This window comes from Takifugu flavidus, chromosome 19 (assembly GCF_003711565.1).
Source record: "Takifugu flavidus isolate HTHZ2018 chromosome 19, ASM371156v2, whole genome shotgun sequence".
Taxonomy (NCBI): domain Eukaryota; kingdom Metazoa; phylum Chordata; class Actinopteri; order Tetraodontiformes; family Tetraodontidae; genus Takifugu; species Takifugu flavidus.
Genome location: NC_079538.1, coordinates 5,403,630 through 5,472,443, shown reverse-complemented (window position 1 = coordinate 5,472,443; position 68,814 = coordinate 5,403,630). Strand labels below are relative to the sequence as shown.

The window sequence follows — 68,814 nt, the reverse complement described above, 5'->3', positions numbered from 1 at the left end:
TGTATTTTTTGAATTTAGAAAGATGAATAATTGTAAATCAAAATTCATGGAAGTGTTTCAGCCAGTCAAGTCTGACCGATCATTTAGAAGCGATCGCGGCGCCGATCTGAGACCCAAAGTATGAATGTGATTAGGACTCTAGCTAACCAGGATTCTACATTCCCCTCACACATATCACAGTCATAGTGTAGTTGAGCTCTAGAGATCATGGTTTACTTATGTTTTTATGGCTCAAGTTTATGGGGATTTGATTAATTGTAAAATAATATAATTTGCTGAAAATGTGACCAGATGTGACCGTGTTTGATATGAAACGTCTTGTATAATGTTTGGTTCTCATGAGGGTTATGTAAGATGAGGGGAATATTCAAAGTCTGCGGATTTCCTGGACCACGGTTGATAACAGATTTCACAGATACATATTTTCTCAAATGGGGGGGGCAGATTCAGCCTGTTAGGATGTTGCTACAACATGGGTGTCCCGGCCAAGAAGGCTACAGCAGGTCACGATAAAAAGGTCATTTACAAACAGAATCATCTCTATGTTTCTTGTAGAGATACAATTAACAATTAACAATTAATTTCTAAGTGTTAAAACACCATTAGACCAGTGTGGTCTCATGAGTCAGCGGAACCAAACAGTGACCCTCCTGGCAGAGTCGACCAAGGGAGGGTTCTTATGAGCAAAAAGCTCATGGAAAGCAGGGTAGGGTTTTATAAATACACCTGGAGGACCCCCCAGGGTGAGGATAACTCCATGCAGCCTTTTTATGTCTCACGGAAGAGAACCTTCCATTGATCCGTAGAGCCCAGTCTGAAAAGTTCACCATGTCCAAACAGGATTTGTGGAGCTTTGGGGACTAAGGCTGGAGCCCCATGCTACCACTTAATCTGGGATTTGAGCCTTCACGATGTGTGAAGGGCTCTGTAAAGTTCAACGGAACGACCTTGGTCGAAACAAAGGGGCAGATCGATGCCCATGTCGTAGAAAAACAGAAGCACAGAAATGTAATAAAGCACAAATATTGATTGGCACATTAATGGCACTCTGATTTTACTACAGATTAAATCATTAGCTATTACAAGTAAATATTTAGTCGCGTTTTGAGTTTTTAGTGACATTATAATGTACTGTCTGTGTAGATTCTCAATCATCCAGGTCATTGTATCCAAGGTAGTTTTCTATGTCTATGTTTCAAGAGAAGAAACCCAGTCCAGTTGACATAGAAAACTACCTTGGATTATAATGTACTGCAACTAATAATAGCGGTGGAAAACTCACCGCTAATGACAAAACCATAGCAACTATCGTTATTGATGACAGCACGCTGACACAGCAACCAGTGGGCGACAACATCTCATGACACACGTCCCGTTATGTTGAGGAATGTCTTCACCCCTTCCTGTTGCCGCTGTGTTTTGAGAGACAAGGGTAGATGAAGTGGAGGGGGTAAAAATGGAAAACCGGGATACTCCTCTGGCCAAGACTCTGTCCAGATCTGTGTCCTGTGGCAGCTCTGTCTCGCTGGAGCCAATTTTATGAGTTGTAAGGCCTTTCTTAGACAGGTGTACTCCTTAGAGAAAATCAGGTCAAATCCATTTGACTCAACCCAGATGGAGTATGAGGCATCACCATAGCAACTCAACTCAACTCCTTGTCCTGCTCCATTGTGCTCACACTCTTTTGTTTAGGATATTTCCACCATCAGAGTTTTCTTGCTGTTCTTTGCACAACATATCACCAACAAGTCTCTTTTTTAATCCACAAAAACTAAAGCACCAAATGTTTGTGTGGTTTTGGTTTGTTACTCTGGTGATGGAGGAACAACAACAGAATTTGCCCCGGCTCTGACATACATAATCACCAGGGAGAGAATATCAGATGTCCAATGCTGTGGAGGTTTAGAGCTTTAAGGGGCACTGATGAGCCAATTGTCTGTAAATATTTCCGAATGCTTTAAATATTTTAGGCATCCAACAACGTTTGAAAACTAAGATCCTTAAACGCAAAGAATAATAATGCGCATTAGCCCTTGTGCGTATTACTAAAGTCCTTCTCCAAATGTCAGAGAGCTTTAAATTATGATTTTGATCGTGGAAAAGGTCAAAGTAGTGTCTGAAGACATTATTGAGCAGGAAGGATGAAACAAGACATTTTAAAGATGAGTATGAAGACTATCTCAATGGTGGAGTTCCTTTTTGTAAAACCTATTTTACTCCGATTAATTTTTCTATAAGCTTTAAGAGAACCTGATGACAGTTGTAGACGTAGATGTAGAGCCGGCTGGGATTCATCTTTTCTGGTAATGCCAAAAAGAGCAATCGGGTGATCAGACACAACGTCAAGATCGATCCTTGTGCACTAAAGAAGGTATCAGCAATACTTCAGAACTTTGGGGTCTGAGACCTTTGAAAGTGATTTGATTTGCAAGCATCTGTATGTCTTTTGAAACTTGTACTTCTCAGAGAGGTGTTGAAAAGATACGTTGGAAGACCATCGAAATATACAGTAGATCCTCATTTGGAGGAGGTGAGGCCACTTATTATCAGTTTAAGAGCCTGTTTTTTAGTTTTGCAGGAGCGTCACAAATACAGCAGAGGACAACATAAACAGAGCTTGTTTTTTTAAATCGGTGTGAAACCAGTGTGACTCATTGCACCTCTCTTGCACCTTCTGAGTGCAGAATAGAAATTCAAATGAGTAAACCCGGGACTCTCCCTTTTTACATTTGTGACGAAATAAAAATAGTACATTAAATGCCACGATTAAAACTAGAAACACAGATTAGTCAGCCGGCGTTTGAGTCTGTTAAGCAAATATTTAACATTACAGAATCCTAAAGGTTGGGAAGGACGTTCCTCAAAGGTTCTAGAGGTGTAAAAAAATATTGTAGTTGTCTGAGAAAAATGTTGGCGTTATTGCCATAAAGAATCTTTGGTAAATTATTTTTAAGATGCATTCAAGCACTCTCTGCACAATGGGAATCCCACCAAAGTGAAAGTACCACCCACCTCACCTCATGGAAATATGCAATGTGTCATTGGGTAGGATGTGTGAGCGTGGGGGGGGGGACTAGACGCTGCGGTGGTCTGACGATGAGTCTAAAAGGTTAAAGTGGCCAACCTGTGTGTGAGGAGGTGGTGCTTTAAGCAGATGGATGATGCGTTCACAGAATTAGGCAGACAAACACGAGGGCCTCATCGGCATATAGAAAGTTATTAAATGAGACGTTTGGTCGTTGGAAGTGATTTTGCTTTTATTTAATATTTCTACTATAAAACACTATCTAACCAGAGCAGCCCTGAAAATGTCAGAGTTTATTTTTCACACCCTGAAGCCTCGTCTGTGGGTGAAAGTTAACGAATCGAAGCAGCTGCCGTTGCAGCAGATCCCCCGCGTAGACCTTCGTGTTTGAGTGGGCACCCTAACCTGCATGGCTTCGGCGAATGTCGAAGCACGTGCCATCACGTGGTGCCTTTGTGACTGTTTATGAAAATGTGGATTTTAATTTTACCTCATTTTGAAGCTGTTAAACCTTTTCAGCTGATGTGACCCAACAGCTGTGGAAGGTGTTGGTCAACATCTATAGCATTTGCAGGAATCACTATAATTTATAAGCGCTGACTTTTTAAGCTTTTATCACTCTAGAAGGACTGCATGTTGTGCTCCATTAGTTGAAATCCATCCTGTTCTGCTCTTATTTACTCAGTAGATTTAAGGTGAAACATTTCAGAGTGTAACTGGTATGAGAAAATATCAGAGCTCACACTTATTTTCAGGCCATCACTGTTTGCTCAGTCGCCACCTAATGAGGGTGAGGATCAAACCAAGATGTGGCCAGAGGTGAATAAAAGGCAAATCATAAATGGGGTTTTCTATTATATGACCAGCTTGGAAGGCAGATTTCTTCAATAACCTTGGCTAAAGACAAAATCTTGTATTTTAAAGTAATAACGGAATCAAAAGGTAGTAATAAGATACAGTAAATGGAACAGTGACACCTACTGGGAGGAAGTGCGGCACTTGACCTGCTTCACTCATTAAAACCAAGTTGTCAGGTCGTTATTTGTCTCTAATAAGAAAAGCTGCATGTGCTCCGTGGGTCACCTGATGCCACTCATTTGTATTGCTAACATTCCATTTAAACAGAAATACCCAAGTATGGGATGTAGGAGATAAAGAACAATGCTGCATGATTCTGTTCAATCAATCACCACCATCACCACTGCCAACACCCCCCCCCCCCCCCCCCCCCCGCCAGAACTGGGGTTCTGCCAGTGGCAGTTATGTAACTCTTTTCTCCAAAAGCCCTATAAAGAAGAGCTGTTAAGGAATACTCTTCAAATGTAAACATGTGTAATAGCTTCTTTTTTTTTTTACACATATGGATGTAGAAAAGGATGAGGAACACACCTGATCGGAGACCACGGTATCCCTAAAGCCTTTCCAAAGGCCAGTGACGGGGCAGAGCGTCGCCTCTGCGCCAAATGTCGGAGGTGCTGAAAGAAACCAGAGAAGAAGAAATTGAATGGCTTTACACTCACAGCTATAAACTGTATTTGTATATTATATATATATATATGAGGCGCCTAAAGTCCTGAGTCCTGCTGCAGGTCTTTGGGGGGGAATGTGCTTTTTCTCCTGCAAGAACATTGTGCAACATAATGTCAGAAAAGTGTTGGTTGTTGCTGTTATGTCATCATAATCACTTCTGTTAGTCATTTCCCATTTTGACCCTTAGCTGTCCTCTCCAGCGCTGTTTCACTTGAGCAACTACAACAACAACTACAGTATAGCCATACACACCGGAATATATGTTGTTTTAAAAAGGGCATTAGCAGAATTTCCAACAGTTTTCTCTCGTCGCCCATTCAGCAACATCCTGCACAAAAACACTGGAAATTTCTTATGGAACACCTGGAGTCTCACCAGCGTGTGACTCTAAAGGCCTAAATTTGCTTATGGATGAAGAACAAGACACACTGCAAAGCTAAAAGAAAGAACAAACGGGATGGAAAAGGACACTGCTCTGACTATTGGGTAAGTCAAGCAGCTTTGGGTATTCATGGGAAACATTCTACAGTGGGATGGATGGATGGATGGATGGATGGATGGATGGATGGATGGATGGATGGATGGATGGATGGATGGATGGATGGATGGATGGATGGATGGATGGATGGAATCAGATATCAAGAGTAACTAAGACTCTGTAGATGCCTTGTATGAGCAGGAAAATGCGGTCCATATACAGCATCACACTGTTCTTGTCCCCGTCCTACTGCGTCAGACAAATACTCACAGGTCGTAGACAAAGCGCAGCGTCATCATAACTCCCTCTCCGCATGGTCGCTGCTCCGTTAGCCGACAGTTCCATAGCGTTATTACGGCCTCGGGTGCTGTAGAACGTGTCTGTAGTTACCAGGTTGTACTGCTACTGGAGGATTCATGTGTTTGGGAGGTTCTGGTGCTCCGTACCATCCGAGTCTACTGACGGTAATGAGGTCTTCAACAAAGGAGAGCCACAGGAGAGGTGGGGGTGGGGGACTGTCCTGCTTGACCTGGGCCCACAGCATCGGTCTGATCTGACAACACACCCTCTGACAAAACCCATCCATCCCTCCATCACAGGCTGTCCTGTTCCGCTCCAGTTGGGCAGCTTCATCCTATAATGAGATCACCGCGATTCCCATCAGGCCTGCCTCCTCGTCCCCATTCCCTGGCTAACGAGGGGGGAGCAGTGCCCCCTAAAGTAGGGTTTCACCCTGCATACAATAAAGGATGCACATACGCTTTCATTTTTTGATAAGTAGGATTAGGAGGTTTAGGTTTAGTCCGGCTTTAAGGTCGGGAACACAAAGGCAGATAATAAACTCACATTGCATTTTCATCCTAAACTGGGGGAAGAAGTTTTTACTGGGCATATTTATGACTGTAGTATCCTGAATTAAAGATGGACTCTGAGCTGAGCAGCGGCTGGGTTAAACCTCGACTACATTTTTCACACGGTCCAGTGGTGATTATCTGTGGCTCGGTATCACCACTATCGTAGAGTTTGTGCTGAGTGAGTGAGTGGCTCGCTGCTGCAGAGAAGCTACCAGATCTGAAGACAGGACTCGCGTCATCATTTAGTGCCTGCAAAATATGGTGACGCCGTTGAGCAAAGCCCAGAAGGGATCTAACAAGTGAACACAAGGACGTTAGCGAGGTGGAGCCCACACAACCCACCAGCCGTGATGGAAGCACCTGATCTCCTCTTCCTCTGGCTTCATCCACACAGGGGCGGATGGAAGTTGTTCAACAGCATGTTGTTGACTTTACATTTTCCGATAAAAAAAATTGGCTTACTGAAAATTGAGCTGTTATCTAACCTCAATATTATTCGATTTCTTAGTGACATCATCACTATATCCTGTTTTAACGGCTTGTATTATTTCACGTAGGTCAAACCAGCTATAAATGATGACTCCGTCAGCTCACTGACGGCCGACCAAACTCTAATTTTGGTTGATAGTGACGTAAACCAACTAGCACTTCTCTCTGAAATTCTGGCCAAACTGGTGTACAGGGTACACCATCACTGCTCTTCACCTGGCCCTGAACCATCTAGAGCTCCCAGGAACCTAACTGTGCGGTACCCTCTTTTATATGCAATATTGTCTGTGAGTGTGCTCATGGCTGATTTATTCATCTATTCTCTAATGTTTCGTGTTATTTTTGCCCTTAGGTTGTACTGTAAATGCAACATGCACGTTGTTCTCAAGTCTCTCATTCTCCTGTTGATTCCCCGTCCTTGGCCTGTTGAGTCCGTGTGCTGCTTTTCACAGGGAAAACCCAGTGAGAAGGTCACTAATTAACCAACGGGTTTGCTCGTCAATGCTGCCCATTGTGCTGAGATTATATAATCCGCAGTGCTGCATAGCACCTAATGAGATGCCGCATCCTCGCCGCGTTTTAACTTGGTTTTTGTTTACATCTGCAAGGTCCAAAGTAGACACTTACACCTAATCACAGTCTTATATGCTTCCTCTCAATATGACTATCTGTCTGTCAAAGAGGAAGGTTTTGATCCTAATCTTAAAAGTAGCAATGGAGTCAGCCTCAGTCAGAGTCAGATTTTAAAATGACAATGTCTTAAATAAAAATCTAAATAAAGTGAAGGTGAACTCTGACCTAGCTCAAAGGTCAGTATTGTGCGCATGAAAGAACCTTTGTGCTTGTGGAGAATAAACTAGTGGGCAGTGAAGATGGTGGGTGGAGGGCAACTTTCTACCCCAAAAACATGGCAAAAAGAAGACAGTAAATTTATCATTTTCAAAGTGAATTGGAGGAAGAGTAATGTTTTACTACTGTGGAAGGAAGGAGTGTATGTTGCATTTGTGGGGCGACTGTGATGACGGCGACGCAGCACAATGTGGAGCGACGCTTCACTACGCCTCATGAAAGCTACAATGCTAATGCTAACTACCCACCATCAGAGAAGGCCCATGAGCTAAAAAGTGTGTGTATAAAATGTAACAGATTGTGAGCAGAATCGCAGTAGATTTGTTCAGTTAAGATTTATTCAGCATGAAAGTTAATTTTTTTTAAATGTTTTTTTAAATAATTTTTTAAAACATGGTTCAACATAGTTTATGAATTGTTAAAATGGTTTAGTTTTTTATGGTTGAAAGGGTCTGGTGAAAACTCGACATTTTTTTTCTGATCAAATGTAGAAGTGATCAGATGAACAATTGCTGAAATTAATAATAAAGTGTTGAATATTGATCTTTTCTGTTACCCACTCTAAGTTATTGATACACACACACACACACACACACACACAATTTGTTATTTCAGAGGAGTGTGTCAAGCGGTAGCCCTTCACACGACTCGGTACCCATGACGCAGCTCTTGGTTTCAAAAAGGTTGGTGACCCCTGATCTAGAGTGATCATGTGATCTAATCTATCCCTGAGAGGTTCAAACCCAGACCGTAACACACCAAAGCAAATGGGAGCCCTGTGAGAGCAATCTGTTCCCCCTCATTCATCAAGAGACAATTAGAATGTTCAGGAAATCCCATTTATTACACAAATCCACAGGTCATCTTGAAACACAACAACTTATTCAACAGGTCACTGTAAGATGGAAACTAATTAGCAGACATGATGCAGAGTGCTCAGAAGGTCATACTGTGCATTTTTGTACTTTCATATGCACACATTTTTTGAAGCCGCTCATGATTTTCAACCAGAGCCCTTAAAAGCAAACTCGGAAACAAGATTAGCAGAGAACCAGCTCTCACGACAGCAGTCAATCGCAATTCTGGTTTTCAGACCGAAACCTCCTGGAAATGAGAGACATCATGACTTTGAGAAGCAACCCTGAATTTCCTCATGTGTTTTGATTCTGCTTTCAAGGCACTCACACAACCACAGCATGACGCTAAAGCCAAGCCAAGGCAGAAGAGTGAGGCTGAGCTGATTCTGTTACCACAGCCCACCACCAGGGGGAGACTGGTGGGGGGAGAAGGCTCTTACATAAGAAATCACACACACAAATTATATACATATATATATATGTAGGCTAATTATTCCCTTAAAGTCATAGAGGGTGCTACAACACCTGCATCATGATGACTCCAACACTGGGTTGATGGTATGGAGGGATTTAAATGAAACTTGAGCGTGTAACACAAGACACAGATGCTCAGTATCTTCAATAGTTGCTGATCGGAGGACACGGGCATGTTTCACAATAACAATATGCTTTATTTTTTTTCTTTAAGGTGATGAGGCTCGTACTGAATCGGGGTCTTCGGGGGGCTTATTTTCCATAATGAGCCTGGTGTTGTCCAGCGTGAAATCCCAGCAGGTGTACACCGGTTTGATGCCTCCATCCTCTGCTTCGTCTTTGCTTCTGCTCCTGTTCTGGCTCCTGTCCTGAGACACACTCGTCTTCTTCCGGGGGCTGTCTCTCTCTTGGAACTGGATGTCAATGGGATGAGCGTTCTCCTGGCCAACGGTGAAGCGAATGCCCACTCGGTTCCCCCCCCGCTTGTGCCAGAGATTGAAGAAGAGGTGGCGGAACTCTTTCTGAAAAGTCTTGTTGAAGTAGAAGTAGATGAAGGGGTTGTAGATGTGGGAACTCTTGGCAAAGAGGGCGGCGAACACGAAGCCACCGGGGGCCATGTAGTGGTTCCCTTTGTGGAAAATGAAGAGGAAGGACACAACTGTATACGGGGCCCAGGCGATCACAAAACCCAGGCTGATGCAGAAAAACATCTTTAAGAGGACACAAAAAAAAGAGCACATGTGAAGCACTTAAAGAGCGCCAAAGCCTCTCGAGTAGACACGCAGCACATGCTACCTGAGCTTAAAAACACTGGCATTAATGAACACGTCTGGGCTGAGGAGCCGGTTTTTGCCTGATTTCTGCACCCCTGACACCTTGCGTGACTTAAGGGACCAGCTAATTGTGTAACTAATTTAATGTTGGAATGTTGTAAATGATCTTCGGAGTTAACAAAAATGTTGGTTTTATTTCAGCAGCAGACCCAGTAGGTCTTTGTTCTACTGCTGTGAAGAGGCAAATCGAGGGGTCGGCAACCCGCGGCTCTTTAGCGCCGCCCTAGTGGCCTTTTTAAAAATATGAAAATGGAAAAAGATGGCGTGAATATAGTTTTTGTTTTGATATAATTTCTGTAAGAGAAAAAAAACATTCTTAAAGTTTTCCAACGCTGTAAAAATGTGAACAATAAATATTTAATTTCAAAATCTCTGTCGATTCTTTCCGCTCGGCGTGGTGCCAGACAGGGGGCTGTTGGGAACAAACCGGCGGGTGTGTCATGGGCCAGGGATACCAAAGAGAAAGAGAGGTGAGGAGAAGAGGATTCAACAGTTCTTGGACCGAATCATTTGGAAGTTAAACTTAAAGCGCCATCGTACAGCAGAGCGGTCACGTGGTGCCTCATTCTCTCCAGGATGAGCTGCAGGGAACATAAACATTTAATCATGAACGCTCGTTATGTGTTTGTAGCCTACTTATCATTTTGAAAGGCTAATACAGCTAATATAGACACTTACAGCAAGTGTTGCCTTTATTATAAGGCTAATTTTTTGCAGCTCCAGACAGATTTGTTTTGTTGTGGCTCTTTCAACATTTTGGGTTGCCGACCCCTGGGCTAAACCTTCGGGTGTGTCTGCACCATCTCAGGTGACCTTTATTATTCAATCTGTGGTCGGACTGGTGGGCAACAAAAGGCGAGCAGCTTATTCACCATGGACAGACGCTTTTCTGTGGACTGCAGGTTGTTGCAGATGCCTCTTGCAGACAGCCGGTAGGAGAAACGTGACACCCGGGAGATGATCTGGCACTGGGACACCACGATGAGCAGGACCGGGATCAGCGTGAAGCAGGTGAAGGAGCAGATGACGTAGAAGGCGTCTTTGGTGGAGGTGTGGTAGCCCCTCCAGGCGACCGTGCAGGACAGCCCGTACGGTTCGGGGACGTACTCGCCCCAGCCGAACAGAGGGAAGCTGGACCAGACCGTCGCCACCAGCCAGATGCAACAGCACACTATCCAGATGTTGGCTCCTTTCATCCACACAGCTGCAGAAAGAGAGTCGCGCTAACTTAGGCCGCTGCACCCAAAACCTCCCCCCGGGCCACGGGCAACCTCACCGTAAACCAGGCTGTAGCAGGTCTTCAGGTAGCGGAGGACGCTGATGGCGGTGATGGTGAACATGCTGCACAGGCCGAAGACGAAGCAGCCGAAGCCGTAGTAAACGCAGGTGGCGCTCTCGCCCACCCAGGCGTGGCGGAAGGAGGAGAGGATGGAGAGCGGGTAGAAGCAGATGCAGCAGAGGAAGTCCACCGCGGCCAGGTTGACGCACAGCAGCTCCGAGCCGACCAGCTTCGTCCTGCGGTGGTAGCAGATGACCAGAACCAGCCCGTTACCCAGGACGGACAGCAGAACTGGACGAGAAGGAGAGGGACATTTATTTCTGGACGTTTGCCTTTAAAATGATCATTTCACAGACTGAAACAGAGACATCTGATGTTGAACGCTGAGCCAGATAACCTTGAATTCTATTTATTAACATTATTTTTTATAAAAAGATGCTAATTGGAACCTCTCTGCTCCAGCTGATTCACTGAAGGACATCTTATCAACCATTGATTACCTTGACAGACTCAATGAATTGACTATTTAAGGCAATATTCCTTATTCGATTGGGTTTTAATCCTTAGAGAATGAAGGCAGACATTTACCCTGGATCAACTCAAACCTTCTCGGTCTCTTTAAACAGCGACATAAAGCTCGGGCTCAATACTGGTCACATAAGCAGCCCTCAGACTGGGAATTTCACAGATATCAGAGAAATCGAAAACAAGAAAATTCCAAATCCAACTATTATCAAGAGAGCCTTCGCAGGATTTCCATGACTCTGGGCAATTTTGGGAGCAGTGTTTTAAACAGACCCACAAACCCAGTCCAGTTGACAGAGAAAACTACCTTGGACCTGGATGACTGAGAATTTACACAGACAATGTCTTATTATGTAGTGCCTGTTCCTATATAATGCTGTATGTGGCTCTTGGAACCCCTTTGAAAATGTGATGTTGCATCTCAAGGGGCTCTCCTATAAAAAAAATTCCAATTCAAATATCTGAACACTTTACATATCTGACAATAAATACTAAAAATTGAAGAAAACTGTTTACTTTGATCCTAATTCTAAGACTTTGCCAACAGTACAAACTAATGGAGGAAGGGCACAAGAAAACAGGCGTGCAGGGTTTCTTCTCTCCTCCGCTGAATGAAATCCTCCCTTGGTTTAGTTAAAAGGAATAAAAAAAGAAGCGGACATTCCCTTGCTTCCCTTATTTTTCTTAATTAACACTTCTCTAACCGCAGCTTCCAGGGCCACCTGACCCCGTTAGGGTTTCCCTTCATTGGGAACATCTGGTAATTAGTTTAATAGTTAAAAAAGTAAAGCGAGCAGAGGGGAGAACATACCGACGGTGAGGATGGTGAGTCCCACACAGACGTCAGCAGCCGGGGTCAGTTTGGAAGTGAACGCCGACACGGTGCGGTTGTCTCCACAGCAGTTCATTGTTCAGCGCGATCCGAAGCGAGATGTGCGCACTTATATACGGGCAGATGTGTTGTCATGGTGACGCTGGGCCCAGATCAAAACGTGCGAGCGCGCGCGCGAGTGAGTGCGTGTGTGAGGTGGAGACACTGGAGAGACGGATTGGCTCTTGGAATGTTTCAAATTGTATAAATCCCTTAAATTGGGCTGAGGGAGCACCGATTGACCCCCCAGAGGTCAGCTCGTGCGCGGATCGGATCCTTAGAATTTCTGTCCTGTTACCGGCAGGCGGCGCTATGCGGGTAAAGGATAACAATGTTTGTTGGGTGCGGTTTAACAGCTGTTTTTAACTCATTTTACTTTTTAAATTTTTGGGCGAGGAGCCCAAAACTGATCTCAGTTTTTCTTTATCACGTCAAGTTTTTTTGAACTCCAGGATCCCCCAGAGTTCGAAGTTTCCCCGAGACAGAACTGAGCTCCTGGGAGCTGCACACACCTCTCAAGTGTGACTGCAGGTGAGTCCATTTGTAATCAACAATTGGACTTCCGCTAATCTGGGGAATGTTGCTTACCTGAAGGGGAAGCTGTGGAGAAAAAAAAAAAAAGGTGCTAGAAAAACAAACTGACCTCCATTTTGGAATCAGCGTGTCGATTTTAGTAGTTAATCAGCGTAAAAATCTGACTCAACAGAAATTAAACTGTTCCCCAGTGTTAGTGTAAACACAGACGTCCAGACTGAGAATCAAGCCTGTGCATGTGTGTGTGCGTGCGCGCCCGGTTCCTAATTTGAGTTGCTCTTTTGCAGACTTTAAGGAACCCTTCAGTAACACTGCAGCGGCCTGCAGAGGCATCAGGATCACCAACGTTTTAAATTTAGAAGGTGAGAAAGACATGGTTCCTGCACGTAATAAACAGCATTTTCAAGATCTTGATGTTTCGAATGGTTTAATCCAGCTGTCCCAAACTATTATTTTAATATATTTATTTTGTCACCGCCCAGAGCTCTCGAATAAATACGCTATATAATAAATACATGTGGCTTTCTTGCAAATACCCAAAGGTTCATTATATTTGAAGTATTTTGCATTGTGTTGAGCAGGAGTCACTATTAAGGCCGGTGGAGCTACTCCAGCTGCACGGCTCAGTAAACACCACAAGGTGGCAGCAGAGCTGCAACACTGTCGCTATAACAGCCTCAACATAAACATGGTAACTCCCAGAATCAGTGCTCCCCTAAATACAACCACTCATTTATTGTATGGAGACTGTATCAAATAGCTTATCCTGTAGTCTAAACTGGAAAAATGGGGAAATTGTCACTTTTAAAAATGAAAAATTTCCTTTAACACTGTGCTTTATACTTTGTGTCAACATTCGTGGCTTTCAAATATGGATAAACAACCAACTAAACAGAAACCTGAACAATTTCTCCTGCTACAATTTTACTTTTTAAGAGGCTTGGGTTGCAGGTTTTGGGTTTGGTTTATTTTTGGTGGTCCCGTCTCAAACTTGTCCGTCCTGGGTGAAAGATTTTTAAATGGAGGTGGTGGGTAGTAACGTTAGCTCCATGACTGGGAAACAGTGTTCACAGCATGCATTCAATTCATAGTTCCATGTTATATTTATGTTCAAAAGTATTAATGACATACGGTACTCTAAAGGTGGACGCACAAGTGCCTTTGAATGTTCACGGTCATCCAGGTAAAAAAAAAAAATTCCACTAGACGTCTTTTCAAAAATGTGTGTTGTGCTCTATATATTCCATTCTGTAGCTGGCTAGAATCACGTGTCTGTGGATTGAATGGAACAATAAAATCAGCTTCTCCTCTACCTGGTTTCCCTCTTCTAGATGCTGGATGAACGTGCTACACCCGACGCATAAATCTGGTGTCTGTAATATGACACTAATGGAGGCTCAGTCATCTCAGTCCACATCAGATCATTTTTAGGTCTCCTTTAATTTTCCTTTATTTATCTAAGCACCTCGCGGCCTCTAGCCCCTCCGATCTGCTCCCGCTCTGTCCGCGATGTGAACATTAAATATCTACACAATGGTGGTCCCATCTGCCACACAAACTTCAATAAGGTCCAGCGTTTACAGCCACAGGAGATAGCATATTTAAATAATGCTTATCTAAATAGCTATTGGGCTTGTACAGTCAGAAAATTAAGTCTTTTCATTTCCTCCCCTTGGATCATAAAAGGAATAAAACCAAACACTGTTTTCAGTTAAGAATCTAAATGTGAGAGGGTATAGCTTTGCTCAGACAGACAATAGATTTATCATACATTTTGCACTAGAACATCCAAAAATAATTTGAAGATGAAATATTCTTCTTCCTGCCAAAGCAATGCTGGAGTTTTAGGCCACTCTAAGAAGCTTTAATAGTCTTGCTGAGTGCAATACGTCTCTCTGTGGGTGAGGGAATAAAACGCTGACGCCTGCTGTCATTTGGCACAGGGACTCTCGCCGGCTACCGCGCTGCCGTCGGGCCGATCGGCGTCTCTGTCCACGGCGGCAGCAGGCGGGCACTCTCCTGTGTGCCGCTGTCGTTGTTATTACTGTTGTTGCTGTTGTTCTGCGCGCTCAGAAGTCGGTGACTGTTGTTCTGGAACAGTGTGGAGCCGTCCAGGTTCAGCTCCTCCAGCTTCTTCCACAGCTCGTCCCTCTCCTGCTCCTTCTTCTTCTCCCTGTCCAGGTCACAGTTCACACATAAACACTGACCGCACACTGATCCTCAGCAGGCCTCACACAACCACAGGACAGGCCTGACATTTGAAAACGCGTGCTGCCGTCCCACCGCTAGGTGTCACTGTTTGCCGAATAACGACAGTGAAAGTGTGACGTGTGCAGTTGGACAGTGGGTCCAGTGTCCCTCACCGCTGCCTGTCTGCTTTGTAGGAGGACGTCAGCCCGTCGAACAGCGTGCAGTTCATCTCCATCAACGTCTTCAGCACGTTGTAGACCAGAGCGACGATGGTCCTGCGAAACAGCGGGAGACGATTAGATGATGAAAATCAAGCCTGAATACAAACAAATTAGTAAATGATGGGAAAACCATCAAAGGCCAATAACTGTTCATACAAACACAGCGCATTCATGTCTAGCATGATTAAACTAGGTAAATAACCTAAAAGTATCTAGTTGAATGTTATTAGCCTGCTTGCATTAGAGATCTATTTAAAAACACCAAATGTAGGCCTCACACCCACACCCACTGCTTGTTTCACCCTTTCTAGGGTGTAGTTGTCACTAAACACCCACACAGCATACGTGAATATCACTGGACATACACAAAGTGTAGCATAATAAAACAAAAAGAAACTTATTCTGCAGTAATTCTTGACTTTTATTTACACCACAGCCAGTGACCGCAGATGTTTACAGAATGATAAATGTCCAGGTCACCTGCACGTCCCGTGCGACAGCATCCTTCCATCAACCCATTAGGATCACTATTAAAGGTTTTATATTTTCGTTAAATAAATAAAAGGGTTCAGTCCTGTTTGAAATGCTGCGGGAGCAGAATTGTGTGTCACGAATCTGGATTTCCTGATTTAAATGTGTGAACTGGGTCAAATCTGTGGCAACGCCCCGACGTAGTTTGTGTGTTGAAACCATGAAATCAAAGCAATTTAGCAAGTCAAACATACCGCCTGAACCAAAAGGTACTCACGGGTTCCAGTGTTCTTTAGAGATCCTGTACAGGCTCCCAAACATAATCGGAAGGATCTTGTCAATGTTCTCCTCGATGAGGCTGAGTATGTACTCATTATTCCAGAAGTACAGAGCTCTTTCTGCAACCTACCAGAAAAGTGACACTGCTGATATGAAGAAGTCCAACCAGTAACAGACACTCTGAATTCTTCAGTCACAGTAATAGGAAACAAAGTCCTTTGTTCCAGCACTCTAACGAGAACCACCTAAAAGTGGTGTGATGGGTGCGTCATGTGAGTACCTGAAAATGTGGACTGCCCACACATTTAGAGATCTGCTTAAACAGCGGCTCCTGGATTTTCTTGAACTGCGACGGCTCGATGACGTCGAGAATCTCCTCGATTTCCCCCAGGAACATGACCTAACGATAAGCAAAGCGATGCGAGAGGCAGAGTGAGGAGCGGCTCGCTGATGCATAGCGTAGCGACAGATGGAAGATTACCTCTTTCTGACTGCAGGTTTTAGGCCAAAACTTAAGAAGCCCGCGGATCACCTGCACAGATGACAGGAAGTTCATTTTAAACCTTGCTGCAGTGTTTCTGTGGGTGGCTCTCAGCAGTATTTCTATACACCATATACAAATTTAGAGCTTGAGGCCCTGTGCTTTGAGTAGGAGTGATAAAGAAAAACAAATACCGGCTCAGTGAGCGTAGGATCCTTCTCAAGAAACTGAACGACACAGTAGGCTAGCTGAGGAAGAAGAAAATATAAAGGTGTGAATATTGTGCAAAGGACATCAATTCATTTTTAATATATACTGTACTTGACATAAAAATATACAAATATACTAAAAACTGATCCACATTAACCGCTGAACTGGTGCATTTCCCCCTGAACGCCACCAGGGGCGCCAGAGCACAGGCGATAAATGTAAATATCTCCTCAGGGCTCTATTTTCTGTGTCAAATGTTCAGTGCAGCTTCAGAGCTAATCTCAAGCGTGTGTAAATGACAGTAAAGAGCATTCCACATACCTGTGCGTGAAAAAGGGACAGAGATTTAGCCGTGTGCAACGGAATGAGCACCTTCATGAGGAACTGCTTGTGCTCTGCCTTCAGAGGCAACGCGAACCCGTTAATGATACTGCAAACAGACAACAAACACGACAGGGAGAGACAAAACTAAATCAAAGAGCACAAATCGATGATGCCGAGATCAGATTCTATGGTTCCCAAGTCAGGCAGGCCTCATGTTGAGAGAGCCGAGTAAAGCAAAGGAAGTTTTACACAGAAAAACACATCAGTTACTCCCGTTAGATTTCGCCTTGAAGGAATAAGATTGTTTTTAATGACTTCAAAATGGAACCAGGATGTGACTTGATACGTCTAATAGAAAATCCGGACCGTCGGGCCCAAACGATCCAAGTGTTTCTCACCTTCCCAGGATTTCCAGCAGCTCAGCCACGCCGTTGAAGTGCTCGGTTTCATAAATGAACCTGCGGCGGAAGAGAAACGCTTAAAAAGGTGAACTCTAAGCTTTTCATTCAAACCGCAGCCGTGCCTCAAAGCTTTGCTGCGCTGCTTTGGGAATCTAAGTCGTTTCCCATCCGCCTCATGTCCTAACAGTTTCCTGTTTCCGCCAACGGGAAGCTCTCACTCAGGGATAACTGCCGTCCACCGGTGCCTTCACTGACCGCTCGTTTAAGCGCCATTTACGCTGGTGAGGTGACAGTAATTGACTGCACCGATTTAACGAGGAGCATTATTCATCTCCTTTGTTTGGTCGGTGTCGCCACGCACATGTGGTTTGTGGCGCCTGACAACCGTGGTGCTATTTTTACCCTGGGCGACAGATGGCCAAAGTGGGCGCACCGTTTTGCCACCTTGCCTGTTGGAAATGACATCGAGAGCCCCTCCTCGCCATTTCACCTAAAGCCCACTGAACATCTGAGGCCTCCGTGTGCGCCATCCTCTGGGTTTGCTAACAACAGCTGTTCACTCCAGACTGTAATAACTATTCTGTACTCTTTATTAAAGTCTACATGTGAAGCAGATGTCAATGATTTTGCTCACCGCAAGAAAATGTTGTTGATCTGCTTCCTGATGAAGGCCCGCAGCCCCAGGAACTTTCCGTATATCCGATGCAGAATGGTCTTGAGAAAATCCCTCTCTCTTGGGTCCTCGCTGTCAAACAGCTCCAGCAGCTGAAAATAAGAGAAAAGAGGAATGATAATGGATTGGAGCTTCTTTTCATGTCTTCACAGCTAACTGCCACAGTAAGTGAACACAGCAGGGTCAACTAAAGGTTATTTTAAAGCAGTGAATCAAAAAAAAGGCACCGTAACAGCAGGTAATTATCAGAGATTTCAGTTAAAATTGCGAGAACAGACATTAATACATAAAACACATCTTAGGTTACAAAGAGACCCTTTTTTTCCTTCAAAATATTTGGATTTTCACTTGTCGTAGCTCTATGGATCAGTGAAGATGTGCTGTATAGAAAAAAGTGATGTGCTGACGACTGTGGCTGGTAGTTCCCAGAATATCCCAGCATCTAAGAAGTCGAACGGGCTTCTTAAATAAACTGGACAAGAGAAGAAAGTAAGTAACAAACACATCACAGACATTATCATGTGGATTTTAGACCCATGAAAAAGGTTATTGACTAAGTATTTATAGATATTCCTCAACAAAAAAAGTCTTTAAAGGCAGCAGAGAAAAGAAAAAAAAAAATCAGAGATTCCGACTTTATTCGTAGGGAGATAAAGGAGCAACAATCGCAACCATGTGAGCGCAGCAACAGCTCTCAGCTAGCATGGCGGTGAAGCTAACCACAGGTTTTATTTCCCGCACGGCCTCAGGCTCCACCTGACACTGGTGTGACAACGCAGCCCGTTGGCACTTGGTTCAGCTGCACTTTCAGTTGATTTTATTTCAGGGAAAACAATTTTAGATCCCGACTACCGAGAGTTACTAACCAGATTCACAAAACTTGTGTCCCGACGTACAGACGGACATTCGGGTTGGTGGCAGAAATACGCTGGCATTAAGAGTCCAGTGGTAGTCCTAAAACCACCTTAAAGGCACCTCAGCCCTGTGTCCAACCACATGTTCTGCTCGTTGCTCCACGTGGAGCTGTTGAAGTGTGTCGGAGGCTGTTTTCTGCCTGGGCTGCTGGTCTGGCAGCAGCAGTCAGGATGAGCATTACTAAAGCATGTCATTATAGATAATAGATGTACCAGGAAAATAACCCCAAGGCGAAATCATTCAGACACAAGCTGTTTGTAGATGTACATAAAATGGGAGCTTTTGTGTCTGCATCTCATTCTGCAGCTACAGTCCTCTGGACCGGAGGAGTAAGCAGGAGCATACAGCTATTTAAAGCTCTCCTACGACACACTCGCATCATGGAAAGTTGGTTCAGGCACCTCAGATGCGGCCCAGCCAACATTCCAGGTCCTGTGGTCCACCATTAACAGCATCAGTGTGGCTTCTCAAGAGAGAACTGCAGTTAGCAGAGAGGCAGCCTGGCTCCTGCGCACCCAAAACACCCCATGATGTGCTGGGAAAGAAACCTCAGCTATTCTCTGGCCCACTTTTTCTTTTTTCCCCTGTGTTACCCATTTTAAAGGGGCGGAGCTTTCTCCCTTGATAACCAAACTTGGCGATAAAACAAGAAGACACAAACCTGCAAAACAAATTTCTGATCAATGTAGCGCTTGGCGATGCTGGGCTGGAAGTCTGGATTCTCCAGAAAGCGTAGAAGAAACTCGTAGACCAGCTGGAAGACAGAGCAAATTCCATCTTTAACAGATGTAAACACGTTTTACACAACCAATGTGCACAATGGTGGAGGAGTGGAAGAGGATGAATACTTGAATATGAGGCCAGGAGGCCTCTAGGGTAGGTTCATCCTCCTCTGGGTCAAAATCCGGGTTTTCGCTTGGTGGAAGAGTCCGGAATATGTTGGTGGTGATCTGAATGAGGGAGGAAAAATGATTACCATTTCATACACAAAACAAGCTCACTTGGGAGTGAGCTCTTAATGGCTGTTTTATTATCGTGGCTGTGAGCCTGCCATCATACCCCCAAGGGGCAGAAAATGAGTATCAGTGACTAATGCGGCAGCTTGGCTCTTTTAAATCCTGATTTTTGCTCTCAGAAACAAGATACTATTGGTGGTTCGTGTTTAAAGAGTGTAAAAACTCAAAAGTGTAAAAGATAATGTGCAAGCTTGCTTCTCCAGATCCCGTGGCTTGATTTATTGGGAAAAGCTGATGTTGGTGGGGCTTTAATTATTGGCCTGGAAAAGAGAATTTGACATTCTGAGGGTTTTCTAAAAGATTAAAACTGGCATCTGAAGGCTACAAGCTGGCTGCAGTTGTCTGACCACGCTATTATTTAACTGTTGATCTTTACCGCTGCCTCCAAAACCCATTAGAGGTCCTTCATTAGTCCCCTTTTAACATTCTATGCCAAAGACAATCAGTGAACACGGGTGCCCGCCGCCTCCACCCCACTGTTATTTTTAGCAGGGGTAAATTTGAGTGTGGCACAGAGCTGCAGGGAGCTGGAAAATCTGGTATTATGTGGCTGGATGAATGCTGAAGTGATAAAGACAACATCAAATTACTTATTGGCATCTGGAAACATCCAAATGACCGCAACAGATTAAGGTAGCGAGGATATTTAAAACCTGTCAGAGGCCCAAATACTGACAGAGCGGCGCTCTGCAGGGCGCTATCTGAGCTGGCTGCAAGTGCAATGAGGGAAGCCCGGGAAGACGGTGCAGGCCTGGACCCCCACTAGTGCAAAGTGACATCTCGAGAAGAGAAAGCGGAATGAAACTTGGATACTCGGACCTTCGACGGGTGTCAAATGCAAACGCTCGTCTTTGAATCAAATGTTGACAGCAGATTTTCAGCCCCCCTCCCCCGAACAACAGATGACTTTGCTTTATTTTCTAGCGCGGTGCTGTTGTAGGCTGTTCTCTTCAAGCTTGACTGAGCTGTTCAGAAATGCCCGTCAGCTCAACACTGCTGTTCTACGCTGGCGTCCGCTTGTTTGTGCATTTCCTGTGATTTTAGAGAAGTCTGAGCCCAAAGTGCGGCTGTACTGACGTGAAAAGGAAAAGAAAACAACTGTGTGATGTTCAAACCTGCAGCCTCCGACACCTCCACTCCATCGGTTAACGACAACCGACCCGCTGAACTGCCTTTTCCTGACAAATACAAAGTGATTCCCTCTTCCAGGGGACTGTCTGTTTGTGCTAAAGGGCCCAGAGAGGACAGGATGTGAGGCTGAATGTAAATCATCCGCACACACCCGCAGACGCACGTGGGAGCTGTTCCGTTTACATTAAGGCTTCGCGTCTCTCTGGCAAAATGAGACAAATAAAAGGCAAAAATTTATATCTGGAAGTAATTAATTTACTCTCTAGTGAAGAAAAAAGCTATTTAACAGAATTCGTATAGGAAAGTCACGCATGTCCTCCGTGACCCCGATGAGGAAGACATTCCCCAAACCCAAACCTTCGGTGGATGGGTCGACCTTTCACCTCCTGCTCATCACGTGACCAGAATATCTATAAAAGAGCTTTTAAGCAGCCTCCACTGCACTTAAGGTCACCAGATCACCTAACGAACGCCTGTTTAGTCTCTTTCAAATTCAACATTTAAAAGGTTTAAATTAAGCTGACTGCAGGTTTTGGTTACTGGATGGAAATAGCTGACACAAGCGGCACAGGCGATAACACTGGTGACCTAACCTGTTGGGTGTGGTGCAACAGGCAAGTAGCAACACAAAACACCCGCCCTCCCCAAGAGAAAGGCCCGAAAGGCTGCTGAAATAGCCTGAAGTCAAAGATTCAAAGCTCCATTCGGCATTTGGCGGCATAAATCAACAGCTATCACTGTCACAATACTGTTTTAAGGTCCCAAAGGAGCCAATATGGCCGTCGTTTATCAGCCAGCCATCTCGGCAAGCTCCGAGAAGCGTGACCACAACTGCGGCTGCAAATGTAGCAGAAAATCAATCCTGGCTCTGACATGCAAGAAGTCCACACAGATGCTTTGAGGAACGGCTGCACGTGCGAATGGGGGGTAAAAGGAGCTCTGGTGACCCGTTTTAACGGCCACATGCCATCGTCTACCCAAACCGAGTATTGATCTGAATCAACTTTAGTAATAAAAAGGTCATGAGTTATTAGATTCCACAGGAGGCCTGAGGGCAACTGTGGATGTGCTCCTCTCCACCGGCGAAGATCTGCTGTGAATCACCGCTGTACTGTAGTAGTGACTGTTGTGTGCTAAATGTTGTCCGTGAGTCATTAAAACACCGTGGGAGGCTGTTGGGGGCAGGTGCACCATCACTACAAATACACAGCATCAAAGATGCCCTACGCTGGGTTTCAAAGCGGCTGCCTCTCCACTTGGCTAGAAGAGCGAGCGTGCTCACCATGTCGGTGATCTCCGGGTATGCAGTCTCCACCAGCACGCCTCTGTTGGTAGAGACATAGTCCACAAGTTCATTGAGCGTGGCCCTCTTGATCTCCTTGCTCTTCAGGTCTGTGACCGAGTCCAGGAAGTCAAAGATGACGCAGCATTGCTGGAGTTTCTGGGTGAACAGTTCCTGCTGTTCTGTAGAGGGGGCATCTGGAAGGACACAAGCCAAAGCATTCAAGTCAAAAACCTCCTTCTGCACTTTCTATGGTGACATGATGTGAATGATATAAATTAGAGACCAGTTGATGCATTAAGCCTTTCGGGGTGTAGTCCCAACACAGCAGTGCACACACGGTACCGCAGCACCTTCTTAGAGAGTTGTGTATCTATTATGACTTCCTACCAATGATCTTATCGCACACCTGTCCCGGACGCCCAGCAGCTCGATCATTTTCAGCTTTGATTGTGAAGCCTTGTACAGATTAGACAGAGTGCGTCCGGGGTTATTAGAGCTGTCAAACCTGACCCCAGCAAAGCTATAAAAAGCCCGTAGCAGCCATCCAGAAATGCAATGACACACCATCTGAAGCTAAACACCATGTTCAGGGATGTTCTATTCCCAGGCAGCGGAACCCATCACTGAAGACACAGGATCCTCTCTGTAAAGCTGGTAACAGAAGGCCACCCTATGACTGCTCCAAAGGTCAAAAGGTTTTGCAAATATAGACGTGTTTAGACGTCCATGCTCAGAGGACAGGACAGTTTGCCAGACTTTAGTTAGTGACGTATCGTGTTGGTAAAACAGACAGAGAGGAGAGAGATGAGGGGATGTATCTCATCCAGTGATGTTCTGCACCTACTAAAACTTACCCAGAATGCACCAGTACGGGACAGGGATGATGTCTGCGTAAGAGCAACGTCCATAAAACCCTACTACACATTTCTATCATCACGTTCAAAATGGCGGGTCATGAAACTGTTCATCTGAGAGACTGTAGAAATCAGATGAGCTTTAAAAGCAGACAAAGCGCTTTCAACAGCAGAAGCATTTGGAAACTAACAAACCAGCACTTATTTTTAACACTCAAAAGGTCTTTTTGATAACGAGTGACTCGCAGGCTTCTGCAAAAGTCTCAGAATATGCTGCGGGTTTGTCTTCGGGATCAGAATCACAGCAGCTGATGTGTTCAGGGTGAATAACAACAAACCCCACAAACTGCTGTAGGTAGCTCAAACATTTAGTCACAGCCTGTCCTCCCGTTTCATTTCATACCCGCGGAGAAGGTTTTTATCCCACCCAACGGCGTCGTTTCCAAATCTACACATATTTAGAGTGATGAAATAAATCAAATTTCAACATTAAAACAATGCAATCTGCTGTCAATAGCAGTCCAAACACAAAAAAGGAGTAAGATACAGCATTATAGGTACGCTTTGTCCATTTAAGTAGTGAAGTAAAATTCACTAACTTTTTAAGTAATTTAAAAATGTTGCGTAGCGGCAGGGGGCAGCTCGTAAAACCAACCAACAAGCTTTGTCACCAGGTGAAGCAAGAAGAACTTCACACGCATCAACAATTCCTGGAACTATAGGACAAGCACCTCAAGTACCAAAACAAAGGAAAGAAAGTATGCAGGTCATGTGACCACCGAACTGTGACAGATTATTGGTGCACTGGAGCTCTAGCGTGGCCCTTTGAGAGCGGTACAAAGTGTGTAGTAGTTTAGTCACACTGTTGTTTTTAGCCGTTTATGCTGGAGTTGAACACGGACACTGATGTGTGTGCTAACTTCTGCAAACATGTGCGATGTTTTGAGGCAGCGAGTGACAAAAAAATAGGAGTGACTGTGGACCAAATATGACGGTTAATACATGACTAGCATAAGAGTGAGAAGGTCAGGCCGTAGCTGCTAAACTGGTTAGATAAGAGGAGCAACACATGTATAGCATTAGCTGCCCATTTGTTTGGAGTGCACATTAAAATGATGCTGGCAAAATACATCAGAACCCCAACCAAACAATTAGGAAATGACTGGAACAGTTTATATGTGAAATAGTGAATGCAAAGTACAAATAAGGGCCCTGTAACTCAGATGTTCAGGGATTGATATGAACTGTGATAGCGAGGGAGGGAGGACATGTTTGCAGAACAAATAAGACATTAAGAAGGTAAAGAAAAGGGAAGGAAAGAGAAAACACGCAACTCTAAAGTCTCTTAGCGTTCACTTTTTAAAGTTTTAGTGCGAGCATGCAACACAACACGCGGTCAACACATGGGTTTTAGCGACATCCGTAAGCGTGTTGCTGATTAAGATCAAAACATCTACACAAGCCTGCGTGAAAACAGACGTAAAACCTCAAGCTCAGGCCTAAAATGGGTGGTAACCTCGTGGAGCTGCGGAAGTAGTTTCATGAATAACAATCATCCTGCGCGACTGAGAGTATTAGAGCTACGCAGTGGATTCAGGAGTATTAATCCCCTGAAACACGAGCCACCGGCGGCCTTTCACTTACACCGCCTCTGTGTGCTCTTCTCCCATTTAAACATTTGCTGCACTCTCTGAGAAAGCAGTATGTCAGGTGATCTGCCCAAAGGGGGGGTCGGGACGGTGCTGCAATAACCCTCGCAAGGCCCAAGGCTGCCACCGTCCTACCCGCACCTCACTCAAAGATCTCAGCACATCTGCCTGCCGAGTTTAAGCTTGCACTTCGGAGGCAAAGGGAAGCTAAACATGAGGTTTTATGCTCCGAAATGTCAACATTAGTCTTGCATTAATGCTGGTTTCCCATTCCTAAAAGGAACAAAGAGCAACTTGATGAGAAAACGACACATCATACATGTTTCTGGATGTTCTTTCTCACCGTGTCATTGTTGTACAAGGAAAAGCCAGAGGTGAGAGCACATTATAAAACTATAACATTATATAAGGCATCATTAAGAAAGAAAAACTGTGTTTTCAAAGCAGATTGTTTAAGAATTGTTGTGTGTGAAGACAATATGTTGATACCATACAGGCACTGTTTACCTTCGTATGAAACACAGACATGAGGAAATTATAGGTATTACACCGAACCGTGTGTGTTTTCTCCTTGTGAGCGTCGGCCTTGGTTACGGATGTTTATTATGAGAAGGTGCCTGGTGCAACCTGTCTTCAGATGGCAGACGGTGCAATTACAGTGGATGCAGCAGGTTTGGATACAAACCTGGAGGTAGACTGAAGCCTGCCGGAGGCCATGGTCACGGCTGACATCAGCAGGCAGATGGTGACCAACGCCGCCTGCGTTACATCACTAAATCTTTACCCCCTTTTTTAATGGAAACTTATTTATTGATTGCATGCTGGCAAATGCGGTGGAAACAACCTCTGGCACACAGTCGTTACACCAATGCAACTGACAGGTTTTCCATGAACACACAGTGGGGGGGCATCAAGGTTGGTCAAAACTGGCTAGAAGTCCAAGCCGTTATGGTTGCACGTTAAGTAGATTTGGATTTTTCGCTCCTCAAACAAGTCAAAACATCATGTAAAAATAAAACAGGCTGTCCAAGAAATACTGAAATAGACCGTTAGCAGAGGACTTTAGGGGGTGGAACAAGTCGTGTCCACGAAAATCAATACGTTTTAGGCTAAATGATGACTTCACCAGCACCAACTCGGGTGCAGCTTTATTTAACGGAGAAATGTAGTGCAGTAAAGAAAAGCATAAACGAGTTAAAACACTTTACTCTCAGGCTTCAGGTTACCACGGCAACAAGGGTGATGGCTGCGTGACTCATCTTTCGTGTCTATCACGGGGAGCGAGCTATAAGCACTCTCACCTCTCCACAAATGCACGTTTCCCTGCCTGCACTTTTAAAACCAGAGACGATTCCTTGCTAAAAACAGACGAAACAGAGGATTAAACACCTGCACACGCGGCGCATCCAGAATGCAACGGCTGCTAGGACGAGGAGGAATCAAGCAAAGGTGCCGCCGGAAGCACAAGCTAATGAATAGATAGTCTGATCATTGAACAATTGGAGCCCAATCACAGCACAAAGCAGTTTATCATGGTGGAGCGATCTGGGGGGGACCTTTTTTGGGGGTTGGGGGGACCAACATTACAGCATATGTGTGTTTCCAGAATTCTAACTATAGTAAATGACACCCCCTGTGTGTCATCTTAAAGTGCACATGTGCATAACTTGAGGCATGTTTGGTATGATGGGCAATTATTACCCTGTCCACAGTCCAGTGGGAACGACAATAAAGGATTAACTGGAAACCACTGGTTACTGTAGGTTCTGTTTAACTTGAGATTTAACCTACGATTTCTGCTCCCCCTCACCGTCTATATAGAGGAGCTATATTTTAGTGTTTTCACGGACACAGATGCCCCTAAAGCTATATGTGTCGGACTTTGAGCGGTTTTCTGCCAGCAACTCTTTCACAGTCAACACTTGAGTGTTGCCAATAATAACTTACGACTCTCTCACTCGCTCACACACACACCGAGACTTCCAAGCAATGAAATGAACAACTTGGGAAGAGTCTTTAAACATGTCCTACGATGTGAGACACTCAGCCATTTTGGGAAATAATGCTGCCCAAAACAAACCAACCACACGCTCCAAATACATATTTCAGATAGTTCCCTGCTTAGAACCTTGTAAATGGGGCGGCCATCGTGCTGAATCATTTTACCTCACCTCGTTCTAGGCAACTTGACCAGGCAAGTCTTGTAAGTTCAACTTTGCCCTCCATTAAATGGAGGCGGCGAAGCCATGTGTTGACTTGTTGCTGTGTGATTTATCAGGAAGGAAATAACCCAACTCATGACCATACCAAGAACAGAGATGAATAATACTATCTTAATGAGCATGGTGGACTATTCTGGCATCTTAGCTAAACAAGAACAACGCTGTCAATCGATACAACAGCTTTTAATGTACGAGGTAAAACAGTTTGTGTAAACATGCTGCATGAGTACACAATGGAAAAACACACCGTTGTGTTTGCTGACTAAATACACACAGCATCCACAAATGTAGCACTGGTTACTGAAAGACAACCAACAACAGGTGTCTAGTACGGTGAAAGTTTTGGTGAAGCCATTTCTTTTTCAAGGATTTGGCAGGTTTGGAAGGGGCGAAGCACTCCAGAGCCAGACACGATGCGGGGCAAGCGTGCGCACCGTTGCTGCTGGGCTGAGACACGTTCCACCGGCCTTACGCAGGATACGAGGAGCCCAACGTACGGACGGATGGTCGGTCGACAAAACGCAAGGCCAAATTCACAAGAGGGGAAAACCTCCAGCGGAGAAGTGTGTGGCCTGCCAAGTCGTCACTCACATTATCCCACACACTCCTGGTTTACTTGATGTTTCTCTGGGCTGTGTGTACTCAAAAGCTCACTCGAGGCTGGTGACATACTTTCATTGTGCAATCTTCCGCACACACCTCCCCAGTGCACAGGCTGGCCCCAAACCTGCTGCTGGCTTTAGTTTTGTTTTGACCAACACAGAATGTTTAAGAGGGAACGAAGCGGCTCGGTGCTGAAATAAATAAAAGCATGTTACGGGATGGAAATAACGCATCTCAGTCCTTCTCCAGCATCTCCAAAAGGCTCCTCGCCCTCAGATCATTCCATTTTTGCTTTTCCCACTAGTATCACCTCTTTGTAAGCCCGTGTAGAAACTGAAATACTGTTATAGTTGCGCACTTGAAAGACAATGAAAAGGAAATTCCACTATTGACAAAACTCCGGAGGTTGCGCTGCTGCAGCCTTGATATTTGGGCATCAGTTTGTGTTGAAATAACCAGAGGGACTGAACGGAGATGCGTCCATATTTTGCAGGTTGGTTCACGCAAATGCATGAAATATTTGCCGTTTTGGAGCACAAATCACGCACGCTTGGACCAAATGCTGCTTATGCACAGTCTGAATACTCATTCCACCCTCGTCACAATGGTCTATTTTAAGCAGCAGACACCTTCATCCTCTTAAGCCTACCTTTGAGCTGCGGTAGCGGCGAAAGCTCAACTGGGGCGCTCTGTGTGCGGTACTGGGAAGAGCCTTGGGATTTTCTCTGCTTCTGGGCCTTCCTCACGGACTTTCTGGTAAACCCGTCCACTTTCTCCGATGCGGAGATGGCCGACATTTTGATGCTCAAAGTGCCGAAGACTTCAGATGAGCTAATATATCCCCCAGGATAGATTCAAGGTTTCCTCTTCGGGTCGCATCAACACCAAAACACGAAGCCAGCTGCGCGTCTCGGAGCTCGGCTCTGGTCCAAGTCCTTTATTGCTCTGGATTTTCCGACATGGTCACACGATGCTGGTGTCCAAAATGTGGATTGTTATAGGAATGTTCGTTCCCACAGGCGCGTCAAATCTCTTTAAAACCAACCGACCTGCAGCTCATGGCGTTGCCAGTAGTATAAAGCGAGCTTATTTGAGCGATGTAAAAGGCCACCACTCAGCACCTAGATGTGTTTGCTGGACCTGTTGCAAAGTAAACGAGAGGCATGCTCACGATAAATCAATTAGCAGCGTCGGCTAATGCGCGTAGCTAGTTGGTTAAAATGTCCCGACAGTAAATTACAGCGCAACTCTGACCCATTGTTAAAGTTGAACAGCTGCAAAAAAGGGGAGAAAAAAAATCCCCTCAGTTTCTTGGTCAAGTTTCTGTCGCTCCTCCTTTAAACGCCAAGTCCTTGCCTTCCAACGCTGCTTCGGGATCCTCGCCTCCCTTCGCCGTGGAGTTTGATCAAATAATTACCCAACGACGAAGTTTAATGTCGCCCGAAAGGCAAACATTTAAAAGTTTGCCGACGATCCGCCGTTACTCGGCCACGCTCCTCGACTTCCAAACAGCGTCGCATGCGTTCACGGCGCCTTTTTTAAAACGAGCAGTCATTTGTAGAAGTAATTACTGGACGCCGTGCGGCCGTTTATTCCACCGAGGCGCAGACATTTCGCTTCATCTCCGGCTGACTTGACGGTTCATGAGACTCCGCGGCCTGACAGTGTTGCGTCATTGACTGACGTCTGTAACAGCCAATCACAGGCCGAGGCGACCCACGCGTTAAACTTCTTTCAGCCAATCAGGAGACGCTGAAAACGGGACTAGTGAACGGGACACGTGAAAACAAATGCCGGAAGGCAGCAGAGTCGCAACATAACTTTAGGTCAAACCGGGATCCGACTTTTGTAAGGAAATAAAAAAGAAAAATGCGGGTAAATGTGGGGTATGCTCATTTCTGTAAGTTTGGAAACCTGTGTTTCTTCTACCAAAGCTTAGGAAGAAAAAAAACAACACTGTTTACAGCTTTAAGTGTATTTATGGCTTTCACCTGAAGGGCAAAAGTCCACACAGAGACGTTGCTACTGATAAAGATAAACTTTGAGACCAGTAAAGTAAACGGTTATGAATTTTACTCTCTTTTGTGCCATTAACCAAAACAACTCAAATGTTGCAATACCATGCAAACACCAGACCACAGTAACATTTTGTCAGTTAAATACAAAGCAATGATTCACAATACAATGGTTATTCTGTACATATGAAAACAACTAAAGCATTTGGCCAAGACACTTTAAAAAAAAAAAAAAGAACATAGGAAGGAAGCATTACATCTCAGACGTCATAAAAATGCTCAAATATGTGGATCCGAGTTCTAATTGTTGCTCCGGAAACTGTCCTTTATAATAGACTGATTGAGGCAACAGTCAGAGCTGCTGTGGCTTAAAAAGACAAAAACATGCATTTTAAGTGTTGTGCACATTTTGTACCCAACACCAGCAAACTGTGTAGGCGGCAAATGCAAAAACTGTTTTAATGAATCTGCCTCCTGGGATGGGAAAACAAAGGAAATTAATTCTCAGACAGTTTTCATTTTTGACAGGCCAGAGTTGTGTACTTTTTCAAAAAGATAATAATAAGAGTGACATAACCGATTACTCCAGAGGTCTTCTTTTGAAATACATTGAGATCTTCTTCATGTTCTGAGGGGAGCGCGTGGTCTGCAAAAAAAGATCAAATCCACATCAAGATTCAAGATAATGGCTCGGAAAATTGCAGGTCATGCCATAGTAAACAACTGTGCATTGGGGTCATTTTAAAAACTCCTGCGGTGAGTCCTAGTGAAGATAGTTGAGCTAGAATTTCCAGCCTGGAAACATTCCGTGCATTTCAAACGGACCATTGATGCAGAGGAGAAACGGGTAATTACCTCAGTCACCACAGGAGAAGTCGTGAATGTGTTCTCTATTGCCTGTGTCTTTCATAATAATTTTGAATGTTGTTTTGGATTCAATTTGATTTGCAGTGTGGTTATAATACTATCAGTGTGCGTGTTTTGCTATTTGAGAAATAAAATTACCCTGTTGCCTAAATAGGGACAGTAAGAATTTTTAAACACATGGTGCTACTCCAAAGAAAAAAGTCTGTTTTTATAGAAAGTCCATATTTTTGTACGTACTGGTGAAGCAGGAGCCTTTCCCTCCATTTTCTTTGAGGCACTGGGGCTGCAGGGTGTACCCGGACCTTGACCTTTCCTCATGTTCTGGGCCATCGCTGACAACCAGTCACTTTGCTTTGGAGAGAAATTCTCCTTTCCATTCTGTCTGAACGGTGCCTGTTTTTTATCCTCGGTGTCACAATCGACGTGGACCTGATTCTTTTGATCAGGGCAGCAGAGTTCAGGCAGGGTCCGACTTCTCTTGGCTGCGGGGTAAAGGTCGGTGACACCGTCGCATTGGTCCGCTCCGCAGCAGCGATCGGCTGCAGGTACGGTCTCCAGCCTGCGCTTGACCCGTCTTTCTGTGGGAAAACTGTTGCCTGCCAAACACAGCACCTGACGCTGGGGAGGGCTGCCCTGGCTGGGAGACCCTGGGCTTGGTGATAGCCATTGTTTGATAGAGGATGGTGTTTTCTGGTGAACAGCCGCCTTCTTAGAAGGTACAGGTGAGGTGGTACTGGAGGACTGAGGCAGAGCAGCACCACTGGGAGCACAGGCAGCAAGCTGGGGAGATGCTACGCCGCCATGACTCTCCGTCCTCTGGGACTTGGCAGGGGTTGTTTCAGCCTTCACTAAAACGCCTTTACAGAACCAGAAGTGCTTGTTAGTTTATCGCAATCGCACATCTTACGTCATACAGTACAAGTTAAAAACAGGAAGTGTAGTATAGCCAGGTTAGTCAGGTTATAGTCAGGTTATTTAATGGTTATTTAATGGTGGCACAGCTTACTTGGAGGAGACGTTGGCCGCGCCCAGCCCACCAGGTTAGCCTGACCAACAGATGACTGTTCTCCATCCGTTTCTCGGTGAAGCCTCCAGATCCGCACCGTGTGGTCATCAGAACAGGAAGCGATCTGGTAGCAGAGCAGAGGAGGTTATGCTGAACGTGATCTCCATGAATGAACCGTGCAGGGTCGTACACATACCTTTGTGAAATCTGTAGGGCACCACACAACAGAAGTCACTTCTTCGCTGTGGCCTTGGAGTGTCATGGGTGGATGCTTGGGGTCAGAAATCTGCAACGCAAACATTTTCAATACGAATGGGTGAAATACACCGATTATTTTATTTGCTAAAAAACACAGGACATACCTTCCAGATATATGTGTGATTGTCGCTTGAACCGCTAGCCAGGAACTGGTCATCTGGGCTAATAGTGGATTTTATATAGAATGAGGAGTTCTGGTGACCACTGAAAACTGACACTGTGGAGGAACATTAAGCAGCATGATTATGATCCATTATAATCCAGCGACAGATAAAGAATGTTTGTATAAAATGCCTGAACAAGACATTAAATGCCAAGAATACTTCAATGATGTGAGACTTTTAGGATTCAAAATGCCCATCTGACTTCCAGTCCAAGAGTATTAGGCCAGATTAGGCGCAGATTGTTTGGCCAATATGAGATCCACGACTTTCACAGACCAAAAACGCTGACTTAAAGGGTGCTTTAATACATCTGTGTTACCCGTCCTATAGTAAAACTAACAAACATAATTTGCCTGTAGTTCCATCTGTTGATGCACTGGCAAAGATGTCGGATGTGTACAGCAGTCAGAGGGGAGTCCTCCCTTACCTGGCGACGTTTTAACCCCGCTCACATTGAACATGTAGATATTATCATCAGTACAATTACAGATGATGTTGGATCTCGTAGAGTCCAGGACAAGTCCAGAGTAACCTAAAAGAAATGCATAAACAGATGTTATTTATAACTTACTGTTCGTGTGTGGGTTCTACATGATGTCCAGGATTGTCAATACTAACCGAGCCGCATGCGTGTGCAAGATCCTGGGTAAGGGTATATCTGCAGTGGGACAGGGTCATGATAGTGCGCAGTGTAGCTCTTCCTCAGATCCCACAGCTTAATCACTCTGTTTGAAACATATGAAACAAAATGAACGATGGCGCATACCTGTTTACCCTGCGCGTAACATTTCATGTTGCCATTCTGAATTTCTGAACGTGAAAAGCAATGGATCCTCACCCGTCGACCGCTCCGGAGGAGATAAGGGTGTGCTGATCCTGAAACAGAACGACGGTGACGCTCTGCAGGGTATCCTGCAAGTTTAACGTGCTTGTTAAAAATCAGCTTCTACCACGTTGTAGTATTTTTTTGGGGGGGAAAAAAGGGCAGCGACTGAAGAAGCTCACCACACTGGGGGCCATGCCGCGTGAAATGCTCCGTCTTTTCTTTGCTTTAGCTGAGGGGTTTGTCTCAGCCTTGTTGTGAGCGCCGCTGATCTGCTTGACCTGTCTGTAGTAACCATCTATGAGGAAAAGTAAAGCGGTCACAAATGTTTGGAAGTTTTCAGAATGTAAAAACTGGGGGTGTCTATACCCTTAAAAATCCCCCAATTCTGCTCTAATTCAGTGTTAAATAGATACCTTTTTTGCTGCATCTGGTATCCCAAACCATAATATTCCCGTCTCTTGCCCCAGTACAAAACACAGCTGTTAAACGAGACAGAACTTATAATGAGAATCAACCAGGCAATGTTTTTCATAAATGCAAATAGCTGCTTGTATTTATGAAAACCTGACTTTTTTTCTATCTTGTAAACAATGTATGCTTTTACCCTTAAAACATGTAGAGTCTGTGGAGGCGATATGTTACCTTTTTCCTCAGGTGTGAATGCCACAGATTTGAGGCTACAGAGGTGACCCTTGAAGCTGCCTAGCAGCTCCCCTGACTTTACATCCCACAATCTAGCCATCTGATCACCTGCAGCAGTCACCTAAATAAAGAAGAAAAAACATTTACAGGCGCTGAAATTATGAGTGCAAGATGGCAACAACATAAATGCCACATTAAAACAGTACAGATTGTATCTGTTCCGTGCATTATTAATTCACCCCTTACTATTCTGCTTTTTGTCTTTTTGTTTGTATCCAAGTGCCAAGATAAAGTCAAATTTCTCCTTTTCTACACGCTCCAAAGACAGTTGATTAGATGATACAAGCACCATTTCATTTTGATTCTTAGGCAGGCTTTTAAGTCTTAAACACTACTACTTTACATATTAAATGTTACCAATGTGGGGGCCTTAAGCAGCTCCTTCAGCAGCAGACTGTTACACCCACAGTGTAAAAGGGAGCGTTACCGCAGGTCATTTATCCCAACTGCCGTCAGATTGTTCAACATTCACAATTCTTAATGTAGCACCAATAACCCAGGGTTGGCATATTTGCACTAACTAATCATCCTACCTCTGGAATGTCTTATTTGCACATCTTATTTGCACCTTCATTTTTCTTCACACTGTCCGACACTCCTTTTGTACATAATTTTTAATTTCTGTATATACTGCATAATGTACATAATATAAGAGTCTTTTTTTTTCTTTTAATACTTTTCTGTATTGTACACCACGGGCTACCGCTGTAACGTGTAATTTCACAGATGTGGGATCAACAAAGTTTTTTATCCATATCCTTATCCAATATGAAGGTATTACGAGATAATGAATGATACTTACTAACTGAGCCTCTCCTGGTACCCAGGCAATATCAAACACAGCATTCTCATGAGCCAGCCATTCTGCAGACATGTTCAGCCTCTCAGCTTCTGATACTTCCCAAATGTGGACACAGACAGTATACTGTACATATATATCTATAGAAAAACAGCTTCTGCACATACCTTTAAGTAGAGGGCTTTCACAACGGTCTGTGTTGTAGATGCGAACGATCCCTTCTTCATTGGCTGCTGCAAGAACATTCTGCAGATTCTGGGCTGTTGAGAGATGGGAGGAGATGGGACGCATCAGTTTAGATTGATAAAAAGCAACAGCTAAAGTCTCCTTCATCTGGAGATTGTGTGGGATAAATGATTACCAGAGGAGAAAGCCAGCCCAAATGGTGGCACAGAGTCTCCCAGGTTGCCGTAGGAAACGTGTTCATCCTGCCGGATGCACTTGTAGCCTCCTAGGAGAGAGGTCAAGGGATACTGGTGCCAGGTATCTGCAGAGAGAGCTGGCAATTTTGCACAAAATGTACAAAAAAATGATTTAATCTTATTTGGACAGATATTATTAAACACACATTTAAAGTTTCAATATACTGGTACAACTGCCAGTCAACCAGGATTTTTGCTGTTTTAGCAGTTACTCCAAAATAACACTGAAAGTACTGCATTCAGTGTGGTTTATCTAACTTATCCAGCCATACTGTTTCAGCCATTTGCAAACGAATGATGTCTTTGGTGATCTAGTGATCCAGTCTGACTAGTTTTTTTCTTTCTAAAAGCTGTTTTTCCATTGATTTTTTTGTAGTTCGTTAAAAACATTCAGACATAAAACATGAAGATTAAGTTATATCCATCGTAATTCTGAGCTAATAAGGGCGATCTGCACGGAACAACAACGAAACCTCCCCAATATTCCCGAACCCATTTGATTTCTCACCATTCTGTCTCCGGCTGCCCACTCCCCGCTCAACAATAGATCGGAAAAGCATCCCAGGTCTCCGGCAGCAAAACTGTCTTGTTTTTGAGGAACACTGAGCAGTAAGCCCCTTCTTCTGGCACATTACAGTTGCTTTGCTTTCCCGCGTACAGATCCTCTTAACGCACGGACTGAATTACGCGCTAAAGTTGCGTTCCACGCCACCATTGGCTGCAGGCGACCACTTCCTGTGTAACACTGACCTAATTTCCGGCCGTTGTCTGATCCTTTCAAAACAAACTGTTCTCACGTCGAAGGCGTTGAGGGAGAACACGCTCCAACGCACTCACTCTCGTCAATACGTATTTATTAGGATCGGAGAACAAAATTATTTTTCGAATAAATATAAGGACGACGGATGTAGAGCTTAAATGTCGTGTTTTGGAACCGCGACTGTTATTTTGAAAAGGAAAATATTCTGGAAATGGTGTTCTCAAACTTCCGGCTCGAGCCGAATTCTACAATAAAATAGTAACAGCTCATGGTTCCTCTCCTTGTGTGTGGGTTTTTATGACTTTAGCACCACAAAGAAGCTGCGATGTCGACTTCAACCGCTCGCTCATTCCTGTCAGAGGCGTGTTATGGCGAACAAGAGCTTGACGCCAATTCTGCGTTAATGGAGCTGGACAAAGGTGCGCCAGCTAGCTTGTTAGCCACTTAGCACACCGCCAAGCGGTTGCTGTGACATCTCCTGTGTTTTGTGTTGTTTGTGACTGACCACATTTTTGACCAGCACGTTGCCATTTTCCCCAGGTTTGCGGTCGGGTAAACTGGGGGAGCAGTGTGAGGCTGTAGTGCTGTTCCCTAAACTCTTCCAGAAATACCCCTTCCCAATTCTGATCAACTCTGCATTTCTGAAACTAGCAGACATATTCAGACTCGGGTATGGATACTTTATAATCTGATAGTAACGCCATTAAAAGCTTTGTTGTTGTTTTCCATTATATCATTGCCTAATTTTGGAACATCCTAATGCTTAAATATATTGGATATCAACTGTACACAACTAGGTTGTTTGTGAATCACATTATCGTACCTGAAATGTGTCAAAAAAGTGTGTTGCGATTTCAGGAACAACTTTCTGCGTCTGTGCGTGCTGAAAGTAACACAACAGAGTGAGAAGCATCTGGAAAAGATCCTCAACGTGGATGAATTTGTCAAAAGGGTGTTTATAGTCATCCACAGCAATGACCCGGTGGCTCGAGCCATCACTCTGAGGTTTTATTACCTTGTATTATCCATTACTGGACTCTGTTGGGCAGAGGTTTGCAGTAGGTTTTTGATTACTGTTGCTACTCCCGATCAGGATGCTTGGAAGTCTGGCCTCTATCATCCCTGAAAGGAAGAACGCCCACCACAGTATACGCCAAAGTCTGGACTCTCATGACAACATAGAAGTAGAAGCTGCCATATTTGCTGCTGCAAGCTTTTCTGCACAGTCCAAGTACACGTAACCTTTTTAACTTTGCTTCTGTAGTTACACGACAGAACACTGGAAGAAGCGCTTTATTTGTTTTCTTTTCTTTTCTTTTAGAGATTTTGCTGCTGGGATTTGTAACAAAGTCAGCGAGATGATCCAAGGTAAGGTCTCCACTTGTTATTGCTTTAAGCTGTTAACTTTTCAACCAGGTTGTAACATTTCTTTTCATACATTACACCCATAAAAAGAAGTGAAGACCTAAACTAGTAACTAAATGTGAAAGTTTCCACAAACTAGTTGAGATTTTATAGTTAGAGAGCATTTCTTTTTGCCTTCTATTGTGTTTTCCAGGTTTGGATACTCCAGTGGATCTGAAGCTAAAGTTGATCCCCATGCTGCAACACATGCACCATGATGCCAGCTTGGCCTCGAGCAGCAGAGATCTCCTGCAGCATTTGGTCAGCTCGTACCCCTCCACCCCAATGGTTATTGTCACCCTGCACACCTTCACCCAGCTGGCTGCCTCCTCCCTCATTGATATCCCAAAACAGGTATGTTTTAACAGCACATTCTTATTGGTTACATTTTAATTTGACCACTAACAAGACTACATTATGTGATTGGGACTTAGGTTTTAGTCAGATTACCAGGTAGCTCTATACCTGAAGGAGCCAACAACACATTATAGAGATGTCAGCAATAAGCATTTATTAACAGCACAGAAATGAGTCAAAATCTAAATGAGCCTAATGTCATTGCTACTGGTTAAAATGTTGGACTGTGGTTTTCATTATGTTTTCATTACAGCTGCAGCTTCTCCTCCAGTATCTGAAAGATGACCCCAGGAAAGCTGTGAAGAGACTTGCAATTAACGACCTAAAGTTGCTTGCTAAGAAGGCGCCTCACCTTTGGACCAGAGAAAACACCCAGGTACACTTGCTCACGTCGCCGCGGCCTTTGTAGGATCGCTGATCTCCGTGTGATCTGATGTTGTATCTTCGCAGACCCTGTGTGAATGTGCCTTGACCAGCCCTTATATTATCTTAAAACTGGGAATGATGGCAGTGCTCTCCACCCTCTCTGGAACAATTGCAATCAAGCAGTACCTCAGCAATATGACAGGTTATACTAACGTTTTTTTCCATCTGAGTATCGTGATTTTATTTTGTTTGTTTTCCCACTAAACTACATAAGGATGAGACATGGTGTGCAGATTAGCCTATAACGCTGTTATTACATGATTCTTTTTTACTCAGGTAGCCCTTCAATTCCCCCTCGCCTTAGCGACCTGGTTAAACTGGCACAAGAATGCTGTTACCACAGCAACCTGGCAGTTGCTGCTCATGGGGTCATAGTTCTCTCGAACATTGTCATTTCCTGTCCGGAAAAAGGTTTGTGAAAGAAGCTTCCGACGTTGTGAGGCACAGTGCGGACGGATTTATTTATACAATTTGTTTTCCAGACATAGTTCAGTTGGAGCAGGACACGGTTCTTGGTGTGGAGTCTCTTCTGATGCTTTGTAGCCAGGACAACAGCCCGAGTGCTCAGGCTGCACTTAAAGTAAGATGCAATCACAGCAGATAAACAGTTAATGCTTTGCCGTTTTACTGTTATTGCACCGGATTTAGCAATCGTTACTGTCCTACTGTGTCGACTCCAGACAGGCCTCACCTCATTGGTTAAACTGTTGAAAAGCCGACCCCATCTCAGCCAACCGGCCGTGGAGTTCCTCCTTGGCCAACTCCACTTATCATGTGACTCCTCTCGCGTTCTCATGTGCCACAGCCTGGCTGCCATTGCCACCCACCTGCCAGTGTTAGGCGATGGCATGCTGGGAGATTTGGTGGACTTGTACAAAGTGGCCAGTTATTCATCCACTGACAAGCAGCAGGAGCTTCTGGTGAGTGACTGCGCAGGGCTCAGGCCTCACCTTTGCTTTTTCGGTTTGCGTTTTGATTCAGACTCTCTGTTTGTCACAGGTTTCCTTAGCAACAGTGATTTTTGTAGCTAGCCAGTCTTCTCTGTCAGCTGAGGTTCAGTCTGTCATTAAAGAGCAACTGGAAAATGTTGCTAATGGCTGGACGGTGTACCGGATCGCGCGGCAAGCCTCACGCATGGTAACGCATTCTTCTGGATATACAAAACTATGATGTCACATCTCAGCAGCGTTGTATAAATAGATATAAAACTGTGTACAGTCTTAGTGTCTGGTACCTCTATTTCAGAGGTCATAACGATTAAATCTGATTTAAATAAATGAATAAAACATTAAATAAACTTTTTACTAAACCCAGCCCCTAATCTGTTGTTTCTGCTGTTCCGCTGATGCTGCTATGACCATTAGGCAATACACTGTTTGGAAAAACAGGATTTGTTTAAAGTTAATTGGAGGGAAAACAATGTATAATGAGTGTTTTTGTTCAGTGATGATAATGTTTTGTGCTAACTCTGCAGGGTTGTCATGAGTTCTCCAGTGAACTGTACCAGAGTCTGCGAACCCGTGTGGCATCTGAGCACTTCTACTTCTGGCTGAACAGCCTGAGGGAGTTTTCCCAGGCAGAGCAGTGCCTGAGTCTTGTGACAGATGGAGACTACAGCGGAGCCATGAGCGCCATCGCCGAGGCCCTGCGCTCCTACCAAAAGGGCATCGCTTCCCTCACGGTCGGTTTACTGCATAATGAAAACATTTCAACTCGTGCCAGCGCATAAGCGACTAAAGCTGCCGAGTGATTGCGTGGCATTTCAGACTGCTGGTGTATGAAGTGGCTAATACGGGCTACATTTGTGACGCTGCAGTTTTTATGTGATGTTATCTGGTTCAACTGCTTCTCTAGGCGGCCAGCACTCCTCTTAGCCCGCTCACATTCCAGTGTGAGTTCATCAAGCTGCGCATCGACACGCTACAAGCGCTGTCTCAGCTGATTTGCACCTGCAACAGCTTGAAAACCAGCCCTCCTCCCGCAATTGCAACCACAATCGCCCTCAACTCTGGCAATGACCTGCAGCGCTGCGGTCGCATCGCCGTGCAGGTACGACTGTAGTCGTGTTTCTAGAGGTACCCACCAGCAGTGGGCTGATTGTGTCTCACAACAAACAAAGTGTGAGTATTCTCTTTTTCCAGATGAAGCTGTGCATGGATGAGTTCCGAAGTCTTGCAGCTCGCTATGCTGATTTACACCAGGCCTCTTTTGATGCCGATTACGCCACGCTTCGCAACGTGGAGCTGTATCCTTAAGTACCGGTATTTGTCCAACGGCCTGCCTTATTTGTTGGAATGTGTTTACAGTTTCAGTTGTTCCTTCCTAACTGTTGGCTCAGTCAACAACAGAGCTGTTTGCTTGTGTCCCATGTAGTAGAAGCACTAATACTCGACCCACATACAGCCAGGTGAGTTTTGACGAAGGCGTCCTTATTTCACCACATTTCTGAGTGTTTAAACTGGCTCTTGAAGACTTCTTACCATTGCAAACCTGTTTAAGTGGACAAAAGGTGATGTGATGGTGCCATACTGTGGCTGTACAACAGCGACTTGTGTTTATTATGACACATGACAGTGACCATGAGCTTTAACTGGGCGTTTCTCTTTCTAATCCAGCTTTCAGGAGTACGGCCCCCTGGGGTCTGTGCAGACACACAGTGAATATGAGAGACGCATGATGTCAGTCTTCAGTCATGTGTTGGAGGAAGTGGAGGGCCTCACTAAGAAGCACCCTCCTGTCTCATTCCTGGTGAGATCAAGACGAAACATGTAGTAAACCTAGTTTAGGCCCACTGTTAGTCTCGTATGAACTGAAAGCTAAACACACTTCCAGTAGTGACAACGTTCTTTTGTTTTACAGCACACAGGTTGTCTTTGCGATGCTGTCATAGCCTTGCTCAAGGTGCCGCTGTCTTTCCAAAGATATTTCTTCCAAAAGCTGCAGTCAACGAGCATAAAGGTACATTTGTTGTTTCTTTTTTACCGTATGATTTTAGCGACATACTTGTGCTGACCTGGTGTGTTTCGGATTGTTCCAGCTTGCATTATCTCCTTCCCCACGCACTCCAAGTGAAGCCATTCCAGTGCAGAACACCCAGCAGTTGACTCTGAAGGTGGAGGGGGTCGTGCAACATGGTTCAACACCAGGACTCTTCAGAAAGATCCAGTCCGTGTGTCTAAATGTCACCTCGGTTCTCCAGAGCAAGACAGGACCTGATTACAAGGTAGCTCATGTTTGCTGCATGATTTTCTTTTCTACATTGACATCCGAATTGATATCATTTCAATATTTGCCTTTCTTTTTTTTTTTTTTTAGATCGCACTGGACACTAAAACCAATGAGATCGAGCAGCGTGTAGAACCCCACAACGACTACTTCAGCACCCAGTTCCTACTGAATTTCTCCATCTTGGGCACTCACACCGTTACGGTGGAGGCCTCTGTGGTGGATGACGATGGCATTGAGTGGAAGACTGGACCCAAGACCACAGTATCTGTGAAATCACTTGAAGATCCTTATTCTCAGCAGCTCCGGCATCAGCTGCAGCAGGGCGGAGCTCAGCCTGCTCCACAGAGGGGTGCATACGCACGCTTTTAACTTATTGCAGTGGTACACACAGCTTCGGCATCCATAACGCAGCTTTTTTTGTGTGAAGAGACTGAATATAAGAACATATGTTTTCTGATTTCAAAATCTCAGCTTGATCCTCTCAATGAAATATGTCCTCTAACCTACCCGGCTAGATTTAAGATTGCGGGATACAAGAAATGACAGTAATTTAATTTGGTACATAGTCTTGCATCAATATTTACCAAATGTTCGATGATGGACAATCATTGATGTTCTTAAGCGATGTACCGTAGTTTCAGAAGATGCCCTTGAATTCACTGTGCAGCCGTTGCCAGCAGGGGGCGCAACAAGCTCATTAATCATTAGTAGTTATTCGAAACACCATTCCGTTGTCAATTCCAGGCGCGTTTGAAACGTGTAAAAAAAAAAAAAACTATTACTGTGGAATTATTCCTAAAATGCACACCTAAGAAGAATTTACAACACCGGTTTGCTAATGTTTATAATGTTAACTGTTTTTACGTGTGTAAGTGTCAGCAGTCGTTGAGCCAAACTACAATTCACCTTCTTTGTCGATTTTTCAAAATAAAAGTTCTTTAAACAGCTTTCCATCAGTTATTGGCTCAGGTTATTATGAAAGTGTCGAAATTGAATTCCAAGAAATTGAAAGCAACAAAACGCCTCACCTAATAGTATTTAATAATTTGAATACCGGACCCGCGTAGGAACATTTATTGAACGTATTTATTTTATTATGAAAGTAAAGAAGGTACTTCCGTTTTTGACCTTACTATTTCCGTTAACTTTTGCATCGTAAAAAGATAACGGGAGGCGCAAGCCAAGCCGTGAAAATTCGCCCTCCTTCGTAGTTAAAGTGCATGTGTCGTTCACAGTTTGCGTACCGTTTGTTGAAATAGAGGCGTTGATCGCAGGCCCGATCCGCCTTTTGTCAATATTTGCGGGTGAGAGCTTGGTAGCTAACGTTAGCTAAGTTGATGACGATAATGATGATGCATCCGTGGAATTATCCCAGTATCTGTCGGTGAGATGGAGCCAGCGATGCTCAATTGGAGTTGCTCGCTAGCCAGTTAGCGAGCTAGCAGCCCTCGCTTGGATTTATTTCGCCAGACTAGCCCTCCGAACGTGAGCTAAATGGGTTCGTCTTTGGATTTGTCGCCCGGGGTTTGTATTACTGGTAGCAGACATTCCCACCGCTGCCCCCCGAATTGATAAAGTGACCGGCCAAATCAGTCAGCAAAAAATGCTAACCTGAGCGTTTGGTTTAGCCACACGTGAAGCTATTTATCTCCTTCCAACAAACCTCTACGTCTCCGGGTGTCCTTCAGCGACATTAATCGGGTGAGTTACATGTGCTGCCGAGCTTACTGTAAATTACAGAGTCGAAGTATATTCTGAGGGCACCGATATCATACTGTGATCCACATCCCGAGTTCATTTTCGCCATATCCAATCAAATTTATTCTATGCACTGATAAAGCTCGTAGGTATGGGACGTGTCTGGTGTCCCTCACGGTGTACCTGATATTGGTCCACCCTTTTGTTTGTAATTCGTGAGCCTTTCTTGACACGTTTGCACCCTGGATGCTAACTCGCCCTGCTGCTACAGCAGCTAGCATTTCTTAAGTGCTCCGGTACATCCCGGGCGTCTGGTCCTTATAAGGTCCCCTGTATCACCGCTACAGCTAACACTGGTCGGTAGGACACCATAAATAACCGTAACCCCCAACCCTGCACGATTTAATGCCGGGGGGAATTGAATTTCTCACCAAAGCCCCATAACGATTCGTTATTTCTGTTTCAGACGGTGTGCGTCAGGATGGCACAGCTCCTGGACGGTGCCGGCAAGCTGGGCTGGGTTCTGCTCAGGGCTGTGGTCCGCTTCGTGTTCATGTTCATCAACAACTGTGTAGCCATCCCATCCTACTGCTTATACCTGCTGCTCCTGCAGCCACTCAGAATATGGGACCGCTCTGCTTTTTGGCACATTGAAGGAATTATGTTCAAGTGGCTGTTGGCCATGGTGTCGTCATGGGGCTGGATTGCAGGTTACACAGGTAAGAGAGTCCCAGGTCTGTCCATTTGCAGCTTTTCCTGCTACTCATTTACACGCTTGATTGAATAGTGAAGGCTTACTCACGAGTCAACACACAATCTGACTCCAAAACAAAGGTCACCTCTGGCCACCTTTCTGCCAGGAGCTTATTTCTCTCTCTTATTTGCACATAAGATGCAATATCAATGAGGCGACTCCAATTATATCCAGTGAGGGGGTGGTTCGCTTAAAGTGATGCATCGTGCATACGCAATTTGTAAAAAAAATAAAAAATCGTTGGCAGGGGAAGTTTGGCCTGTTTACACAGCCAGAATTTAGTAAGTTTCCTAATATGCATGCGGCCACAAGAGCTGCCGCGCGTCACAACTTCCTCTCAGCTGACTAAATATTTGAAGTGATTGAAGCAGTCGATGGTGTTTGGTTGCACAGAGCTGCGAGCAAAATGCTTACAAACTGCTAAGTGGTGAACAAGGGGAGCAACAAGGCATGCTTATTAATAATGCAACGCTTTCAGCCTATGTAACACCTGGGCGTGCGTGGGGAAATATGTATGCCTTTGATTGACAGAATGTGGAAGTGAAACAGCGCAACGCTGCCAAGGCCGTGGACCTGTATTTTCTAAAACGTGTCACGGTTGGTTCCCTTTTCAAACGCGCCGTTTTCATTTCCGGGAATGAAAATGATGCCGCGGGGGTTGAGGCGTTTAAAACGGCCGCCTTCACCTGTGTGCCTCTGCAGGAGAGGTCCAACTTGAAGCCTTCGGTGCTGTCCGACACACGTGGCTGAGCCCACAGGGGTCTGCCCGCCCTGATAGGAGGTCATATTTTAAAAAGAATACGCAGCACGAGGGCTGAATTATCAGGGGTGTTTTTAAAAAAGCATGGATTAGCTACCACCTGCCCTCAAAGGATCCCCTGGACTCCCCAATAGCTGGCCTATAACACATGTATAACAACATCGGACGCATAACAAAGGTTATTTAGAGATAATATGCAGTTATTTAACATTTTCATTTATAACTGGGGTTGAAGGCAACATCAGGCTGCGGAATCTGTCTTGCACCACTCCTGAAAAGGTGCTTTCCTCTCATCACTGCAACACACAACCGTCTCAACACCTCATCGCGTTGTCTGTGCTGATATTCGGCCAGTTTTGCAGTTTTATTGCAGACTTTTTAAAAAAAACTATTCATTACTCTCAGCGTTTGCACTTGCACAGCTGACCACGCGTCCAACGTTTGACAGGAAGCCGCGTGTTGAAATCTGTTGATATGGATCTGTTTCGGTTCCGTCCCTGAGACTTGTCGCTTCTGACGGAACATTGTTTTCCGATGGAGCAACGCGCTCAGCGGGCACCGCGCTCCGCTGCTGTACGATGGAGTGTCCACATAATGGTTTTGGGCGTTTCCGTCTTTTGCGCTGAAGACATTGAGTCTTGGGGAGGGTTGGAAAATAGATGATTAACTCAGCCAGGAGGTCAGGAGAGACGTATTTCCATATGAAGAGCACCATAACACGAGGTCTCTTCGTTACCTGAGCACAGAGCACGGGACTGTTTTCCTCGAACGCACCGTTCGAAGACGCCGCTCCAAGTAGTGGATGTCAGAGGATTTAAGATTTGAAGAGCTGACGGTGAAAACACAGCACGAAAGATGGTTTCGCAAGCGTTCACTGTAAAGGGTCGGGAATCCCCCTTTGACCTTTGTTCCCTACTCATCCAGAATCATGACAACAGCCAGAGCTCTGTTTGCTTGACTCTGTTTCGTCCAATTAGTCACCCTTATGCTCACACTCATCCCCACTGTGCCGCTATAATGGCGAGTCAGCTCTTTAGCATTAGCCTGTTGCAACGTAACTTTATTAAATTTACCTCTGCACCTCTGTCAACTCTGGCCAAACCGTTTCCAAACAGGTGCAGGAAGTCGCATAAGTCGACAGGAAGTTGGCCTCTGTTGAATAATCTTGTGTTGTTTGGAAATGTTCGCACATCGGGTTTGGCAACAGGAGTCAAGTTCTGTGAGGAGTGTAGCAGATGCTGTGATTTCAGCGTGAGGGCGTTTCAGTGCAGAGGTCGGGGAGTTCGAAACTCGCACGTTGTCGGCACACATGTCAGAAAACCCAAATGTCGGATTTCAGCGAGTCATAATGAGATTTGTTCGTGGATTTCCCTCTTCTAGATCGATCGGGTTTAAGATGTCCTAAGCAGCAGAGAATTCGGCATGAGTCACGTCGCTCTGGTGCTATAACCGAACGCCCTTTGATTTGTCAAAGATACTTTATAGCCGCGCTGCACCCACACAAGTGTTATCTGCTTCTTGGCTGATAAGATTTGTTCTCTGGACGGTGTGAGTATGCACACACCACTTTTGATGGACATCGCCCAGGCTCATCTGAAAATGGTCTTTGTTGGAATGTTGTCGGTCTTGGCTGAGAATCCACTGTGGGGTTTTTTTACACTTTGTGCCAACATGGCGTTAGTTACAGATGTAAAGCCGGAAATCTTAGCAGGAAACCTAAATGATCGCGTGGAGAGTTTATGTTTAAATGCTGCTCACCCTGCTCAGCAGATTCCACTGACTCTGATGGCTTACTTTAGGTGACAGCTAATTAGACCTGACTGGTCATGCTAATGGTGTTGCTTTATAATTATCTCCACCCTAATTGATCAGAAGATACAGACTGGTATGCAGTGCACTCTTGCCCCCTATGTTTCCTTTGGAGCAGATCAGGGATGAGCTTTTTATGATGCTCTACAAACAACTTGTGCTTTTTTTTTTTCTCCCTCTTCAGTAAGCCCTGTATCGACCCGGCCGCTTACGCGATTAAAGGCATGTGTGTTTTTAAAGGTGACCGAGGTTCATACGGGGTTTGCCCACAGTTTCTGGAACTCGTTTCAAATACACAAGCACTCACTCTTTTTTTCCCCCCCCGTGTCTCACTGCTCTCCTCCTCCAGAGAGGCTGTAGATGAATGGCAAGGTCAGCTGTACACTATAAGGTGACCACAAATAGCAGATTAGCCAGCGCGCCCGCAGCATGGCTGTCACTCTGCAGCGCTAACTGTGTCATCTCAAAGACAATCTCCCTAATGTATTCTTCCAGTTGACCCATCTATTCAACTTGTGAGGCAACAATGGGGAGTTCAGCACACATGACGACATGCTTCTTTATCGCACCATGTCTGTCGCCCATTCCAGGCGCCGTCCGACCTCATGAAGTGTAGCTAATGTGTCATTTCTCGTCCCGAGTCATTTGTCTTCTGTTTATTTTGGGCAATTAGTCAACCCCTCTGCGAGGGATCGGAGTCTGCGCCAGCGTGTGGACATTCTTGGTTCACCCGGGAAACAGGAAGTTAGTGTTTGCGTTATGAATTCAGATGGACGGCTCCTTTATGGCTGTTTGTTAATGATCTACTGTACCTTCTGCTGGCAAAACCGACTCATTTTTCCCACCGAATTCCTCTGTCTTGATCCAGATTGACTCAAAAATGTTCTTCTTTAACCCGCTGTACTAATGTTGCACTTTGAGGCGATGTGGTTTACAGGCTAATCTTTGTGTAGTTTAAAAAAGGGGGTTTCTGGATGAGCGTCTATGACAGATGTTCTGTAAATACGGCAGGATCTCGTCCGAAACCTCTAAACTATCCTCTGTGATCAAATAATTAAAGCAAAGTGCTCAAGTGCGGTTTGTAAGTCATGAATATTTCATATCCTACGTGATACTTCGCTCCCTTTATTCCATGTCGGAAAAATGTGATTAGCAGCAACATTAATAACTGAATAAGTGAATGACATTAAATAGCAATGTAATAGCATATCTGGACCGTACGAGAGAGCCATGTTGGTAAATTTATGGATTAATTAATGAAAAACCTTTCAATGATTTAGTTCACTTGTGGCAACGAGCTGTTTCAATGTTTTCCCCAACAGCTACATCTGGATTTAAATCTACTAAGAGCTACAGAATAATTAATTCAGACATTATTGATTCCATTTCTGCGTCTGCCTCGATGTTTAATGTAGATTTAGTGTAGAATCTGTTGCCAGTCTATATAGTCCCAGCATTGAAACAGACATCTGCCCAGCAGCCTTGGAGCGCGTCTTCAACAAATGGTAGAGTCAGAACTGGAAAAATAAATAAAGCAGTTTCCTGCTCACAGAACCACACCGTGGACCCAAGTCTCTCCGTAGCTGCGGGTCACTATGGGTGTACAGGGGAAGCAGATCTCCTAGACAACAAACCAGATTGCAGTTACACTCAAAAACTTGTTGCGCAGGTTTTGTTATAGTGGTGCTCACTTCTCTAAAACGCCTGTTTAATACGCCTTTATTGTCTTGCGGAGCAGCTTAGCCATATGTTGTGATCTGCCAGCTGCTACAGAGCTAATATGACTGTTGACGGTTTGCATTAGCATCAAAGACGTGCACGTAAAATCCTGGCAGCACAGATGGAGTCAAAAGAAAAAGTAAAAACATAGTAAACACAGTAAAAACATACGGCCTCCAAATACTGTAAGAACAAGAGGACATTCTAACAATGACCCATTTGGCGAATGTTTCTAACCAAGGCTTTTCTGTTATTTTTCGCCCGCAGTAACTGAGTGGGGTGATGACGTGCGACCGATCTCGGAAGAGGAAGCCATGGTCATAGTAAACCACCAATCCACAGGAGATGTGTGCACCCTGATGATGTGTCTCCAAGACAAGGGCACGGTAAGGCCAGCGGGCAGTAACTGGCTCAGACCATATCAGCTAGTTTGTAATTGGATGGAAGTGGGAAATTACACTGTGTGTTTTGGGCGTGGACAGGACAGGACATCCTTTTCAAGCCAAGGAATCAAAACGCCCTGAAGCATCAGTGCACAGGAATGCGTTATGCCGCTTTCATCAGAAAATGGCCTTTATACCTCGGGGTACGCACCTGAGGGTTCTCACTCGCTCCCTATTCCCTACTCACTACAGAGGGGAGTTGGACTGAGTGCACTATGTAGTCATTTGATGTCGTAGTGTCACATAATGACTATGAACCCGGTTGCAGACGAAAGCAGCCAGGCCCATTTAATTATTTAAGCCCGTCAAAAAAAACAAACACATTCATTGGTCGTTTGGTCGAAGTCTTTAAAAATTTAAACCAGTTTTTGATCGAAAAATGCTTCTTCATCTGTTTGTCACCTTTTTAAAAGATTCTTTTGAGGCTGGGGTCTGGAGGTGGAGGCTTTAATCATCTTCAGGCTGGCAGGTGCAACCTCCAACTCTATGGGGTCAACAGCCTTCTCAATTCCACGCTCCAGCCAGTGACATCAGTCAACGGGTCTCAGATAAAGTACTGGCCCTGAAAAAATGTCCAATTATATTTTCTAAGCTGGAGAAGCTGAAAAGAATTGCTGCAGGCTTTCAGCACCTGGTTGGATCACCAGCTTCTGCCAAAGTGGTGGGCAGTGTAGATGGATGCCACCTCAGGATCAAGCCCTCCGCTGCAGCTGCTGAGTGTTACTTTAACAGAAAACTGTTTTATTCTATTAAGCTGCAAGCTTTGTGTGGGCACTAGATAGCCAGGCTCTGACCACAACTCAAGGCCTGAAGCACAGCTCTATGTTCAGGGGCTGGACCCACCACGGGGTTATTGTATCCTAGGAGATGGTGGTTATTCCCGTATGTCCAGGCCATTGATAACACCAGAGCACGTGAGACTGATGATGGTGGCCAGGTTCAACAGACATCATGTAAAATCCCAATCTGTCATAGAGGGACTATGATGGGGACTATGAAGACCAGATGGTGGGCAATATTTTACAAAACATTGGCAGTGAAGCCTGCCTTTGCCACAAAGGTTATTGTTATTATCTTTGTATAAAGGTTCATTTATTTTATCTGTTGAACCTCACACATGAAGATAAAAAACAGGCATTAAAAAGTTCTGATTGTGCTCCAATATTCTCACCGCAGCACTCAACACGATTCTGTCCCACCACCGATCTGGAATCTGGTCCTCCAAACCAGAAATGGTGGCCTTGGAGCTATTTTTAACGGAAAAATCTCCAACAACAAAAATAAAATGAAAAGACTGCCTTATTTATGCCACATTCCTTGTTCCCCAGTCAGCTTGGCTCTTGTGTGGCTACATTCTGTCACAATTCCCGGAGACCTGGACGGCTTTCCCCGCACACGGAGGGTTTTGGTCATAAATATAAAACAAGATTAAAATTTAAGATTGTGGCCATTTTCAGAGGTCATTATCGGGACAAATTCACTCTTATCACACCTCAGACCTCAGATCTGATAGGACGTTCTTATAAGACATAAGATAATCAAGCATTTACTGTCATCGGTTGAGGGGGGGGTGTAATTGGGGCATAAACATTCTGAGTATTTTTGTGCGTGTAAACAGATGGATTATTATGTAATACTCCTTTTAACTCCATGTTCTATCTGCAATACTGTATATCAGAGGCAACAAGAGGTGTAAAGGAAAATTAGACTGCTTGTTTGTCCTTAAACAGTTGTGGAGGTGCACCTCCCAGTCTTGCCCCCTGTGCATGTTGTTATGGAGATTGGCTTTTCTTCTTCTCTTCTATTTTTTAACCGCTATTTTCGTTTTCTTCGCTGCCGGAGGCGTCGACGTCTGTTCCATTACTGTAAACGCAGGTTCTGAGCAAAAGCTGGAGGGAATTTCTTCATGCCGAGCACCGCTGTGTACTGCTGAGATTTCATCATTTGTGAGGGCGACGCCGCAACAAAGCTTCTGCAGAAACTCCTCTGAATTAACCCGTGGGTTTATTCGTGGATCCAGCTTGAACGGATGAGGTTCTGTGGTCGGGCCACTGTTCTCCTCTCAGAATCGGGAACTCCCACAAGGCTTTTTGGCTGCCACTTCTTTGGTTGCACGTAGTCAAAACCTATTTGTTGGGCCAAGGTCATTCCCGACCCGGACTCTGCTAGACCTCTAGGTCTGCTGTGGCGTCTGCACACTTTGGTCCAGTCTGCGCTTGCGTGCTCATTTTGTGAGCGGCACCCTCGTGGTCTGCTTCTATACGCCCCATGTAACCGAAATGTTGATGCATTGTGTTTGCTGACATCTTTCGATCAGAACCAGTATCAACTGGTGAAGCTACAGCAGCTCATCAGTAAGATGGGGCCCCGTTACTGCGTCGCTGGTTCACCCCTGTCCCTGTCAGCGGTCATGCTGTACCTGATCAGTGCAGGACATTTCTAATGCTGTCGTCATTGTTATTCTTCCCAATGCTAATAAAGAGCATCCCTGCTCAGTTTGTCCCCGTGGCAGTAAAAGGAGCAGCAGCAGGGCAGGTGGTCACCTTTGGAAAGATCAGAGGGGTTGTGGCCTCGCCTGATGTGCAGTTGTGTTTTTGTCAGAGATTTTCATTGTTTCTTTTTCCCGTTTCAGGTTGTACGAAAAATGATGTGGTTGATGGACCACGTTTTTAAATACACTAACTTTGGCCTAGTGTCTCTGATCCACGGTGACTTTTTCATCAGACAGGTGAGAAACACGGCAGGTTCTGGCATCCTTTCTGCTACTCAAACCACTCGCCCTACGCCTGTTAGTGACTTTTCCCTCACATTTCACCACCTTCTCATAATTTACATTCATTTTTTGTTTATTTTGTTTTTTAATCTGTATTCTCTTTACCCATTTACCCCTCCTGTTAAATTATTCCTATTATTATAGTCTGTCTCAAACCACACAGTTGTATGTAATCTAGAAATATTTCTAATTCCTATGTAAATTATTCAAATATTTGTCATTTTTACTGCCTCATGCCAGGATACATCATGAAATATGGTTTTTAGTAGTATTTTCATATCATCAAACTGCCTTAATGTGGACCTTTTTATTACAGTCTGAAATTGAACAGTTTCCTCTCCCTACTTGCTTGACTGTTAAATAATTTGAGTAAAACCTTCACAGTCCTCTCTCGCTGCCCAAGCGGCAGAAACTTACCATGCCCTGCAAGGGAATTACAATTTTTTTGAGGTTACACAAATGCATTGCCATGGAATTTCACATCTGGCACTATGCTGAGAGCGAAACTGCCCATCTAACAGCCTGACGTGAAGCAGCAAATTTAGCCATTTCTGCTCTTCGGTGCGACTGCCCTCTGGCTTACTTGTGTGCGCTTTCTTTAAATGCTTCACCAGAATCCCACACACAGCTCTGCCAGCATCTGCTTTGGTCCTCCAAGCAGCTGCTGTCCACTCAGGCTGACGACACGTCTTCCAGATCATTATGCACAGAGCAACAGAGGAGGCTTTGATTGCTGTTACACATTTATATTTACTCCAGAACTATATTTTCCCCCGAGTTGCTTTCCTAACTCCCAGGAGACGCTCCTAATTAAAGTCATACCTCAGTGTTGTTTCAGTGTCGGCATGCGGCAGCAACATGCTGATTGCCAAGTAAAACAGGATTTGAGCCCTTGAAAACTATTTTAATGGTTTGTTTGGGCTGATGGTCCAATGTGACCTCGCGTCCCTTCCATGCTGGAGAAAATCTTATCTTGGGAACGTGAGTCTTTTCACAGGCTGAGTTGAGTGAGATAAGTGTGTTTATTCGTACAGGCTATCTATTTGGAAACACAAAAATGTAAATTAGCTCGCACTCACTTGTTTGGTTGTGTGTGCGCTTGCAAACTAACATCTAATCAAAAATACGTCGCTTTCAGGCAAATAACCAAGGTGCAACAAAGAAACTGAATATAACCAATTGTCTTTGGGACTCTTTTTAATCCTCAATGCAGCAACTGGTGTGTGATCTGTACCATGACCCTTGACCTGTTCTGTCTATACATACTAGAATAACCAGAAGCTCTTTTGATCCTGCAGGGTAAAGCCCACAGAGACAAGCAGCTGGTCTATCTGAAAGATCATCTAGAAAAATACTACCACAGCCGTGACAGGAAATGGGTAGTGCTATTTCCTGAAGGCGGATTCCTGCGCAAGCGGCGAGAAACCAGCCAGGTGTTTGCGAAAAAGCACTCTCTTCCCCACCTGACTCACGTCACACTGCCTCGCCTCGGAGCCACCCACGTTATCCTGAAAACCCTGTCTGCCCAGCAGGAGAACGGCAGCGTGGGCAGTGAGAGCGGGACCCCTAATCAGACGGGTAACACACACACACACACACACACACACGCTAATATAAGAGCACAATATTGTTCCTGTTCACCAGGTGCTGATCTGTCCTTAAATGTGTGCTGTCGGCTAGTTCTAGGCTGCTAGTTCTGATGTGACCTTAGGTTTGCGTGACATGTCACATCTTTTTATTTGTGCCCCTTTGTCCTCTGGGTGTCCTGTTTTGAAATGAAAGGTGACTTTTGCTGGAGCCTGGCAGAAGTAGAAAGGCTTGATGTGTGTGGAGGTGCCAAAAATTGCATCAACTCCAGTGTGCATTTGCAGGAGAGTCATATTAACGTGTGTGTCCCCCCCCCCCCCATTCCCCGAGAGACCAGCTCTACATCCAGTTAGCAGGAATTCAGTGGAACACAGCAATTAATTGTTGGGAAAATGTATTTTTTATTTTGGAGGCGGGTTCAGCTGTCACAGCGTGGAAGACCACAGTACTTATAGTATTCAAACTCTCCATATGAATTTGTCATACTTATAGTATTCAAACTCTCCATATGAATTTGTCAGTCACTGTAAAATGACACCAGTATCAATGTTCATTACAGTCTGGGTCGTAGAGTTTAGCATACACATATTAATTGAGGCTACTGATGGGTCATGTTTCTCAGGATGACTCTGACATAAATCAGCAGATTAAAGCTTATCTGCCCATCCTATAAACTGCAGTTGGAGAGCTAAAAGAACCTGTGTGGAGAGAGATGTCGTCTCTCTGTTCCTCCTGACTGCAGTCCAGACTCCCACTGGCTCAGGAATCCATTTTCAGGATGGTTTGTGTTTACAATAAATTAGCAAAGACATTTGGCCTACAGATAACGCGCAGGGACTCGGGTCCTCCACATATCTGCTAAAATCTGTCCTCCAGCCTGCCCTGCACACTGTCTCCTATTATACTATTATACCATTAAAACAAGCCCAGCTTTATTCACAATTAGGCTTTCCCGCAAAATAGATCGGCCGTTATTTCTACCGTAATTTTAAGCAATCTGTATGACCGTCCGTACTGTCTTAATTCACAGACGGCATGTCTCTGTGTCTGGCCAGTCTTGGATGTTTAACCTTTTCATCTCAGTCAGATTGGGGCAATCATTTTCAAACATTGGCAACAAGGCGGAAAAACACTTTTTTTGATACTCAAGCATATGCAGCTATTTAAATAGATATGTTGCTCATGTAATCAGTTTATTTAAATGCACTAATGAGGTTTTTTTTGGCTTGGGTGAAGTGAACATCACATTTGCCTTTCACTGTTCATCTCTGCTTAAATCTCTCTCTGTCCATGTGAATCTTGCTACAGAATAATACTGTAGAGCGCCCCCCCCCTCCCACTCCTTTGGGGGTTAGCATGTGTCTGGCTGATCAAAAGGCTCTGTGCTGTCTCCCTGTGACCCTCTGTGATGCTCTGCAAAGGGGCCTGGAGCCTGCTGACTCACTCACAGACAAATGAGCCACTTGGAGAAAATGAGATTTGATGTAAATGTGGGTGCTGCTGCATTTCATGCACGCGGTGTCACCCGGGCTCAAAGGCAAAGATGAACACAGACACACAGGTCGCCAGTCACGAGTCTGTCTACTGGACTGATGAGGTCCGTGTGTTACGAAACAGTTTTGAGCATTCCAAGCAGCACAAAATTGGGCGATTCAGGCTGGGCGTGAACACAAATGTGTTGGAGAGCACCGACGAGAGGGAGGCGTCACCCACTTTTCAGTGGGAATGTCTGGTGCGTCCTTGAAATGCAGTAATTGGACCAAAGAGCGGTCTGATATGGAGCCAAATATCGTCCATCTTGTTGTCTTTACCTCCAGCTCCTCGCAAGAGGACGCAGCGTGTCTGATGTCAGTTTAAATGACCGTGACTGCTGTACAGTATTGTTTGTCGCAGTGTATAAGACACCTTGGCTCGGCGCCCTGGTCTTCAGCCAGCGTTTCACGAGATATTATGGCTGCCTCTCAGCACGCTTGGACAGAGATCTGGATCTAATTACCCACACGGGGATAGCTGAACTGGTATCCAGTCACATCAATTCCAAGATGCCAATAACTCATTTTAATGTCGACTAAATTGGCGAGCTACTTCGTGTGTGCTTTTTCCTCCATTAGCTTCATTTAGCTTTATTGTTTTGTCTCTGAAATACTAAGATGACTGAAACACCAGGTCTTTCACCGTTTTTTTGGTCTTATTCTTCCTTTTAACAACTATATAAGTTTCCTTGCTTATTACTGTAGCTCACACGTCGATCACTTCATGCACATTATGTGGCCAACAAGTTAAAAATCCACTTTTACACCTGCTAAATAAAGACACCGCTGTGCTGTGACTGGAAAAGCCTATTTTTGGGTGTTGATCAAATAATATTGAGATCATTTTTTATCAGGGGAAAAAAGTGAAATGTGCTGATTTTGACATCACATCCTACTGCACGCAGGTTGGAGATTTCATGTAGAGAACGTGCATTATTTTAATGAAACCATTTGAATTTCATCAAGGAACAAATTAATGTGAATTTTCCTCACCTGTAATAACATTTGCACAAATACAGAAATTTTACAATTCACTTTTAACCTTCTTTTCAAGGCCTTCTGACCCCGTCCTGATTTTTACCTTTTAACCCCACAGGTAACAAGCGTAAAGGCCTGCAGTGGGTAATAGATGTGACAATAGCTTACCCAAAAGCCAGACCCATGGACATCCAGACCTGGATCTTTGGCTACAGGCCTCCTACAATCACGCACGTGCACTACAGGTAATAACAGTATTGTCCTTTGTCGCTTCTTCTAAAATAGCTGCCTATGTTTGTGTATCATGGTAATGTGAGGGGAACAGCGCCGGAATTTTTAATATGCAAAAGATTTCTCAGCCAGTATGCAAAAGACTTCCAAGCACTGTATGGTTATTGTGCCAAGAATGGTAGAAACACACAACAGTCGTGGTCTAGCCATGTTTTAGCTGCTCTGACACCTGTAATTTGTACAATGTGGCAGCTGTTAAGCTCCACATTGGGCCAACAATGACTGGTTTACTGTGGAGTTAAAGGATAGCGCCGTCTCATCACGTCGTCTCGTGCACTTAACCTTCCTTTTGCACTCATTATTGCTGCTGCTCACAACTCATAGTTGTCAGAGCTGGAAAAAGTATCTGTTCAATTGTCTTTTGACACAATTTGGTTTGGATGACAGGCTAAACGGGGTTGTTTAAAAATATGCAAATGTGAAAGCAGTCATCACCGAGTATTGTGTCTTCTCGTGGGAAGGAAATACGTTTGCTCCTCCGTGCTGGTGGTAGCCTCCAGATCTCCAGCAACACTAATCCATCCAGTCAGCCGTATGACGAGCGTGTGCCAGGATTAGATTTTCTGTACAATAGGTTGAAGATAAATGCGGCCCTCTGGTGACAGAGTAGATCATCAGCAGCACTCATCAAGTACGAGCAATAGTCAAAAATGCCCTGTTGTGCTTTTTAAAAAACACGCTGCCAGCTTGGGGTTTATGGCAGAAAAGGCTAAAGGTGATTTATAGACTCCTGGCGTGCAGCCTGCCCTGGAGGCTCCTTTGCATGCTCAGAGTAAACCTGGGGCCTCGTTAAGGCTGTAATTAGACAGAGTATACACTTGTCCCTTCCCACCTCTGGGACGTGGCCACGCTGATGTGCTCAGCAGCACCGAGGCCTGGGGATGGGCAGGGAGGCACCGACCAAGAACAGGCCGCCATTGTTCACTTCACAAGTCTGTGCACAGCTACAAAAGCGATGATAATGGCAAAGGAGGTAGGCTTACACTGCTGGTGAGGCTGGGACGTCCAGAGTTCTATGGTCCTGTTGGGCCGTAGGGTATATTCTCAGCTGAGTGAAGCCTAGAATTTTTGACCAGGACAGATTCAGAATATTAGAACACGTGTCGGAGGCTAAGTTTAAGCACTGGGAGGGTAGCAGCAATTTAAAGCGCCATATGACAGTTGTACAGAGGCAATCTTTATGAAGTGGGTCGTTAATATGTAGCTGCAAAGGTCGTCGTTTATTTCAGTGTTGCCTCTGTTTGAACTGACTGTGGAGATCCAGGCTTGTCTGGAGGCAGTGGAGGTTACTTCTGCTTCTGAATCGCTGCTTTTCAACAGTCAGCTTTAAGTAATATCCTCGATGAGCCGTGGCACATCCTAATCCGCCCATCTCTCCCTTTTTCCCAATACCTTTCCTCACCCCTCAACCTCACCCTTGCTCTCAGTGTTTTCTGCCCTCTCCCCCATAATCTCAGGCTTCCAGATTGCAGCCTAATAAACCCTAGCTATGAATGGCAGATCGGGTGTACAGGGACCGGAGGAGAGTTAGACTGGTGTAAATTACATTAAAATGTAAATGTCTTTCTAAATCGCCTTTTTCTTGTTTTCTGCTGTGCTGTGCTCTTACGAAAGCAGGGATTTTTATTCCCCCTTTAAGTACCTGAAAGGTGACGTGAATTGTGCAGTCTTGACTTTGCTCGCTCATCGCACACACACATTCAAGCCGCACACGCAGCGGTTTCACCCGGCGAAGCGACTCGGGACGAGCGGTCGAACTTGCAGCTGAAGCGTTTCCACAATCTGCAGCCATTGCCCGTTAAACTCTAATTGTGTAATAAAACCCTTCGACACATTATGGTTCTCAACTCTGAACTTTAAAATGTCACCTGTATAAACGTACTGCATGTGTACAGTGTAATCACTATCTGTAAAACTCTGTTAATAATTCAATATAAAAAACCTTTGACCTAAACATTATTGCTGAGATATCTTCGCATTATCTGCGAGTCACTGGCCGCCCCTGAGTCCAGCTCTATGTAATATGTTACTGCCCTTTATTAAAGCTACAAGGCATTCGCGTGAATTACACAAGTTGGCAGAGGTGTGCGGCTGGTGTTTTTGTAGGCTACCACAGAGGAAGAGGAAGTACACACTTACCCAACTCTGCAGTTTAAACACTCGGATGCGTCTTGGTGTACTTGTTTGTGTGCACGTTCTTGTTTACCAGGAAAGCTCTTTTACTGGCTGATAACATGACCCAAACCCTGGTCTGGTGTCAAGTCTGTGTGTCTCGGTTCAGGTCATGGACTCAATCCAGCCGTGACTGTTGTTTCATTGGCCTTTCGTTTTGACCTCCGCAGTAATGCGAGGTTGATGCGCCCGTGCGAGGCTGTTGCCTTCATATTCCAAGCAACTGTCCCCGAGGATGCGTCCCCTCACCTGGTCAACGTCACGCTGACCGGGCGAGGGGTCAAAGATCACCAAATATCCAGGCGAGGGGTCAAAGATCACCAAATATCCATGCGAGGGGTCAAAGATCACCAAATATCCAGGCCTGGTTCACTCCGGCGCTCCTCTTGCATTGAGTTGCGTTCTCCACCTCTCAGTATTTTAGCAATATTTGTGCGCTCAACTTCAGGGCTGATTTACTTGTTTCCTCAAGTTTTGAATTTTTAACCCTTTTTCTTTCTTATTGGTGAAAATGCGAGTGTGTCCGTTGTTTCACAAGAGCTCTTTCCTCTAAGATGGGAGCAATTAAGGAGTCCTGCACCCGTGGTGTCGCATGTATCGTATTGACATGCACATCAGCGGAGAACTTCATTAATTCTTTATTACACTTAACTGATTCTCTGTTTAGGCAATTATTTTAACTTCACTTTATAGGCTGATTAAGAAAAAGTACTGAAAGGCAGCAATTTAGGATTTTGGGCTTTGGTGCACACAGATGAGGCCTTATCTTGAGCAGCAAATGATGGGAGAAGGACGGGAGACTTGATTGGAGTCCCCAAGTTCCTTCAGCTGCTGATCTCAATATTCACCTCTTGTATCACTTCACTCAACAGCAGGAGTCTCAGGGCGCCTCTTTGTTTCTCAAGTTTTCCCAACCGGAGAGAGTTAGGGCCCAGTTGAGTCCCTGGACAATGAATGGCTCCCCTCCAAAGAGCCTTGTGGAATGAGCAGAGTTTTCCAGCAAACGTCCAATTTAATTAGCTTCCTGGTGTTGTTAGCGATGGGAACAGTATCTGGAGGATAAGAGGGCTACAGAAGCCGAAAGGTTCAAAAGCCTCTGAAAAGGAATCGGAAGCTTCCCATTTTCCCTTGTTTATAATTCCACTTTGTCTTTCTTCTAATGAATAAAGTAGAAACAGAAGCTACGTTTGTATTTATTATCTGTCAGACTGGAACGAGGGGGACAAACCCGGAATCAATCGGACTTCTGTGTACTGAAGCAAATCCGTCTGCTGGTGGGGTCAGAGGTCAGCCTGCAGTGAATGTCTGACGTTTAAGGTCACAGACGGAAAGCAAATCTGCAGCTCAGCTGTCTGTGCACCGGGGTGTCAGGTTATCAAGCGTACTGGTGCCAACTGGGTTATGGTTGAAATCAGGGTGAGGCCGTGGCCACAGGCCAGCACGTCGTTGCTGGTTCCTCGCCACCCCCAGAGGCCCGTGCTAGCGCAGCTCCTGGCACAGCAAATGTGTCCATACTGCTTCCACCCTGTAGAATATTAGAGTTTTAGACCCCTGGAAATAGAAGCCAGCCCGTTGCCTGTGTGGAAGTGGTCAGAACTGGAGGCGCGTGTGGATATATGACAGTGGCGCCGCTGAGCTCGCCCTTCACCGGTTTAATATCCTCTGCTATAACGGCTGTCCACGATGATCCCGGAGGTGCGCTTGATTGGTTTTTCAGCTAATTTCTCCCCGCGCGTGAGCGCAGGCATGGCCGGTTCTCCCCACACCTCCGATATCTGACACCCACAGACACACGAGGAAAGGCTTCAGCAATCGCCCCGCTTCAGTCCCCTCTCATGTTGCCCAGGGAGTTTATCTGCCAGTCGCTGCTGTTGTGAAATTGCTGTTTTCTTTTTTTGAGTGCTCTTTATTAGAGCTTAATGGGGGGGCTTGGGGAGAATTAAAGTGCTTTATAATAATAAAGCACTAAATCATTCGAAGTTATTTTTATTAATCTCTTGAATTTTATTATGGTAAGTTTATTTTGTTATTATTTTTATTATTTATATATTTTTTATTTTTTTATTTATTTTTTTATGCTTTTCCCGCTCTCCTCTGTTTATCTGGCATTTTCAGAGCTGGTCTGCTTTCTGCTGTCATGGCGATTAATTGTTTCACTTTCTCCTCAATTTTCCACCCTCAGTGTTTCGAGCTGAATTTTACCTTTCCCACAATAAAGTGTGCGGCGAGTCTGTTTTCTCTGCGTTTTACAGGTTAAACTGGCTGAGGGTAAACAAACAGTCCCTCGGGCTTCATTCTGGTTTATGTTTCGAACCATGGTCAAGTCCGCCCGAACAGAGGAGCATGCATGTGCTCTTTAAAACATGACAGGATCTCGAACTGACAGGAGTGGTGCTCCGTTTGTCTAAAGCGCTTTTATAGATTGATCACTTTGGTCGTCAATACTTATTAAGTCCATCTTCCAGCAGCTTATCTCAGAGGAAGGGATGCACTTTTACCGCCGCTGTTATCCAGTCAGGAATATTGAGCAAATGTTGAGTGCAGAGGACTCGTTGTGTCCAAGGGAGGAGACTGTAACCTCCATTTGAAGGTGACCAGGGGCCCGCTGCGTGGGCGTGCGGCGCATTTCCGCCCTCGTGTGGCCGTAAATGAGACTAACATGTAAGCGTCCTCCGGGTTTCCCAGTGCTGACTGATGGTACAGGCCAGTAACGTGTTCATTTATGTCAGAAGTAGAGGAGGGCATTCGATGGCCCTTCAAACAGGTGGTTGCAACGACGGAAGCGGCTGGACGGTGCGTTGTAAGATGTTAATCCGATATGATCGGGCATTTCCTTAGGCTTAGATCCTTCCAAGATGGTGAAACAGTCATTCCAGTTATCGTTACAGGCGAGTGTGGACAGTTTGAGTGATCTGAATTGTGCCTCATTTCACCCTTTTGTCAGGATGTACCCGATAAAGGAGGTTCCAGTGGAGTCCGAGGCCCTGGGTGACTGGTTGTATCAGAGGTTTGTGGAGAAAGAAGAGCTGCTGGCCCACTTCTATGACACAGGTACATCCCATATATCCCAGCCTCACTCGTTTTGGGTCAAAACACCTGTAAGCAGAATGATTCTGCAGTGTGCATCACCTCAGCACAACTGTGCTGTTTCCCGTGGCAACGGATTTCGGCCTTGGCGCCGATTTTAACTCGCAGCAGAAATCATTGCATTTTTAACGCAGGTCCGAGGAACAAATGTAATTTTTGTGTCTCTGTTCATAGGGTCGTTTCCCCACGATGGGACACAGAAAGTGGCCTCCCGACAGATGACCCTTGACCCCGTCTGGCTGTGTGCTATCCAGTCATTTGCCTTTGCCTCTGGTTTCATGTGGTACAGAGTCCTCCAGTACCTATACTGCTGTTTATTTTGAGTGCACTGAAGAGGCAAAAGTTTCTATTGGACCACTGGAAACGCCTCGGGATCGGTGGGTGCCTGGCCCGATGACGACTTCCCTACGATGGATGAATGTACATTCAACAGTAGTGCGACTTTGGCGGAAATAACGCAACATGTAGGACGACAAAACACCCAGATTACAACCACCCATACGACGTGAAAGCGGTCGCAGCTGTAGTCCACGCCGCACACTGGCCTAGCAGAATAATCTCGCGCACTTTTCACAGCCCACATTTTGATGTTTACATGTCCTCATCCACCCAGACGCTTCCACCTGCATACATTTTTATTCAAAAATCAAGACGTGTGGCTCAGGACTCCTCGAGAGGACGCTCTGGACATGAGTCCCGCTCCCCCCTTCCCGGCTGTAGCTGTAGTAGGTTCAGAGGATGAACAGACACGTGTGTTTGTGTCTTTAGGAGCATCACTTTTGCCCTCGATCCTCTTTGTCTGCAAGAGTCGATGAAGCCCGCTGGACCTGTCTTTTTCAGCCCGAGGATCAGTGGGCCGATCCCACCTCCCAGAGTGAGCAGCTGTATGAACAGCGAGGCTGAGCAGCTCTTCCGGCCCCCATTGCACTAAGGATCCGTACTGCCCTATCTATTAGCTGTCCCAGGAAGTGTCCCTGAGTGCTAGCTGTCGGTGTTTTCATTCCCCTACAGCGGTCCTCACGTTCGCCGTTGATGTCTTTTTTTGGGTTGACTTTAGTTCGCCGCCACGTCCATCTGTGTGTCGTGACTCTGAGCTCACTGGAAGAACAAGAACAAGAAGAATGGTGGTTTTATGTGTTGGCCCTGCTGAGAGCCGTAAACGGTCGGTGGCTATGACGCAGCGCTTCATTTAGGATCATTTCTGTGTCAACAGCGGTGCTGTTGCTCTTAAAAGTGGAAAAAACAGTGGCGTTGTGCTGAAACCCCCCCCAAACTTTTTTGTGAATTCCAGATTTCACGCTGTAAAATCAACCACACCTGTGTGCTTCTGTACTATATTTGTGAGGACTTTATTGTATGCATTCCTGCAACAAAATAATGTTCCACGGTAGCTTCAGTACAGCGTCAAGCTAACTGTCCCCACTACTGTTTGTAGGACTAGAGGCCCAACTGCATGGTTGTTCATGCAGACGCTTCAGTCTGTGGATGTTCTGATTAACAAATATCTGCAAAAACCAGAATGAATGTGGGGGGAAACATATCACACATCTGAACCTGAAGAGGTTTCTGCAGAGTGGGCAGCCCAAGTCAGTTCTCCCAAACATAGACATGGAAGTACACATGCACGGATCTCCCCACAGCTGCCTGGCCCCAGGAGTGGAACTCATCACCACAGATATTTAAGCCATATGCTCAGTGTCGTCAGGGTGGTAGGAGACGGAGGAGAATCAGCCTCTGTGATAGAAGCTTCCCTCTTGTTCAGCGTTCTAAACTAGAGATTTTTGAGCTCCACAGCTTTAGGTGTCATTACTGTAAAGTTACAGCAGAACCTGCCTGAGTGAGTGAGCGCGGTCCATCAGTTTTGATTTTAAATTCCACAATCTTTGCTACTCGTGTCACCTTTGTACATAAAGAGGAATTTCCCTCGTCGGAGCGACGGCAGCGTTTTTCTTGATCTGCTTAAATATGATTTTATTTTTTTTTAAAGGTGAAAGCTGAGTTTGCCTTCACTCGTCTACACTGTGTTTTGTTTTATAAAATGGCGCTCTCGGAGGCGACGGAGCTCCTCTTCGTCTACGCGTTTGTAGACGCGCTGAGCGGGTTTCCCACAGGTGCCGCCGTACCTGTCGCACCACCTGTAACCCGGTAACCACCGAGGACCCCGCCTGAACGGCTCCGCGGGTCACACGCCGACGCAGCTCTCCTCTCTCGAATGTACTCGTGCCGTCATTTACACGAGGAAACGCTCAGTGATCGTGAACAAATGCAGAAATATGCCTTTGTTGATGTTGACCTCCCAGCGTGGCGCTGACGGTGGGAAAGGTGGGGGGGAAAGGGCTACCTGACTGGGTAGGTACAACATTTGAAATCAGGCTGTAAATGTGGTTCCCCTCCATCAAGAGTGACTTGAAGTCTTTTATTTTATTTCATTTTTATTTGATGTGTTTCCAAAGAAGGCAGGAAGACCCTTTCCTCGATGTGATTTTAGGAAATGAGCTCAAATGTTATTAGAACTGTCTGTAATTTTTTCCATTTTGTACTTCTCCTTTAATTCCTAGCTCACAGCCATTTTACAACACAAAATACTTGTGCTGGAATAAAACATCTTAAAGTTCACAACAGTGTGATCTTTCTTTTTCTGCCTTGTCAACAGGTAGATTATCGAATGTGGGAGTTTTACAGCAAAATGTTGCATGAAATTGGACAAAAAAAACATTAAAAGTCTGGGAAACTTAAGAGGAATAGTATTAGAATAGAATTCATAGAAATGTTGATCTATGGGGAGAGTTATTGTTGTTGATGTTGCCTTCATGTGGAGAATCAGCTGATGAGGACAACCTGGACAACCTGTGTTAAAGTCAAGAGTTTAATTTATTTTTAAAATCTTGTAAATGTTTTTATCCACCAATAAAGCTGCATTTTGTTGATGAGCAACTATTTAATTAGGGACCTGTTTCTAGTCAGTAATTTTTCATTTCTCCTGACAGCAAATCTTCACACACAATGGTTTGTGGTTAGTAAAACAAAGAAAATCAGAACAAAGTAAATTAGCTGAGGTTCCTAGTCTTGAAATGGACTTGCTTTGACCTCAGATGATGCAGCTAAAGGATTTATCAGTTACTTTAAAGGGGAAGAGGCTGATGAGAGGAAGCCTAACGAGACAGACGGCCCATACAGATGAAAGGACCCTCATCTGAAGAGTTGTATGTAATTTTACATTTTCTACTTCCTTCCTTGCTACACGGCCATTTTACAGCACAAAATACTTGTACTGGTATAAAACATGTAAAAGGTCACAGCAGCGTCGTTTTCTGCCAATTTTATGGTCAAATATGTGAAGAAGAATGCTGTTTTACAGCAAAGTGTTCCACAAAATGGGACAATGGACCATTAAAACTCGTTTCCAAGATGTTTTGGAAGGAAGAGTAATATTGCAGTTTGTTTTTTATTTTAAATTACTTCCATTTGACGCCACCAAAAGTGGAGTTACCATGGAAACCTAAATAAGATGCATGACAGCCCCTGAGACTATACATTTCATTAATGGAGCTTGCATAACAGGTTACAATTATTTTCTGCATTCTTACTTTGGGAAACTGTTACGGAGCCATCTTAGCACTTCAGTGGGGGTGCGAGCAGACGTGCACCTACCAGCAGGTGTCGCTGCTGCTCACCTTTCACAACAGAATGAGCAAGTTAAATTAATCTATTGCAAACTTTAGCAGAAGGGCGGGTAACTGGAGATTTAATGCTGTATATCCTGAAGGAAAGTGAGACAAGATTTGTGCTTCTCTCCTCCCTGCATCCATCTACAGGTATCTCCGACCCCATAGCTGTGCACTGACCTGCTGACCTCAGACCCCACTGACTTGTTGAGATCTTTCATGGTGTTTTTAGAAGGGAGCAAAACACTGGACAGATGTCTCCCTTATATGTCATCTAGCCTAACGATAGTGCCTGTATAAAGGCTTTGGGGTAGCGTGTCTGCTACTTATTTGCACCTAATATTAGTAAATGGTATCCAATAGAACCACAAAAACGAGGTGTACTTGGCCAAAAAGGCAAGAAACGTAATCCAATTTTGCCTGCAGTTTTGTGGTAAAACTGAGGTGATTGTTTCTTTTCTTTTTTTATTTTAGATGCGATTAAAGTTTAACTATTGACCAATCAAAACTATTTAGAATTAGTTATAAATCTTCGCTGAGCGTGATTAACTCGTGTTTTTAGCACCACCGTGTAGAAGTTCCTGACTTCCCGCTCCGCTTCCGCGGGCTTCCGGGCGCTGGCTGCATCTTCTGGCTGACCAATCAGAGCTCAGGACCGAGGCTGAGCCGACCAATCAGAGCTCAGGACCGAGGCTGAGCCGACCAATCACGAGCGAATATTTGGGAACCAATTTAAACAGCGCTCAAGCGCTTCCTTGTTTTACATTCTGCGACCTGTGGAACAAAACAACTTTATCAGGTCAAACATTAAGACCTTTTAAACTAAAAAACCAGTGTTAAGAGACGAGGAGGAAGAAGGATCGAATTATCCCCGGAGTTTAAGTTACGTGGGTGCCTGTGTGAGGCTAAAAGCTACCGTTAAATCGAACAATTTTACGTCTGTTTCCTCCAAGAAGCACGATGCCGTCCCGTGTGGAGGACTACGATGTGTTGTTCACGATAGGTTCGGGATCCTATGGAAGATGTCGGAAAATAAGGCGAAAATCGGATGGCAAAGTGAGTCAACTCGAGTCAGCTGATAATCGTGACAGATCACTGAATTCTTCAATTTAGTTCCAGTATGAACCCGTTGGAAACGCGGCGGATTCCTAGAATAAGTAGCCCATAATGTCAGAACTTCTCTCAGCTGCTGCACTAAAGGAATTAGGGAAAGATTAAAACTCATACGATAAAAACTACAGTTTTCGTAGTGCTCTTTGGTTAAAGTTTAAACCAATTCCTGGAATATATGTTTGGGCAACCGAACCGTGTTTTATTTTATTTTGAAGGTCCTGGTGTGGAAGGAGCTGGACTATGGCACCATGTCAGAAGGTGAGAAGCAGATGCTGGTGTCCGAGGTGAACCTGCTGAGGGAGCTCAGGCATCCCAACATCGTGCGATACTACGATCGCATCATAGACCGGACCAGCACCACGCTGTACATCGTGATGGAGTACTGCGAGGGGGGGGACCTGTCCAGCCTCATTACACGGTGCATCAAAGAAAGGTGACTGACCGACCGACGCTGCTAGTGACCATCTGTCCTTTAATGAGTGCGTATCAGTAGGGTGGGTGTGTTTCATTGTTTTTTTCCAGGCGTTTTTTGGAGGAGAAGTTCGTTCTGCGAGTCATGGCGCAGCTCACGCTAGCCCTGAAGGAGTGCCACAGGCGCAGCGATGGCAGGGGGGCCACCGTCCTTCACCGGGACCTGAAGCCGGCCAACATCTTCCTGGACATCAAACAGAACGTAAAGCTGGGAGACTTTGGCTTGGCCAGGATCCTGAACCATGAAACCAGTTTTGCGAAGACGTTTGTAGGGACACCTTACTACATGTCTCCGGTGAGTCCTCGCGTTTGGCCCGGTACTGAGGGACGTTTTTAACCTTGGTTCGGCACTTTTGACCCTAACCTCCTCAGATGTTATTGTCCATGCAGGAACAAATCAACCACTTGTCCTACAATGAGAAATCGGATATTTGGTCTCTGGGATGTTTGCTGTACGAACTGTGTGCTTTATTGTAAGTCTTGTTTCATTGAGCTGTTTTTCTTTCCAAGCTGCTGATTCATAAACTACCTCTAATATATATTTTTTTTTTTTAGCCCCCCGTTTACGGCGTACAATCAAAAGGAACTGGCAGAGAAGATCAGAGAGGGGAAGTACAGAAGAATCCCTTACCGATACTCTGAGGAGCTGAACACGTTGCTCAGCAAAATGCTAAACTTGAAGGTTGAGAATAAGATCTTGACTTTATGCTGTTAGTAGATGTTGCCTCCAAGCTGGTATCCTGATGTGGGTGCATTAGCTGATCTCCTTCGCTGTTCAGGACTATTTGAGGCCGTCCGTTGAGTCCATCCTGCAGAGCAGGCTGTTGGCCGACGCCGTCGCTGAGGAGCAGAAGGCACAAGTGCGACTTCGAAGGAAGTCTGCAGAATCTGCCCCCCCTCAGAAGCCGGCTGAGCCGACGTGTGTGACTGCAGCTGAGCTCAGACTGAGGGAACAGGCCCTGCAGCAGAGAGAGAAGGCCCTAAAAGAGCGTGAGCAGAGGCTGGAACGTAAGGCCTTCTGCATCCCATCCCTCACAATGCTGAGTGACCTTTAGTTCTCAACCACAACTGTTTGCAGGATCTTTTTAACCAGATCTTGAAATGAAGTGACGCTGCATGTAAGAAAAATGTGTGCTCACCCCCTCCGTGCACTTAATTCTTTCCTTTTTTGTAACCCTCAGAACGAGAACAAGAGATTTCTGTCCGCGAGCGACTGGCAACGGAGAAGCTTGACAGGTATTTAGTGCTTTTTGAGGTTAGAAATTGAGTTGTCTACACTTCTGGAATATATATAAACTGACAATGAGTTTTTCCAAATGTTCTTAGAGCAGAGAATCTACTGTGGAACCACAACCGGCAGCAGCAGCAGAGACACTGGGCACTGCTAGGTATGGGAATTGGACGGAGACCTCTGGATTTAATCAGCTGATTAGGACAAGCTGCTTTTTTTTTTTTTTCTTTTTAGTTTATTTATTTTCAAAACTCTCAATCTTTTAGAATGGGATTTATTTAAGTCAAGATTTTGATGTATTTTAAAATCCTGTAAATATTCTTATCCACCAATAAAGAATTTAAAAAGCATTTTCTTGGGGGGAAAAAAATAAAGCGGTATATTCAGCCATTTTCCCATTTAAACTGACAACAAATACGCATATTGTTCTTCCTTAATTCCTGGATCTTCACTGTTTTAGATGAGGATCTCTCCTCCGGGAAGAAGAAGGTTCACTTTGTGATGGAGAAGGAGCATCAGACTGAGATGTCCCGACAACTGATCTTTAAAAAGCTGCAGGCGGCAAATATGTGTGATCAAACTCTGAAGGAAGGACAGACGTGTCCGTTAAAGAGCAGGAACATTCTTGGCTTAAGATGATTGCTGTGAAGGCCAAGAGCCCTGACAACTGTGATTACATTATTCTTTGCATATTTAATTTTTGTGAGCGAGATGCTCTCAGGAAATGGTGTTTTTATGGAAATATTTGCACTGTAAATAACAATAAAAGGTATTTCAACCTGAGTGTTTGCACGTACAGAAACTGAAAATTCTGTTATGCAAAACCTGTCTTGGAGTTATTTCATTAATAATATCATATACACTTTGCATCGCTGTGTAAAATACAGGGGGGAAATATGTGTAATGGCTAGTTTAAAGAAACGCAGACGGTTTTCTGCTTCACTAAGACTCCACCAGAGGTCATCATCGCCTTGTTTACAGATGACGTGCGTCGTTGATTAAAAGAAAAAGCCACAGCCGAGATTGACCTAAGTACACCAGGTTGTTCACGATGACTTGATAAGATGAGAACTGATTAAAAAGTTAGCAGATGAGAAATTTTATTGCTTATAAACGACTTCTCATTCAAAGATTAATCCTTTCTATTTTCACTGAACATGAAAGGGGGACATATTGTCGTAAATCCTTGACCTTGAAGTCAGTAAGTTTCCATATAAATGTATTTTCATCGGAATGACTTCAGCCACACGTCACTTTCGGCGTGTGTAGCAACCGCCGTGGTCGGGCCGCGGGCTCCGCCCACATTAAAGGGTCACAAAATCTGTCCAATCAAAACTGGCCTCCTGTCTCCTCCGCCAATGGGAGCGCGGCGAGGCGTCCTCACGCGCATTGTTCCGTGTGGAAAGTTTACCGGCTCGGGTGCAAAGTTTCAGCCGTCTGCAAACCGGAGCCAGTCGGCGAGACTCTGAATTCGGTGCCCGATCTGCACCCGGAACCAGAACTGCGGCCTCCTGCTTCTGCGCATGCGCCAACCAAACAAGACTCTTTTTTGAATTGCCGAACCGAGTGCATAAATTGAGGAAGAGCAGGGATTATTTACTTTAAATTATTAGCTAATGACGTTAGAGATCACATTTCAAATTGTTTCACAACTTCTGTTTTTTACATTTCCTGCATGGGTGCAGTTTTTGTGGAAATGAAACTGAAAGCGTTGTCTAGCTATTCTAAAAAATATCCTCTTTGTGTGGCGTTTTGAATTTGGACCCTCTGTTCAACAAAAGTAAAACTAAGTATTGCTTTGATAAGAAAATATTTGGATGGCTACTTCTCCTAAAATAAATTCAACATTGATACTTGAAGATTTTTCAGTCTTTAAAATAAATAGAAAATAATAGCTAATCCACACCAGCCCTACAGCTATACGGAATATGTTTTTGTATGTATTTTCCAGACTTTATGACAATTTTATCTTTC

At 44.8% G+C, this 68,814-nt stretch overlaps 7 protein-coding genes across 7 annotated transcripts in view; 3 read left to right on the top strand and 4 right to left on the bottom strand.

Moving 5' to 3' along the window:
• Positions 1-5,444, bottom strand: part of tagapb (T cell activation RhoGTPase activating protein b) — a 14,986-nt gene extending 9,542 nt beyond the window's left edge. The window contains exons 1-2 of the mRNA XM_057016442.1: positions 5,304-5,444; positions 4,415-4,500 (exon numbers count right to left, since the gene is read on the bottom strand). Of these exons, the coding sequence (XP_056872422.1) occupies positions 4,415-4,500; positions 5,304-5,378 (161 nt within the window). The 5' untranslated portion in view covers positions 5,379-5,444. The remainder of the gene's footprint in view (positions 1-4,414; positions 4,501-5,303) is intronic.
• A 3,284-nt stretch (positions 5,445-8,728) lies between these two features.
• opn8c (opsin 8, group member c) lies at positions 8,729-12,241 on the bottom strand. Its single transcript, XM_057017464.1, has 4 exons — positions 12,005-12,241; positions 10,666-10,959; positions 10,262-10,593; positions 8,729-9,266 (listed from the first exon to the last, which is right to left on the bottom strand). The coding sequence occupies exons 1-4, from the start codon at positions 12,099-12,101 to the stop codon at positions 8,766-8,768; spliced, it is 1,224 nt and encodes a 407-aa protein (XP_056873444.1). The 5' UTR covers positions 12,102-12,241; the 3' UTR covers positions 8,729-8,765.
• Positions 12,242-14,019: 1,778 nt separating this feature from the next.
• On the bottom strand, positions 14,020-29,186 carry ppp2r5a (protein phosphatase 2, regulatory subunit B', alpha isoform). Its single transcript, XM_057017461.1, is given in 14 exon segments — positions 14,020-14,608; positions 14,611-14,771; positions 14,962-15,063; positions 15,758-15,885; positions 16,040-16,159; positions 16,241-16,291; positions 16,435-16,488; positions 16,772-16,880; positions 17,173-17,232; positions 17,810-17,940; positions 19,425-19,517; positions 19,612-19,713; positions 22,193-22,389; positions 28,173-29,186. Coding segments are annotated over 14 exon segments (1,536 nt in total). The 5' UTR covers positions 28,321-29,186; the 3' UTR covers positions 14,020-14,528.
• Positions 29,187-29,403: 217 nt separating this feature from the next.
• On the bottom strand, positions 29,404-35,420 carry dtl (denticleless E3 ubiquitin protein ligase homolog (Drosophila)). The gene is made up of 15 exons (XM_057017460.1): positions 35,091-35,420; positions 34,522-34,659; positions 34,328-34,420; positions 34,164-34,225; positions 33,302-33,422; positions 33,073-33,138; positions 32,839-32,954; positions 32,672-32,745; positions 32,452-32,558; positions 32,261-32,365; positions 31,774-31,886; positions 31,608-31,697; positions 31,412-31,535; positions 30,643-31,262; positions 29,404-30,184 (listed from the first exon to the last, which is right to left on the bottom strand). Exons 1-15 carry the CDS (start codon positions 35,212-35,214, stop codon positions 30,119-30,121), a joined length of 2,019 nt encoding a protein of 672 aa, XP_056873440.1. The 5' UTR covers positions 35,215-35,420; the 3' UTR covers positions 29,404-30,118.
• A 140-nt stretch (positions 35,421-35,560) lies between these two features.
• Positions 35,561-41,704, top strand: ints7 (integrator complex subunit 7). The gene is made up of 20 exons (XM_057017459.1): positions 35,561-35,761; positions 35,883-36,012; positions 36,201-36,347; positions 36,436-36,573; positions 36,664-36,710; positions 36,901-37,100; positions 37,357-37,479; positions 37,554-37,671; positions 37,806-37,940; positions 38,012-38,109; positions 38,210-38,449; positions 38,529-38,666; positions 39,004-39,210; positions 39,384-39,578; positions 39,671-39,774; positions 39,868-39,936; positions 40,145-40,277; positions 40,389-40,487; positions 40,567-40,752; positions 40,845-41,704. The coding sequence occupies exons 1-20, from the start codon at positions 35,668-35,670 to the stop codon at positions 41,124-41,126; spliced, it is 2,883 nt and encodes a 960-aa protein (XP_056873439.1). The 5' UTR covers positions 35,561-35,667; the 3' UTR covers positions 41,127-41,704.
• A 206-nt stretch (positions 41,705-41,910) lies between these two features.
• On the top strand, positions 41,911-62,979 carry lpgat1 (lysophosphatidylglycerol acyltransferase 1). Its single transcript, XM_057017465.1, has 8 exons — positions 41,911-42,458; positions 42,922-43,174; positions 47,765-47,883; positions 50,573-50,668; positions 52,012-52,291; positions 54,929-55,055; positions 60,218-60,324; positions 60,535-62,979. Exons 2-8 carry the CDS (start codon positions 42,937-42,939, stop codon positions 60,681-60,683), a joined length of 1,116 nt encoding a protein of 371 aa, XP_056873445.1. The 5' UTR covers positions 41,911-42,458; positions 42,922-42,936; the 3' UTR covers positions 60,684-62,979.
• Positions 62,980-64,748: 1,769 nt separating this feature from the next.
• nek2 (NIMA-related kinase 2) lies at positions 64,749-67,623 on the top strand. The gene is made up of 9 exons (XM_057017463.1): positions 64,749-65,081; positions 65,354-65,571; positions 65,661-65,904; positions 66,000-66,082; positions 66,165-66,291; positions 66,389-66,617; positions 66,791-66,845; positions 66,936-66,997; positions 67,301-67,623. Exons 1-9 carry the CDS (start codon positions 64,986-64,988, stop codon positions 67,477-67,479), a joined length of 1,293 nt encoding a protein of 430 aa, XP_056873443.1. The 5' UTR covers positions 64,749-64,985; the 3' UTR covers positions 67,480-67,623.
• Positions 67,624-68,814: the final 1,191 nt, after the last annotated feature.

Coding starts and splice junctions, on each gene's coding strand:
- opn8c (XM_057017464.1), bottom strand. CDS start 12,101: ATGAACTGCTGTGGAGACAACCGCACCGTGTCGGCGTTCACTTCCAAA. Junction 10,960..12,004: donor ACTCACCATCCTCACCGTCG/GTATGTTCTCCC, acceptor CTTCTCGTCCAG/TTCTGCTGTCCGTCCTGGGT. Junction 10,594..10,665: donor CTGCTACAGCCTGGTTTACG/GTGAGGTTGCCC, acceptor CTCTTTCTGCAG/CTGTGTGGATGAAAGGAGCC.
- dtl (XM_057017460.1), bottom strand. CDS start 35,214: ATGTGCCAGAAGAAGGGGCTTACTGCTCAGTGTTCCTCAAAAACAAGA. Junction 33,139..33,301: donor ATTCACACCTGAGGAAAAAG/GTAACATATCGC, acceptor CTCGTTTAACAG/CTGTGTTTTGTACTGGGGCA. Junction 31,263..31,411: donor GCGGCCAACGTCTCCTCCAA/GTAAGCTGTGCC, acceptor GGTTCTGTAAAG/GCGTTTTAGTGAAGGCTGAA.
- ints7 (XM_057017459.1), top strand. CDS start 35,668: ATGTCGACTTCAACCGCTCGCTCATTCCTGTCAGAGGCGTGTTATGGC. Junction 37,101..37,356: donor TCATTGATATCCCAAAACAG/GTATGTTTTAAC, acceptor TTTTCATTACAG/CTGCAGCTTCTCCTCCAGTA. Junction 39,211..39,383: donor AGGGCATCGCTTCCCTCACG/GTCGGTTTACTG, acceptor CTGCTTCTCTAG/GCGGCCAGCACTCCTCTTAG.
- lpgat1 (XM_057017465.1), top strand. CDS start 42,937: ATGGCACAGCTCCTGGACGGTGCCGGCAAGCTGGGCTGGGTTCTGCTC. Junction 50,669..52,011: donor GTGACTTTTTCATCAGACAG/GTGAGAAACACG, acceptor TTGATCCTGCAG/GGTAAAGCCCACAGAGACAA. Junction 52,292..54,928: donor CGGGACCCCTAATCAGACGG/GTAACACACACA, acceptor TTAACCCCACAG/GTAACAAGCGTAAAGGCCTG.
- nek2 (XM_057017463.1), top strand. CDS start 64,986: ATGCCGTCCCGTGTGGAGGACTACGATGTGTTGTTCACGATAGGTTCG. Junction 66,292..66,388: donor GCAAAATGCTAAACTTGAAG/GTTGAGAATAAG, acceptor TTCGCTGTTCAG/GACTATTTGAGGCCGTCCGT. Junction 66,998..67,300: donor GAGACACTGGGCACTGCTAG/GTATGGGAATTG, acceptor TCACTGTTTTAG/ATGAGGATCTCTCCTCCGGG.